The 72089-nt window shown below is 39.0% G+C and overlaps 2 protein-coding genes across 3 annotated transcripts in view; one reads left to right on the forward strand and one right to left on the reverse strand.

The window, feature by feature from the left end:
* The window catches only part of RPL21 (ribosomal protein L21), a 5124-nt gene extending 2992 nt beyond the window's left edge, over positions 1 to 2132 (reverse strand). The window contains exons 1-3 of one of the 2 annotated variants that reach the window (XM_080363254.1): positions 2055 to 2132; positions 869 to 947; positions 200 to 261 (exon numbers count right to left, since the gene is read on the reverse strand). In XM_080363254.1, coding sequence (XP_080219380.1) covers positions 200 to 261; positions 869 to 935 — 129 coding nt within the window. In that variant the 5' untranslated portion in view covers positions 936 to 947; positions 2055 to 2132. Of the gene's footprint in view, positions 1 to 199; positions 262 to 868; positions 948 to 2021 lie in introns of both variants that reach the window. The other variant, XM_080363253.1, reaches the window with a different exon arrangement.
* A 15664-nt stretch (positions 2133 to 17796) lies between these two features.
* USP12 (ubiquitin specific peptidase 12) lies at positions 17797 to 56496 on the forward strand. The gene is made up of 9 exons (XM_080356317.1): positions 17797 to 18068; positions 30600 to 30680; positions 36547 to 36760; positions 40064 to 40290; positions 45496 to 45572; positions 45783 to 45866; positions 48346 to 48543; positions 51619 to 51697; positions 53725 to 56496. Exons 1-9 carry the CDS (start codon positions 18021 to 18023, stop codon positions 53824 to 53826), a joined length of 1110 nt encoding a protein of 369 aa, XP_080212443.1. The 5' UTR covers positions 17797 to 18020; the 3' UTR covers positions 53827 to 56496.
* Positions 56497 to 72089: the final 15593 nt, after the last annotated feature.

The following is a 72089-nucleotide window of genomic DNA, read 5'->3' on the forward strand; positions in this document are numbered from 1 at the left end:
TATTAAAAAAACCAGCAGTGACACTGAAGTGTTACTATTGGTTCAGTAGCGTTGTCGTTCCACTATTGCTTCAAGAGTGAGCAGTGGGTACTTGTGTTGACACCTGACCCAGGTAACAAAAAAGACTACCTCAAGAAACTGGACACTGAAAAGCATTACGCTGCTTCAGCTTTTAATTATGTAAAACTTCAGAAAGTACCTTGATATCAACTATATCGCCCTTCTTGTAGATGCGCATGTAGGTGGCCAGAGGAACAACTCCTGTTGAGAGATACAAATTTGGATACTTATGAAGCTGACAATTTCACACACACATAAAATATACATAGATTCTGCATTTGATAAAGTTTTCTTAAAAATACCTCGAATTTAAATTCCATTTCAAAAACATTAAACTCATAAATCAAGTTACCTTTTTTTTCCCCTAATTGTAATTACCTCCTCACACGCTCCCAATTTTTTAAAAAATCCAACTAAGGAAAAATTACAGCTTTAATCTCACTGCTAATGCAGAAGTTGAGAATGCGTTACAACTATTTACTACTTCATTCTGAACACAGCTGTCCTCACTGCTCATGGTTGGGCGGTAAACTGCACATTTTAAGTAACTTGACATTATTTTCTTCACCTTCAAGTTAATTTTCAAGCACTGATAAAAACTGGCATTGCTACAACTGTGAAGCAAGCAGAATACCGATACGTAAGCGTAAGAGTTGTGAGTTTACTTGCATGTTGTTCCACACTTTTTATCCAAAGCTGCCAGATATCCTTTGATACAAGCCATTGTTTTACAAATGCTACTTAGGGGCTGTTGACATCCAATAGGTCTCTAACCAAATGCAGTGTCCTTGCTATAAGCTATACTTACCATGCTTTCGAAACGGCCTTGAGAACATATAACGTGTCCCCCTCCTCTTTCCCTTTGTGTTCGTCATGTTGGCTAATTACTGTAAAAATTAATGCAAATATTTTAGAACTATTAGTTCATTCACCAAAAAAAATGACTGATAACATTTTCAGGCATTTCAGAAAACAAAAAATCTTTAATCCTATTCAAAATGACACTACCTCCAAATTCCTGGGTCAATTCTAGGAATGTTATTAGTTTAGACAGTCATAGAAAACAGTATTCAGAGGACCACAGGATAGGTAACTCAGGTTAGAATGGAAGCTAGTAAGTCACCTAGCTCCATCTCCTGATTCAATCAAGGTCTACTATGAGACCAGACCAGGTTGCTCAGAAGTTTGTCCAGTCAGCTCTTGAAACCCTCCAAGGATGGAGAGAAACTACTGCACAGCCCTCCTGGGCAGCCTGCTTGTTCTCATGATGAACATCTTTTTCTTTATATCCAGCCTAGGCATCTCAATTTGACTTAAGCCAGTTGCCTCACACTCTGCCATGTGCCCTCATGAAGCACCAGGATCCACGTTCTCGATAACGGCTGCTGCTAGGTGCCCCCCAAAGACACCTCTGCTCCAGGCTAAGTAAGCCCAGTTCTCTCAGCCTCCCCTCACAAGGCACCCAAAAGGCAAGATCCCCACTACCCGATTTATGGCCCACTATTACACCTGCTACAAGACACACACGCCTGAGGCGGACAGCGGCTGCAGCCATCAGGCACGTTAGCAAACCCGGAGTGCCGCCGCAGCCGGCGGCCCCCACGGGAGCAGCTCCAGCCCCCGGCCCGCGCAGGGCCGCTCCCCAGCCCCGACATCCCGCCGGCGGCCGAGAGGCCGACCGGGCCCGCCGCCACGTGCCGCCGCCTCGGCCGAGCCCCACTCCTCCGCATCTGCACCCGCTGCTGCCCCGGCGGCCGCCTCCCTCCTTCCCTCAACTGCTGCCCGGCCCGGCCCGGCCCGGCCCGCCGCCCCGCACCGCGCCCTGCAGGCCGCGGCCTCCTCGCTCCCTCAGCCACGGCTCCAGCAAGGCCGTGCCACCCCCACCCGCAGAAGGCGGCCACCCGCCGCATCGCCGGCGCGGCCGCCCGCCTTCCCGCCGCCACCCTGAGCCGCAGGGGCACCTGAGGCCGGAGAGCGGGCCCGGCGAACCTCACCGTGCGTGCCTACAAAATGGCGGCCGGGGACGAAAGGAAAGAGGCGGCGCTGCGGCCGCCCTTAACAGCGGGGCCTCGGGGCGGCTGCCCGCGCCGCGCCTGACAGAAAGTGCTGGGGAGGCGCCTATCTAGCTGCCTGAGTGATGTAACAACTACTGTGGGGGACGCGCTTGTGCGCTGATCGTGATAAATAACCACGGGGCTCCCCCGCAGGAGGCTGCCCCTTTGGCTAAAGCAGGGACAAATGCTGGGTTTTGTTTTCATGGCTGTGCCGTGAGGCGGGGCTCGGAGAGGTCTGACAGCTGGGGTGACGGGGAAGCGGGAGAACGAGCCGGCTGCTTGTCAGGGGTCCGAGGAGCCGGGTCTGTGCGCAGGGGTTGGCTCGCTGTCCACAAGGAGTTGTGTTTGGTAAATAAAAATATAATCAGCCACGAAGTTGTTTCACGACATTAAATAAGTGCAGCGAAATTGAAATCGGCGGTAGTGTGAGTGTTCCCCTGCTGCGTGTGAGTCACAGCTGGAGATGCTGGTAGTCCCGGGCAGGAGCATGATGGGGAAGCAAACCTACAGAGAGGCAAAGGGGCCGCTCGGGTTGGGGAATTTTCAGTTATCTGTAGAACTGTGTGCTGAGGCCTATGTTTTCATAGAATGTCCTGAGTTGGAAGGGACCCACAGGGATCATAGAGTCCAACTCCTGTCCCTGCACATGACAACCCCGCAGTTCACACCATGTGTCTGAGGGTGCTGTCCAGTCTCTTCTTGAACACTGTCAGGCTTGGGGCTGTGACACCTCCCTGGGGAGCCTGTTCCAGTGCTTCACCACCCTCTGGGGGAAGAACCTTTTCCTAATGTCCAACCTAAACCTCCCGTGGCACATCTTCCTGCCATTCCCTCGGGTTCTGTCACTCGTCACTAAAGAAAAGAGTTTGGTGCCTATCCTTTCTCCTCCCCTTGTGAGGAAGCTGTAGCCACCATGAGGTCTCCCCTCAGTCTTCTATTCTAAAGGCTGAACAAACCAAGTGACTTTAGCTGCTCCTCATACAGCTTTCTCCCTTCACCAACTTCACAGCCCTCTTCTGCACACTCCACAGTAGCTTAATATCTTTTTTATCCTGTGTTGCCCAGACCTGCACACAGAGCTCCAGGTGAGGCCGCACCAGTGCAGAGCAGAGCGGGACAAACACCTCCCTGCCTGGCTGGCAATGCATCAAGCACTGATGCACACAGGACACAAGTGGCTCTCTTGGCTGCCAGGACACACTGTTGGCTCATGTTCAACTTGCTATCGACCCCCAGATCTGTCTCTGCAGAGCTGCTTTCCAGCCTCTTGTCCCCCAATCTCTATGTGCAGCCATGGTTGCCATGTCCCAGGTGCAAAATCCTGCACTTGCTCAGATATTAAATGCTATAATCTCCAATTTGCGTAGCAGATGTTTCCACAAAGACAAATAAAGCACAGATTCTGACCAAAGAGCCTTTAAACAGCCACAGGTTGCATCAGCTGTGTAGTGCCTGAAAACAAAGTGGACTGGTGAGCAGCTCCCAGAGCTGAGGGCCTGACTCAGTGTGTTTGTGCATCGTCAATGTTGGAGCAGCCAGGAATTGTCATGGGAAGCTGATGGCAGGCAGGAGTAAGGCAAAGGAGGGCCTCCCTCCCTCCCCCGAGCTAAACGCGCAGGGACAATTCAAAACTTGTCTCAGCGGGAAGCTGCCCTACTGCAGGAATTTTTGTTTTGAATGAAAGAAGCACTTGTTTAATTTAGGGGAGGGATGATTACTTAAAGTGGCATATAAAAACATGTTTGATCCTCTGAATAGCTTCATAGTTCTTGTAATGTTGTTTTGCAAAACTTAAGCAATTCTATCAGCATTTTAAAGCTAGTTTAATATTTATAGATTGCAAGAATGGATATGTAGGATTAAATACACTATCAGGTTCTGCTTGCAAAGCTAGCTGGCGGGGCATGTTATGACAGAGGCCATGTCTCCACACTAAATCCCTTGGAGTAAAGTGTTATGTTCAGAAAAAGTGTGCCTGTATTTGAGGTCTGCACCATGAAAAATCTAGAATTTACAGAACCTGGTATCTCTGCAGAGAAAATCTGTATCATTTAATATGCATTCAGCATTGGTTTCCAAGCATGAAGATAGCTACGAGCCTGAACAGCTCTTAGGTGAGGAAGCACGTTTGCAACCAGTACAGAGATTTCAGGGAGGATATAAAGCAAATACAGGAAGCCAAATCCTAAAAGGCATTATTGAATAAAGGAAGGTAGGCATTTTCAGTGAGCTGAACTCCTTAGTCTTGCTAGCGATTTACATAGAGGGCAGATTGTCTCCACGTCAAGCAAGAAAGAATGGGGAAGAAACTCCACATGTTGAAACTCATGTCCACATATAGAGCATGTAAGTGTAATTCATAAGGGATCAGTAACCGTGAACTTAATTGAACTCTGCCTTATTTGGGGCCAAGTAAGACATTCAGGAGTTGCTACATTTTTTTTCCTGAATAAATTGCATGACAGGTTTATTCAAAATTTCAATAATGTTTTTATTCATAAAATTTACCTTGATTACCACACTCCCAAGATCCTTCTTTAGCTCAACATTTCAAAGAAACAACCATGTTTCACAGTTTATCTCAACTGAATCACTCACTGTCCATGCTGTCTGGGTCTGATCCAGAAGTACATCCAGTCTACCAGCATTTGATACATGGTTTCCCAAATTGTGGCCTGCTGAGCACTTAAAAGGCTGCAGAGCCTTTGTACATTGTTCACAAAAGGATTTCTTAATACTGTCTGTCTCCAGCAGATAAAGGTGCACAAATTGTGGGGTGAGATCTGATCTGGAAATGAGCTAGCAGCCAAGCAGATGTTGGGGAGACCTGCAGCTCTTCATTCCAGCCTGCAGGTGCTTCCCTTAGTGCCCTGTGTCCTCCCCTCAGAAGCCCAGCCTAAACTGCTCTTCCTTCATCAAACTGCAGTTGTACGATCCAGATTCCAGTTTCTCCTGGGCTGTACAGCAAACACCACATCCTCAAGATTGGGCCGGACGCAAGTGGCAACACCCAGTTTAACATGAAGATCTAAAACCTCGTGAAGGTCCAAGGCTAGTGCTCCACCCATTAATGTACTCTGGAAATCTTACCACACTGCAGCAGACTGAATTTCTCTCCTACTCTCCCTGGCTTGGATGTAGAGCAAGAGAGGGAAAGCAGCTTCAATGGGAGCCAATTCAAATGTTGCTGGGGAAAGGAGCTTGAAAGGGAGGGCTTATTAGAAGTCCGAGGCGTGGGGACTAGATCAACATCACTTTGTTTTTGGAGTGGAAAGTACCATGCAAAAAAACATTTCCAGTCCCCAAGCTCCCATAGTTACAATTCTGGCATTTTCTCTGGTACAGCCCCATTTTGTTTCTGATGCTGCTCTGCAGTATCTGTCTGGACAACAGCTCTCTCTAAAGAATAAATGTGCTGTGATGGCTCTGTACATGGGGCTGTCAGGAGTTCTCCACTGAAATTTTAATGCATAGTGGGATCTGGCTCGCTCCTATGCTCAGAGGACCAAGTGATACACACAGAGATCTCAAGTGTGACATTCCATTTGTGTTAGGTTATTCAGCAGAGCTGTGGAAGGAATTTAAATTAATGAGAGTTTGTAAAGGGCTTTGAGGTGAAAAATGAAAAATATTCTCCTTCAGTAGGGTGCAAATCTCCTGTATCTCACATAATGCATTCATTAAACAAAAAAAAGAGATAGCTGATCATGGCTAGAGAAAAATTTTAACAGAAATCACTGAGAATAGGTGTTGAATAAAGAGGATTTAAATCTACAGTTCCTCTTTTGATAATCCTGCAAAACCAAAAGTGCATATTGAAAATCAAGATTGTGAAGCTAATTGGTTACCCCATGGCAGGCTCCCGTCCATAGAAGTGCAGCATCTACCCTGTGCTTTTGATCAAAAAGTTACTGACCAAAGTCATCTGTCACCTCATAAGTTGACCCTGTTGTGCCCATTTTTCACTCTTTCCAAAAGGATCATGTTACGTGGCACCTCAGAGTCCTGCATCTGTCCCCTTTCATGGTCTCTTTAGCTTCCTGATGATTCTAGCTCAAATGACCTTTTTATTTCTGGTAGTCAGTTCAACTCATCAACCACGAAACCCATTCTGTAACCATAAGCCTGAGCCTAGTTTCATGGCAGTTAAAATCAGCAAGACTTGCGTCTGAGCAACCAGCTACCTCCCAAAAATGACAGTACAGAGAAACTCTCTGAACAGGCTCTGCAGAATCACACAAGTGCCAGGACAGGTGGCTGAACCAAGCTGCATGGGCAGTGAGGTGCTTCATGGAGAGAGGAGCAGAAAATAATGACAGTGTGCCTTTGAGAGAAATAACAGGGCAAAAAACATAGACCAGAATCGTGATGAGGCCCAGTACATCACACATGGGTGAAAGTTTTCATTACACTAATGTTACTTATACATTAATTACTAATTTGAAATGTTAGTAGATGCACGTAGATTGATACTGAGGCAAAAAAAAATGGCCTTTTTTCAATCATTATCTCGACTGCCATACAACATCTGAAATACTGAACAAGTTCTGTCATTCAACTGCTTATTTGAATAACATGGCATTCTACTTGTGTATGTACTTGAGGGAACGTTGCACTACTGACCATACAGTAATCATCAGGGACTTGCATGGAACCTGTTGTGTAACTGTGATCAGCTTCTCACGGGTGCCAAATAACATAATCCATTTGACAAACTTCATTTCAAAAAGAATTAATGTCCTTTCCCCCCCTTACTAACGGAGTGGCTTCTCAGGAAACTGTTTTCATTAATGCAGTGTTTTCTCAAACTTCTTGTGTTACTGAGGCCACCCATCTCTGTGTAACCTCCCTCGAGTCCAACCCATCGAGCCAGGAACAAGCAGCTCCTCACATTATCAGCATCAGCTTCGCTGTGTATTTACTTGTTTTGACTAAAGGTGATGAGCCACTCGTTGGCTGGCACAGCTGGTAATTACAGATACGTTTTGCTCCTCTGTCACAGAGGAACTGAGCTGCTGCCAGTAGTAAATCTACATAATGTGGGTATTTTTGTGGGAATTTTCTTTTGATAATGTATTGAATATAAGCGTAGAATTAATATTATAATACATTTTAAAACCCTTGATCTTTCACAATCCCCCTTAAGCCCTTCACTAGCCCTCTTGGGAACTATTAACTACACTTTAAGAAATAACTGGCTTAATGATTAGGAACATACTGCTATTTTCTGTTCATTTGTTGATGTCTGATCTTATGTGTCCTTCTAGCTGGAAGAACAACAATGCTTGCCCTTTTTCTTTTTCTGTAATTATTTACACAGAAGAATGATACTCTCTTTACACATCCATTTTACAAAGCTAAATAACGTGGGCTCTTGGAGCCTCCAGACACACAGCAGGCTCTGTGCATTTGCTCCCATTCCCACACCTCCCTTGAGTATCAGGGATCACATGTGTACACAGCAGTCCCAGCTTACTCACCGTGCACCCATTATTTCTGAGACGCTTCTTGTTATTACAGTCCACAAAACATGAAGCTCCTGGGGTTGATTTTTTTTTTCTTCTATGTCTGTAAATGTTTCAGTGCTTGTCCTTAACCTGATAGCCACGAACTAGGAGACTTTATTTTTTTTTTTTTTAATCTAACACTCATGCAACAGCAAGTGTCTCAGTGATTTCAGTGGCACAAAGTCAGTTCTTATGTGTTACTGATTTTGCTCAGGCAAAACTTGCAGTATCTTCAAAGAATTTTTGTCTATAAGGAATAAATGGGATAGAATTGACCTTTAATCACTTTAAAATAGATTGGCTAAAACAAGTATACCCTAGGAAAAACTGCAGACTGGCAAGGGCCAGGGTTACTTGACCTTTTCCTTATCTGATTTCTAGCATGTGACTATCTTATTCACTAGAAGGTATAGTTTTAACAGAAGCTCAACCTATGCCAATTGGTTTCTCAAGACAGGCCTAACTTTGTATGGCAAAGAGATTTAGTTTTAAGTAGATCTGAATATAAGCTTGGCTGCTGAAACGTAATACCTGGTGTAAAGTATCACAAATATAGGAACAATTTATTGTAATGGTACACTGAGTTTGAACTGATGAAACCTCACTGAAACTATACTACAAAACAATATTTTGGTGCTGATCCTCAGGTGAGTTTGCAGATGATTGTTGGGAGCCATCAAATCACCGGAGCACAGGGCTGCTATTGAGAGGAACTGAGACAGGTGGGAGACATGGGCTGACAGGAACCTTGAAGTTCAAGACAGGCAAACACAAAGTCCTGCACTTGGGTTGGAATAACCCCATGCAACAGGACAGGCTGAGGGATGCCTGTAAGGAAAGGGGCTTTGCTGAAAAGGACCTGAGGGTCCTGGTGGACAACAGCAATATGCCCTTGCTGCAAAGTCAGCCACATCCAGGACTGAATTAGCAAGAGGTCAGCCAGCAGGGCAAGGGATTTTCCCTCTCCATTTGGCATTTGTGAGACCACTTCTGGAGTATGTGTCCTGTTCTGGGCTCTCCAGGACACAAAAGACATGGATGTAATGGAGCAAGTCCAGTGGAAGGCCACCAAGATGGTCACAGGGCTGAAGCAGAGAGACAGAAAGACAGGAGAAGCTGAAAGAGCTGGGTTTGCTCAGCGGTCAGAGAAGACAGAAATCTGGTATCTCTCTTCTGCTGTCTCATGGGAGGGTGCAGAGAAGATGGAGACATCTCTCAGGGGTGCACAGTAGAAGAACAAGAGGCAATGGACAGACCTTAGAACATGGGAGATTTATGCCTCAAGATAATGAAATGTTTTTTAATGTAAAGGTGGTCAAAAACTCAACTAGGTTGCTCAGAGAGATGGTAGAATTTACATCCTTGGAGCTCTTTAAAACTCAGTGTGGCCCTGAGCAACCTGATTGGACCTGCTTTGAGCAGGGTATGGACTAAAGACCTCCATAGGCGCCAGAGGTTGTTTTAAGTCTGTGAGTGCAACTTCTCAACATCAGGTGCTGTAGTTTAAAAAGGCAACATGCCTGACGGATGCAACAGCATAAAGTAAAAATGTGGGTGGAATCATTCTCTATTCTATAAATAATCCATGGCATTGTATTAGCATATTGGTATCTGAGGTAGCCATTTGTATTTCTCATTTATTGTTCTAATCAGAGCCATTAACATCATCATTTTTAATTGCTTACAAAATGGCAAAGAACCTTGCTGGAAGGAAAGGGCTACATAAAATACTACTAGTTTTATTTCAAGTAAAGAAATGTTTTCTACATAATGTTAGCTGAATTCCAGTAAGCACAAATTTAAATGTATATTTTAACTATGCCAAATTAAATTTGTTTTTCTGTATGAATGAAGAAAAAGTAGAATGTTTATCATTTTAATAGTGCTACAAAATGCTCTTTTTAATAACGCATGAAGTAACTGGAGTTATTGCAAACTCAAGTACTGAGCAGATTGTAATATCTTTCAGTAAACATTATTGTCTTGCTCTAGTTGTGTCTTCCTGATGCTGAAATAAAATCCCATCCTCCCTTCATAACCTCTTCTTGAAAGAAACTCTAATAAGAATCAAAAATGGAAGCTACAGGAATAAGAAGCACACTGTTCTCTGCATTAAAGCACTTCACATATGATTGTAATTCCAATGACATATTCTTTCCTAGGTGCTTTAGCAGAGTTTGAATTTGTGGTCAGAAAGCATCAACCTTCACTGAGTGATTTGCTTTTCACAGGCCAGCCTCTTTCCAAAATGGGAAACAGTCTGTAGCTTCTGCAGTCTTACCCATACCAATACCTTAAACGATGAACCTCAGACAGACCCCATGTCATCACAAGGTATAGGTGCTTTAAAATAATTGCGTTTTTTTAAAGTATATGTGCTTTTATTTTCACCTTGTTTTGAACATATTCAGTTCTGCCATCTCAGTTTTCTAGTTTATTGAATCAGAAACTTGTTATAATAAGCAAAAGGTGAATTTCTCAAGTAATCTTCATCACCTGAACCAAGGAACTGTGGTTGCAAGGGAACTATCAAATATCACAAGGCTTGCGATAAAATAATGAGAGCTGGCTACGCTCTGACAACCCCTGTCAATGAGACAACAACAGCTGCTCTGAACAAATACTACAGCCAGAAAAGAACAAATTGATGGTCAGTCAAGAAGTGAAACAGAGAATTAATAAAGGATAAACTTGACCAAGCTATGACCAACCGAGGATAAACTAGACCAGCTTTCCTGTATGTATAGTAGGAATAATAGCACTTATTTAGGAAGCAGGGTTATTGTTAAGGATTGATTCATTAATATTCGTGAAATGCTGTGGAGTCCTTCATGGAATATGCAAAGTAGTAATGTGAACTAATTAGCCTATGTGTTGCTCCGAGGCAGCCACAGCTTATCCAACGGAGTGAGGCAGTGCAGGTGAAGGGGCAAAATAAGGAAAAACAAATAGAGGGCAAATAGCAAGAGGAGATGCTGCATGGGGGGAAGAGGAAATGAAACTGCAGGGCAAATGGAAGGAGGAAATGAGGCCATATGGACCGAGATGTGATGCCTGGGTTACTGCTGTATAAAGATACAGGGAACAAATCCACATGAAATTGAGCTTTATTAATTCTGCTGTTCATGTAATAACCTGTGGTTGTTTGTTTAGGGTTGGGGTTTTTGTTTGTTTTTTTTTGTTTGTGTGTTTTTTTGTTGTTGTTGTTAGAAAAAAATAAGTATAACCATAGAAAAACAAATATAACCAGATGGGAGTATTTAACCGACCATCTGCGAGTACAGAGGGGAACTGTGGGTTTTCCAGGGTCTAATCTTCCAAGAGAAGAAATCAAGATCATTCTACTTCTGTATTGCTGACAAAGAGAGCATTGTTTGAGAACTGATTGCAACATGCACTTCAACAATAGCTTTAGATCAGCGGAAGCCCAAAATATTGCTAACTGTGACATATGTTTCAATTATAACAAAAATAATTAACCACCCATTAGTGTCACGAAAAACATAGGCTATTAACAGTAAATACTCTTTAGCAATTTTATTATCTCCACAAAGCTGTTTCCAGTATTTTTTCTACCTCTTACTGATATTTTTTTTTTCTGCTGCATAGCTATGTGCATGCTGTTTTACATATTCCTCCTCAGCTTCCTTTTTATCTCGGCACTGTAGAGAACTGATTAGTGGGGGAAACTGTAACGATACAAAGACTCTTCACCTGGAGGCTGCCTGTTGTCATATTGTGCGTCACTGTTGTTATTACATGACAGCTAATCTTGCTCTTGGACAGCTGCTGCGAAGATCACAAAAATACTATCTTGCTGACTGCAGTGGGAAGCTTTGCTTGGTATTTGGGTAGAGAACACAGAGACTGAAGAAGCGTCCTGTACTTCTCACCTCTAGTAATCACTTTTCCAAGTAAGTTTTGTGACTCTTGAGGTTTTCATATTGAGGATAAACTGGAGTTACCGAGACAATGGTTTCTCTGGTGCCTGTGGTCAAGGATCAAATCTATTATTTTTTTAATACAAGTTTCTATTATTGAATGTATTTCATTACAATATTAAAAAACCTTATTTCTAAACATCCTTGTGGTCCCATCTCTCCACAAGATTCTGTTCAGAACAATGTCAAAAAGCACAGTTATTGTTTTCATGCTTAGCTCATGTCCTTTCATATCGAGATCATTTCTCTTGTGGAATACACTGACATCTTTCAAAAGAGTTACCATTTTATAAATAGACTCTTTTTCTAAGAACTAGAACTTTATTTTCAGTTAGAATTCCACCTGCATTTAAGAGCAGATTCAAACAGCAGTAACAGCTTGGAAATCTATTGTTCTTTTCAACACGACTAAATTCTTATATTTTACAGACTCACTGGACATCTCACTTAACTGATGTATATTTTAAGTGTTGTTGGCAGAAATTTGTATTCAGTTTAGTAGTGTAATTTTTTTAATTTTCTCTTTTAACTTTTCAGGTGCTCGTAATCCTTTGTGTAATAACAGGTTCATTGTTTGCCAGCTATGTATTTATGGCAAAATGCCCAGTATAAGCTGAGCTGTGAAGATGAAAGTATCAAAATATCCCCATTTGTCAACTCTGCAAGAAACAAACTTTACCTTCTGCTTAAAACAAAACAAAATAGCAAAACAACCCCACCAACCACAAACGAACAAAAAACATCCTTACTGAGAAAAGCTTTGGTCTTCTGAAATTAGTGTATAAGAAATAATCATAATGAGCAAATTTTATTCAGAGACCTCTCACCTGATTTATTCTGTTTAGAAATTTGGTCTAATAATCATTATTTCTCACAACTCTTTGTAAAATGCTGTGAGATTTATTGATGAAAAGTGCTAAGGAATAAAATATTTATCTATTGCACAATTATAGTTTGTATAGTTTTCTGTGACAATAATTTATTAATATTAATGTCCTGTATATTATTTTAACTAAGACTGAATTTATTCTTTTGAAACTATGAATAAAATGTATCACTTGTTTAACCACTTGCTCAGATCTTCCCATATCCAGCTAGTCTACCATCACTCTCTTGTCATGGCTCCCTGACAGCATGTAAAACTCTTATGAAAATAGTTGTATTTTCTGAAAATGTATAATCAACATAATTTACAAAGATTAATTTACTAATATAGATACTAAACTGTCTGTCAGTCCATACAAGATGGTTTGATATAACTTTCCAAATATATTTCCTGTTCATCTCTTCTGTTCCCAATAAGGATCCAATTTCACTCACATAATGTATTAAGATTCCAGTTTGCATAATTAGATTCAGCTCCAGGTTTTCTTGGAATTATCAAATAACAAGTTATGGAAAATTTATTTTATGTCTTGCCCTCCATTACGTCGTAGCAGAAATCCTGCAACACCTGTTGCCCATAAGGTGAGGTGTATTTCCATAGCAGGGTTGGTTAATCTATTGTGAGCATACTGGGTGACCTTCACTGCGCTACACGTCAATAACGATCCAGGTGGTGAATTCAGATGGTTTTGTTGCAAGGAATAAGCCCCCCTGCTATTATGTCTGGATCCAAATTTAAGGGTTTCCAAAAGAAGTGAAGTGGCGTATATATACACAAAAAGTAACATGTTATGACCTCAGATCTGACTCTGCTATAAGCCAAAGGCTGGACTAGAGACCTTCAGAGGCCCTGTCCAACCTGAATTTCCCTATGATCCTGTTATGCTGTGATTTCACAACCATACTGTATATGAGTCCAACAACAGATGTGGTATGTCTGCATTCAGATACTGCAGCAACAGTCCGACCAGTTGGTGGTTTGACTGGTTAGCGGAGTGGTAAATAGATTCATGGGACCAACTCTGTTGTCGAGCAACATTAATAAAAAACTGACATGCCCCAGACTCGGCAAAACCATCTGTAGCAACACATAGATGATACAGGCACAAACATACCTGTACCATGCCTACTCTTCAATTTCTAAAGCCAACCTACCCACACACCCTAGAGTAAGCTGGGCTCCTGCCAAACCGCAAGATTATGAAACAAGGAGAGGCACAGGGTGAGAAGCAACAGTTCACACTCATTATATTTTCTTTTTGCTCTGCTGTGTCTGTTGGTGCCCCTGTACATTTGGCGTATAAGTTCTTCAGAAGATAAAACAGGGCTTTCTTACATAGTGACTAAAGAAGCAAAGGGCTCTGGCCTCTGACTTGCATTTCCAGGTGTTAGGTAATTCAAATACTATGTAATAACAACAACTACATGCTCTGAGAGACTTTCAGAGCAGGGAATTAAATCTATCTGTTCAACTAATGTACTTCTATGAGAAAAGCATCTCTTCTTTAACTGAAGCCCTTAGGAGATACTGAATGTGTCATTTATCTTGGCAGCATATTCCAACCATTAATATCTTCCACTGTTAAAAAGTGTGTGTAGTTTCTAATTCAAATTTGTTTGATTTCAGTGTATGGATATTTTTTCTTGTTGCACCTCCCACTGTGCAAGATTAGAGATCACTGTAGCTACCTTCCTGCTTTCTTTTTGATAAGCCAAACAGATTGTGCTCTTTAAGTGCAAAGAATTTTCTTCAGCCTCAAATAATTTCTCAGCATTCTTTTGACACCAAGGACACCAGAGGCTAGCATAGTATGACCACAAAAATCTCCCAATGCCATATGTAGAAGAAAAATAATGTCTCTTCCTACTTGCATATCCCTGGTTATATAGTCAAAGATTCCATTATTAAGTTAAACCACAGCATTAGAATGGAAATTAATGTTTGCTGTCCTGGGCACTGTGAACCCCTAATTTCTTTTCAGCCACTGTTCTCTACAACACAGCCCCTCATCTTTGCAGACATGACCTGCTCACTATGTTTTTAAGTAACTCTACTTATGCCTGTATTAAAACACACTGTATCTGAATGGGATGAATTTACCAAACAATACAGCTCTTAAGATCACATCTGCCTAAATTTAATTCCCCATTTAGCCGCTCTTTTTCTCTTCACAGCACATCAGTTTTGCTTTCTCATTGCTGAAAATACTCATACATTTATTTGGTTTTTTCAGTATCAGGATCTTAGTGCTTTCCTGCCAACTTTCCTGAGCAACTTTACCCTTCGGAGCTGCCATTCAGTGGATTCCACCTACCAGTTTCCTGGAAAAAAATTATTTGTTGCCCTGAAGTCAGGCAGGGTCTGTAGTCTGCTGCTCTCCTTCCTCAGCCCCCACAGGATCATGAACTCCACTCCTCCATCACTACAGCCCAGGCTTGGATAACCAAGCCAGTGACTACCACATCCCCCAGTTCTTCCTTATTAGTGGAGAGCAGATGCAGCTGCCAGTCACCCCTGGTTGACCCAGTCAGTATTAAGAAGTTCTCCTTGATGTTTTTTAGAAATGTCCTTGACTGCTGGTATTCTGATGTGTGCTTGCAGTGGATGTCAGGCAGGCTGAAATTCCCCCAACACTCAGGATGTCTGTTCAGGAGACTTGTTCCTAGTTCAAGTTCTCCTCAGCAGGTGGCCTGGCCAGTTGGCAAAGATGCTCTTGTTACATTTTGTCAGGTCGATCTTGTCTCTCCTCAGCGATACAAGAGATGACTGACATATTTTCTCAGACAGCATTAGTTACCATTCTGATCTACATGTGTTATGGTGACTCTGGAACTGCTTTCAAAGCTCTGTCTCCTCAAGAGTACACAAACACATGCATTATCCTGGTCTACCCACCCTTTTTCCTTAACTGGTCAAATACATGGAGCATTTTAGTTGTTAATAGTTCCAATATCCTCAAGGGGCTAAATGATGACAATTAAGTGATAATTTCCTATTGTCTTGTTTCCTCATATTTTATCTCATTTTAATGGTCAATGGTAAAGAAAGTGTTTCTGTATTTCCCTTCACTCTATGCAACAAGAGTTCAGTTTGCTCCTAACACAGCACCTCACACAGCATTTAAAAAAATATCAGTCTCTCTGTGTGCTACTAATTTAGCATTTTCTCAGCTCCTCTGCTTAGTCTCCAGCCATGATTAGCTCACACCTGTCAGATGCCAGCCAGCATAGCCTTACATTCCTCTCTCTTTTAAAAATGTGGCCCAATATTGCACAATATCTAAATTTTCCCTTGGAACCATAGACAGAAAGAACACTTCACACTAAGTATATTTTGCCTTCTTTCTCTAGTTTGTGGGCAGGAAGAAACTTCAAGGCAATCTCTGACCTTCTGTTTGAGTGCTTTTCATGATTCCTGCAGTTTTCTATGGCCTGTATGGTTTCACTTGGTGCCACATAATTGCTTCCAAACCTAATTATCTCCTAGATAATCTTATAAGCCTCTGCAACAGTACAATTGCTTTTTGTGTTTTTGCTTTAGGGAGGCAGCATGCTGTCATAGTTTCCTCGTGCCATTTTTTGAAGACTTCGTCCACTCTGGATTGTACAGGGGTATCTCTTGTAGCATGTCTGATTAACACTGTCATGGGCTGTATTACAGATATATCTTGCTGCTTTGTATTTCAGTAGATGAACTGCTGGATATCTGAAGGTTTGACACTTCTAGCCAGCCAAATACTCGTTCTTGCTTTTTTTGCACATAAATGGCCAATCCACTTCTTTTGTTTCTATTCTTTCTCATTCTCCTGATGCTGTCCTCCCCCATGGTTTCTGTAGCAACAGTTTCTGAATGTAGTCATCCAAGAGGCGTTCATTTTCTCAAATACTATACTTTTGAAATAAACACTCCTTGACCACAGATATTATATAAAAGAATTGCTTGAGGATATTTCAGGTTACACTACAATTCAGTTAGAAGACTTTCTGAATTCATATTCTTTATGTTTCACCTGAAGGAGAATTTACTATTTCCATTATGTTTATTTCTGAAGATCATAGAAAGCATCATGATGTATAGATATTAAAATATCTTTTTTTACAGTGAAAGGATGCACTTATGATCTAGGCCTTATATGCAGAGATGTTATTCTTTATGATAAAGCATCTTGATCGCCTAGATATTTCCTATATATGAAAAAAAGACTGGGTGGGACATTCCATGCCAGGTGCTGGAACAAACTGTCCAGGGAACTGGCCAAGTCACCACCCCTGGAGGTGTTCAAAAAGTTTGTGTATGTGGTGGTTTAATGGTGTACTTGGCAGTGTTAGGTTTATGGTTGGAATCTATGATCTTAAAGGCCTTTTCCAACTTAAATGACTCTATGATTCTATATCTTAGCTAGCTCTACGCTTCTGTTATGCAGACATCAACACCTTGAACGAGTCATCCAGATTTCCGTTACAGACTGTGGACAAACAGGCACATCTAGATGATTCATCTCATTCCCAACTGGACACCTCATGTAGTTGATATAAATGACTGCTCTACAAATCAGATTAATTTTTCAAGATGTCTGAGACTGGGGCATACAAATCCCACACTCACAGAAACCAAAGAACTGGTAATCTAGAGATGAAGCAGGAAAAAGAAGAGAGACATTAATAGGTACGTGCCTCTCCCTGTCACCCTGTTCTTCAGAGGGACCCCACGGGAACAGCTTCGATAAAGCAACCACTATTCTGATGTCACGTCACTTTGAAGTTAGCCTGGCATTAGAGCAACTAAGTTAACAGAAGGCAAAAGTTTTCTTAGTTATGTTTTTTAATATGCTTTTATCGTTTGTTTATGAATTACACCTATTCATCCCCCTCACCTCTCCAGGTCGCAGTGGAACTCTTTCCGTGGAAGCAGCTCGACACTTGCAGTAAGGAAACATCCACCAACCCCACCAGCTCTTCCACCGTCACCACTCACCCAGCGCGGCCCGTTAGATTTCGACTCCAGGGCCCCAGAAGGGATCAAAAGAACAATAAAGCCGAAGCGCGGGGCGCAGCACAACCCGCCCTCACACCAGGCCCCGCACCCACCGCCCCCGCCTTTTCAAACGGCCCTGCGCGCGCCACCGCCCCGCCCCCTCCACGCCGCGCATGTCTGTTCGGCGGCGCCCGCCGGCCGGGGGGGCGGGGCTGGGCCGGATCGGAGCTGGCCGGTGGGCGGGGCGCGGGAGCGGGGCGTGAGGCGGCGCCGAGGCTGAGGGGCGGGCGGGGAGCCGGCCGGTGACCCGGCGGCGCTAGGGCCCGGCGGGAGGCGGGGCCGGGCCGGGAGGGGCGGTACGGGCTCGTGCGGTGCTGGCCGCGCGCGGGGCGAGGGGGAGGGAGGCTCTGTGGGGGCGGCTGTGAGCCGCGCGCCCGGCCGTTGGCGCTGCCGGGGCTGCGTGCGCTCCGCGGCGGGCGCTGGCGGGGCGGCGAGCGCTGCGCCCCTCGGCTGCATTCGCTTCCCCGTACTCCCGCCCGGCCCAGCCCGGCTCCGCTCGGCTCGGCGCTGTGATTGGGCGGAAGATGGCGCTGGGCGGATGGAAATCCTAATGACAGTCTCCAAAATCGCCTCCATCTGTACCATGGTGAGTGAGGGGCCGGGGCGGCCCTCTCCTGCCCTGCCGGCTCCCCGGGGGTGGGGACGCGGGGCGGTGGAAGGGGCTGTGGGGCGGCGTGCGAGGGGCGGACTGCGCGGGAGGCCGGGTTTGCGCAGCGGCCGGCGGTGGGTGGTGCGGCGGCGTCCCGGGCTCGGGAGCGCTGCCGTGGGTGGGGTTCGGGAGCCGAGCGGGGTTAATCGGCTTTGGGAGACTCAGCCGTGATGCAGCCGCTGGTGGTGTTGGTTTGGGCTCGGGGCGAGCTGTATCCTGGCTATGAGCGGGGTGGATGTGCGTGGGGTTTGAGCACAGCTTTTCCCCAAAGCGTGCTGAAAGCTGAGAAGGAGAGCTGCGGGACATCGCGTCCCGTCCGGGGTTGCTTATTGCAAGTGTGGTTTTAGGGCAGGGTTTCTAGAAACGCTCTCCTTCCACCGAAACTCTTCGTAATCGTCCCCAGCTTTCCGGACACTTTACTCGCGTGATGGGGCTGTAACTGCCTTGCCTGTCAGCAGAAGGGTGCTCCCCTAGTTACTCGCAAAAGGGTTAGTTAGTTAGTTAATTAGCATTCCGCGGCTCGGCTCGGCCCAGCGTGCTCCACGCACTGGCGTGTGATTCCACTTGTTTGCATCGATCTGGGTCCTGATAGCAGGCTGCTTCCAGTGATTGCTTTTTCATTACTCTCTGTCTTGATAAATTAGAGCTATGAGCAGATACACATATGTGATAAAGCTCTATTGGTGTTTTTTAAAGAGCAATGAGGAGCTCAGTAGATTCACTGTTGGAGGAATACTGGATTTAAGGAAGGAAATATCCCTTAGTCAGTAGAAGTTATTACTTGTCATGGAAGAGATGTGTTGATGGTCCATAGCTGAAGATACTGCATTTGTGCTCTTTTCTATATATTCTGTAGCCAAATGAAAGTTCTTGTTCCCAAACCTGTTTCCACAGGGGAAGAGATGATTAAGGGACAAAATGCACTCTGTCATCTAGTTTGTTAACTTGATGAATTGGGATTATAATGCCTTGTGACGTCAAACAGTGGGAAATGCTTACATTTTATATTATTGGAAACTGATTTATGGTTTTCATAAGTCTTGCTGCCAAGAGGCTTTGACATATCAAACAGACATTTCAGAGGTGGCTCATGAGAATTTTGAATGAATAACTGTAAGCCCATGGGGTGAGATTGCTCAGATAGTTGTCGATCATCTGGAGTAATATTTTTGGTGAAATGGAAGACCACATCTTGTTGTTTGGACTTGGAGAGTCTGACTTCTTGAATTCATGAGATGTATACCAAGATCTTCATACAGCCAGATGTTGTAGGTCAGATACCATTTACCACAGGAGTTATTCTTCTCTGAAGTAGTTAGATTTTAGGTTAGACTGTTGAGGAGTCAGTGTGGTTGCGCTAGGACAACCTCGTTTCATTGCAATTCTAGCTAATGTCTTTTCACCCACAGCTGACCACTGGCTTTTCTGACATCATAAATTAAGTGCTGACCTTTTGGTTTAGGTCCAGTATAGGCCCTCACTTTTCTGCTTCTGAACAGCAGGGAAGTTGTAGTTCTGGACAGGTCAATCAGCTAGTTTAAGAGTATTCTGTAAGTATGATTATTAGAAATGAAGTTATGTCACTGACATTTAGGTCAACCCCAAAACATTTTTTTCAACTAAAAATCTTCTTACGATTAGCTAAAGTGTCATTCTGATGGCAATTAGGTATTATCTTTCCAATCATAATCCTGTGAACTGAGATGGATAAACTGCAGGCATAAGATTTTTCCTGCGCTTTTCTGATTCATGAGCTTTAAATGTGCTGTAGGGTGGGACAGCTAGCACAGGACACCTGATGTAAAAGCTTTTTCAGTACTTAATAGATAGATGCAATAGATGGTGCTTTAAAATATTTCAGTAAAGATACTATGAAGAAGCGCTTGGTATTTACTGTGGAGTTGTTTAGAACTAGGTGGTTGTGGTTAGGCAGATCTTTTTAATTTTAACAAGAATCATATATTCATGTTTAAGCATATATTTTGCAAAACCAGAAAGGAATATAATGCTGAAGAATAATTTTTTTTCCTGGCAGATCTTCTTTGTGTCAACCCACTGTTTGATGAACTGCCAGACACCTTCCTAAAAATTCTTAGAAGTTTTTCTTGCCTTTCCTCATGATTTTTACTAAAGCTCTCAGGCTGTTACTTCTCTTCATGTGTTTGCTTAGTACAAAACCAGTAACAGGCAATTTTTTTCAAGAGACTTCTTGTCCCCACACAAACCTGACATGCATGTACACTTATAATAAGAACAGTCTGGAGCTATGTTGAAGAACTTCTTCCATCGCAGTCCTGCGTTACATTACTTCCTTTTATATGTCCAAATTCAAGTTTCACTTCTACTGACTCAATTCTGTTTTATGTGTTTTATCCTTCTTGTTCAAGCTCTGAATATTAGAAAGCAATATGTTATGTTTTGCAGTACTGGCAGGTTTTGTGGGTACAGTGAAGACTGATATCCAGTTTGTTTGTTTTTTTTTTTTTTAACTATGGTGCATTTTCAGATGATCTTACAGGAGCACGTTCAGTCTACAAAGGGTTGGTTCTTTTCTGTGCTTCAGTTGTTCATTGATCTGTACTCTGGTGTTCATACCAGTGGTGGCAGAGTTCATCCCGTAGTATTGTCTCCTAGTGTCGTATCCCCTTTGAGCTTCCTTGGACTTCTTTGCTCTAAATCACCACTCCTGTGGTTCCTTGTGCTGTAGTAAGTCTTAATTACATAGATGGAGATTTTGGAAAAGCACTGGAAAATACCATTGCCCTAGAGTGGTTTACCCACTGTTCTTGTTGCAAAATGGATGAGGTTAAAAGTGTGTGTGGGTTTTTTGCTGTTTTGTTTGCGTTTGTTTTTGGTTTTGTTTTTTTTTTAATGTCTTCACAGTAAAAGTGGAACTTGGTGTTTTACCCTCATCCATGCATTAAACTGCAGTTAAAGTCTCACCTGACTGAATTATATGGAGTTTTTATGCATGGCTGAGAAGTGGTAAAGTAATCCATGCTAACTGGAATGAAGATGTGCCCCAAGCTATGCTCACCATAAAACAGAGATTGAATCTAGTACTTTCAGTTCTGTTCTTTAGAATCCAGCAAACACTTGCCAGCAGTTGAGGGGTATCAAGTCTTACAGTAGCTGAAGAAAAGAGAATTTTCTTTGTAGCTTAAAAGCTACAAAAAAGGTACAAAGGCATCAGTCTCAGAGATACAGAAGGAAGTTGTAAGGGTAGTAGTACTTGTTTTTCAGTGTTTCTTCTAGAAAGTGGTTATGTTAGCACAACCTGAAAAAGTTTAATGCAATTTAAAAACTATGCTAATCTAGAAGCTGTAGTACTATACATGAAAATCTTTTCATGTTTCAGGTATTTGTCTACATGTTCCCTCCTCTATTTCGCAATTTAACATTTTATATACAGGGCCAGTGTCACTCATGTCTTCAGTGATCAATTGCCCCCAACACTGACATTGAATACATAGTTCGTAGCTGGATGTGGATTGTATGATGTGTTCTGTGAGATGAGAAATTTGTGCATATTTTAACAATCCAGACTTTTGTCTTGTTTTTGAAAGGAGTAAAACTTGTGGGATCATAGTGAATGGCTTGCTATTGTCCTTTTCCTGCCAGTCTCCTGTCTAAGCGTACTGTCACCAGTACCCTTTTGCCCATTTCAGTTACATTTGTCAAAGGTGAAGAGGTGTTGGTGGTACTTAAATTCATATAAGCGTGTCAGGGAAAAAAAGGCAGTTTAGAGGAAACAGACCCTGGGAGCACCCAGCTGAGGGAAGGCTGTGGTGCTCCTGCCTCAGATGTCATAGAAGAGAGGCTTTACAAAAACACTTAACTGCAGGAAAATTTTATAATTAACTGTGAGATAGATATACATATATAGACTTCATTACTCCTTAAGGAATTATTTGTTTACAATAGGGCTTTCAAACCTGATTGTGAAATCTGCACTTAATGTAAATTGATGTTTGCCAGAGTTTGCAGTCAGCCAGAGATGTACTATGATGTACTCACTCCTCTTCCTTCCAAGTGCAATCTCCTCTGAAGTGCAAATTATAATACTTAAATGGTAATTGATTATCAGGTTACCAGATTACACAGGAAAGGATACAGAAGACTCATGATGTAAGAAGTGAGAACTGAGAGTTACAGCAGGGGAAGAAAAGTTGTGGAAAAACATAGCTTCAAAGTGAGGAGGTGATAGAGAAGAAAGCAGAGGACAGGACTAAAGTAACACAGAGGAAATATCGGTGTTATGATATTGCTTGATGCAGCTGTCTGGCTGGCAAGAAGGAACATGTGCTGTGTCTCAGCCACCGCATTTCATTCTGGCATCGTGACCTGAATCCACCTTGATCAGTGGTCTGGAGTGTTCAGGCACATGTTCTCTTGTGGTGATTCTGTTGCAAGCACATTGAATTTTGGAATATTTGCTAGGCAGTTGGGGTAAGAACTTAAACCACAGTAAGGAGGTTCACCCATCTGTTAGCATTTTTATCAGGATAATATTTCATTATAAATATGTCACTAAGACTCTAGCCATGTTACTTGTCATAATCTTTTTTGTAAGTGTAGGTACCTAGGTGTAATGTGCAAATTTGTTTAAAAATTTGCATCAAAATGTGAATTTGACTCTAAATTAATATTTTAAAAATCAAATATGAGACACGAAGAAAAAAATAATGAAGTTGTGTAGCTGTAAAGCAATATTTCTGCCAGCACAGAGAATTATTTAGTTGACATATGACTTAGTTGGATGATTTCAATTATATAAATCAGGGGTGTCAAACTTATTTTCACCAGGGGCCACATCAGTCTCGCAGTTGCCCTCAAAGGGCAGAATGTAATTGTAGGACTGTATAAATGTAACTACTCCTACATTTATATATAAATGTTCCTTCTTCTGTTTACCTGTATGCATGCATATATTCATCTTGCAAGTTCTAAGCACAAAGAAACAATGAAATATAAACTTGGACTCTAGTCTTGCTGACAGAATTTTTAGCTGTGTCAGTGAGAATAACTGATTCTATTACTAGACAAAGCTTGAATATTTAGGTTGGTCATTTGTATAGTCTGTATTTCCTTTTCAAAATACTGAAGCAACTAATTTGCATTAAAACTTCTAGGAATTATTCTGTAAAAATGTGGTAAAATTATGTCTGTCTATTAATTTGTTTTGTCTACTTTCCTCTTTCAAATTTCTTGAAGGAAAGAGGTGTATAAAAGCCCTATGTGGGATAACTTTTGTTTTCCTACCTTAGGGAGTTTGCTAAACTGAAATGCTTTTAAGAAATTATTTATTTCAATAAAGTCTATCTGATCTTTCAGTTGAAAAAAAATCTAGATCTTTTTGTATTGTAAAACCAGAATGCTATATTAACACAAGTAGGCCAAACTGAAAAACATTTTTACGAGTTTTTATAAACTCAAATTCTTTTGATAATTCCATGAAAATGTGAAATTACAAAAGCAACATATTTGTTTTTATGAAACAGGAATTATGTGGGTTAAAAAAGCATGTGAAACATACCACAGTGTGCAGTTTATCAACAGAAATAGTTGAGCAAATATGTTCTCTCTTTTTTTTTTTTTTTTTTTTCCCCTCCCCTTCTGCATTTTGGGTGATTAGATAAGTCTAATTGTTCTAGAAGATGAATGTAAGTCTCATAACTGTCTGTACTTTTTAGGTAGTGAAAGATTTCCAAGGTCACCATCAGGTCCCCTGTTAAATACATCTTGCAAACTTCCTATCTTGTCTGCTAGAGTAATTCCAACTTTAACTAAAAGTCTTTGAAGGTAATAGCTTTGATCTTTTGGGACTCCACTTAATAGGTGTCATTATAAGATATGTTGCGTGGATGCTATTGAAAATCCAATCTGATCAGAAGAAACTGAAGCAAAGGCGCCTGATACCATAAACAGTGTTACCTCAGGAATTTTCTGGAATTATACAGTACAAATACGACTTAAGTTGTCAGTATTTTAATTTTTATCACTATGATTTCATTCTGAATTGGGGGTAGTAGATTAGATTAAGTCTGGCAGCAATTGGGGAAGAATTGTAGAAGCTTCGTAACATGTTTTCGTGTTTTGAAGATCCATTCCACAAAAGAGCCAAGCCCAGAGCCCTGATTCTCCAAGTCTTAGCTTTGTGTGTGAGAGTAACTGATCTTTGACTTCAGTATTCAAACCAGAAGGAAGTATGACTATATCTGGTTACTGTGAAGGAAAATACGTTGTGTGTGCTCAGTGGGGCTCAAAAAGATGGGTGTGGTATACATTCCAAGTGTGAAGAGGAGGTAATTTTGTGCTCTGCTATCATTTTCCTTGCCCAGGCAGAGATGGTTTTACTTTGTACTCAATTAAAAAAAACCCTTTTGTCTTCGCACATGACTAGAATATACAGGACTATGTCTTTAACTAATTAGAAAATATCACTATTTCTAAGTATATTAAAATACTAACTTAAACGATCAAAATATTTCATAGATTATCAAGTTGTGCATTACTACGTCATGGGTTTTTTGCAAATAAATGAAGCACAAGGATTACTGAATCCCACTCAGTCTATTTCACTTCTGCTTCCTGGGCTAGACACAGTATCAAAAGGAATGTGTTGCATTTTGGCTGGCAGTTCTAATAGTAGATATAAACTAATTTAATGTAGCTATTCTGTTTGTTCTTAATCCTGCTTCATATAAATACATGGAAATGTAGGAATTCACATATTCTGATAAAACATAACTGGAAGAGTAGCAGTATGTATTTCTTCTTTAACAGAAAATTCCTTCAGTCACAGTGCATTAGTGTAGACTATGAAATGCTGTATACCTTCACTAGTGGCACTGACAAAGAAGAGTCTTCTAATACATGGCAAAAAAAGGTGAAAGCACTAGTAAATGAGTGCTTCTATACTGAGAGTTATTTTTGCAATTTATAAACAGTTAAATTAATTTTACACTTGTAATGATTTTTTTCTTGTTCAGGAAAACATTGCTATTCCTGGTTACTGAGTTTTCTTTTTACTTGTAATGCCCTTCTGTCTCTAGGAAGAATAAAAGTTCTGTTTCATGGGGGTTTTTTATTGTTGTTACCTATAGCCAAGCTAATTAAAAAAGAAAAGGCTTACATATTCCTATGCAACATAGTTTGGTTATGTGAGTCACCTTTATCTTTGTTGTTCCTTGCTTCTTGAGGGAGGTGGATCACATTGTAGGAAAGGATGTAGCATAGTGCATGTGTGGAGGATGAAACGGATCTTCAGAATTTTGACAACAAATGTGAGTTTTGAGATAAGAAATTTATTTTAAAGGTGAAATTTTGTGTTTTACTTGGGAAATTTGCAACTCAATAAAACTAGAGGATAAACCTGTTATAGCAAACTACTGAAAAGATGACCCACCAAGTTATCAACTGATATTTATTCTAGAAAAGGATAGATCAAACCCTCTTACCCCACCCCAATAACACCAGTGTAATCTTCAAAGCACGGTAGGCTGGTTATGAATCAAGTCTTTGTAAGGAAAATGCCTCCTATTAGGCTGGATGATAACAACAAGGTAGGACACTTTAAAACTTCAATTGTTTTCCTGCTTGCTGACATGTTTTTAGACAGTATTTTTAATAGAGGGTGGCTCTTCTTTTTTTCTTTAGGCAAGTGCTGAGTGCATTTATCTTAGTGTTTTACTTCAGGTAAGGCGTGTGCAATTCTGAAGTGATTCTCCCAGGCATCCCAATTGACCATGTTTTGGGTTGCGACTTGGAGTGGTCTTAGAGTGCACAAATTAGATTCCTTTTGGAGGAAACTAAATCAAGTAATGTTAGCTGCACCTTGGTGTTCAGTCTCAGAGACAGCCTAGAACTAAGCTGGCAAAACACCTCTGAAACCCAAAGTGTCTATGTCAGGTCATAAGCACCAACTGATTTGCTTCACATATTGGCTGTAATTAGTTTATCCATATGTTAGCTGTTAGTGTGTCTCAGGAGTACCAGTTTGACATGTAGCACCACAATAGTGTGTTCTCTGAGGTAGTGAGAAAAGGCAGTAATAAAAGCAGAAATAGCGAATGATATTATTGCTTTAGCAAATGAAAAACTAAACAAACAAACAAAAGCCCCTTTCATATGTCTGCATTTTATATTTTTTCCCTTTTCCATTGAAAGGTACAATGTCAGAGTTTTTTTGTAAAACTTGAAAATCAGGAAAATTCAACTGTACTTAAAAGCTACTACACTTCCCTCTCGCACTGTGTTTTCTGGGCTTTGATTCCACTCAACTGAAATAAAACACTAATTTGGTTAATATTAAATGTGTTAATTTATAGAAGCCTTGAGCTCTTTTTAAAGTAAAGGTCGAAAAACTTATTTAAAGGCCTTCCATGGTAAACAAGTATTCCTATTCCTTCATTAAGCATCTAAGGAGATCTCTGATTAATCAAATAATACAGCCTTTTTTTTTTTTTAACTTGGTGGAGGAGATAAACAATAAACTGATTTGAACATGGTGAAACTAAGATTACTCGTGATTTATTCATATCAGTTTGAAGTTAAACACAGAATGAAGTGTATAGTAGTAGTTCAGCTTTACACCTAACTTTCATTATGTGTGAGAACACTCTTTGATAAGAATTGATATCTTAAAATTGTTTCCAGGATCATTTTCAATAACAGGTAAATGTTATGCAAATCTTGATTTCATATTGTGTTCTTGTATACACACCTTAGTTGCTGAACTTTCCACTTTACAAAGCTGCATTGCCGTAACTATGACAAGTATGTCTTCTATGTGCCTGCCGAATTATCTCTGTGCTGGAAGGCATGTAATGTAAGGCAGTGCTTGTTGATGCATAAGTTTTATACTGATATGATGCAGAAACTATTAACTGCTGGTACTATTGCAATATTAGCTTTTTTGGTATTTCTGTTGTATCTCTGTTCCTTCCCACTGCTGGATGATGACCTCGTGTACTGCTGCTCAGAAGGGTAGGGAAACTGACGGTGGGTGTGCTGACTGAAGGTGATGATGTTCCTTTCTGTCCTCTGCACAATGTCAAAGGCAAGTTCCTGTGTGGGGACTGGGCACCTATTGTATGGTTCGTGCAGAATGCCCCAAAAAAGATCGTTTTGGAATCTTCCCACATCCCAGTTCGTTTTGGAATCTTCCCACATCCCAGTTAAGTGGCAAGGGAAAAAATTCTATACTCTGCAGCATAGATCACAGACTGAAATCTCTGAAGTCTAGTTCCCAAGCCCAGTAAGTCCATCTCTGCTGATGAAAAGAGATAGACTCCACTTCTGCCTTAAAGCTCTGCTGGCTCTTGGTCTGAAAGATCAGAAGATACCATAATAGTTGGCGGTGTCACAGTGCTTCCCCTTTGCGTCTGTATTTGCATAATTGTAGAGTCAACTGGGACTGGTAATGTGTACTGTAATGTTGAATGGCAAACATTTTGTAGTGAGGGATAGCTAGCTTTAAAAGGAGCTTTTATGGGTCAGATGTGAACACACATTTTAGCATACTCTTTCAAGCCGCTGCTGCATACTGTGTTTTCGTTCCGTGCAACCAACACATTGTGCACCGTATAAATGATATTTTGGGAGGAGGAATAACATCCTTTATGACAGACAAGAAGAGAACTGTAGAGGGAAGCCTAAGTAGCTTGATGGGTTTTATATTGGTGTAAAACATTTATGCTGGTTTGTAGTAAGGAAACAGTCATAAACAACAGCATTCAAACATAGGCAATGCTATGCTTTGAAATCATGTGAAACTCTACGCCTCGAGTGAAACAGCCTTGAATAATCAGAAAACTATAACAATGTTGGGGTATCTTAGCATGTCTTTTTATTGCCAAGTCGGGATATTTATTGTGCTAGAAAACTAAATAGAGTATTCAGGTCTGTACAAAAGAGAAACATCAAAGTTTATACCATAATATTCTTCCTTCCAAAGATAGAACAAAGCAGCTACTCCACCCTAGCTGTGGAAAGAGAAGGAATTTCCTAAAAGCCTGCTCTTGAATTTATTTATTATTTAAAGAAGTAGAGATTTTAACAAGGCCTCCACAGTTCCTTTTTTATTTTTCCTAGTTTATTTGTAAATAATGTCCACTTTGCCAGAATTTGTGGATGTATTTCAATAATGCTGCAAAACTAAACATTCAGAATTTGTGGATTGCTTTTATCTTAAATGAGGCTTTATATCCCTTCTCTGTACCACTATCATCACTATCTGAGAACAGCTTCTAAAGTAGTAAGCCCTGCAGTCAAATCCCCAGTAAAGGAGAAGCTTTATCATACTGGATAATTGCAGGGAATATGACTGATGAATAAACAACTGGGGCTGTGTTGTGAATGGAGCAGATCTGTACTCAAGTGTGGAGTTGTCCTATCTTTTGCTCTATTCTAATTAAAGTTGTTACCTCCTGATGGGCCTTTGACCATGTGTTTCCAGTTTCAGAACTACTAGACTAGATTGTGTAACTGCGCTAAGTTCTGCAGTGCCACAATCATGGCATGACAGATATCACGTAATAGTTTCATTTTAATTTTATACATTTTGATACAGTCCTAATTTTATTTCTGTCCCACTTCCCTATGCCTGTAATTAATCTGTGAAATCCTGTGTGCTGTTTTTAGTGAAGTTTGTGATTTTGATTTAATTTTATTGTTGTAATGTCCAGAGCTATTTGCTACGTCTTTTGCATAAGGAAAAAAGTTGTTGGGAAGGAGTCACATCTGTTTTTAAGATTCTTTGCTGTATACTATGTGCTAGTTTAGGTTCAGTTAGGCCTGACTTTAGACTGGAATATTAATGCTTGTGTTATTGGTTTAATAGTGGATGTATACATATATGTGTGTGTATATATATATATATCAGTGGTGTTGTATCCAGCAAAAGGGATTTAGGGACAGATACGTTTGCTTTTCTCTAAAAGCAGTCAGCGTGAGAGCTAATAGAAAGCAAGTTGAGGTTTTTTTGTTCTCTGAATTTTCCATAGTAGCGGGTTTTCTGTATCTAAATAAAAAGCCTCTCTTCCTTTGAAACTCGGTGGCTATTTCACCAGTTCTGTCAACAGTCATTGGCTGGAACCACAGAGTAACCAAAGTTGTCTTCTCTCACTTCTTTTTGAGGATCCGACTCAACAGATTTGTTGGACAAAGGCTGCAGCATTTATAATGCATGCCAACACTAGCTGTACTGTGCTGTCTTTTAATATTACAAAATTGAAGGTATTTACCAAAGCACTTTGAACATTTTGTATTATCAGTGTAAGAAAGACAGACCGGTTTCTTTGCTTCCTATGAATAATCTGCATTTTTAAATTTTTTTCTGAAATGTGCTACACAGTATGAGAATTACACTTGTTAAGCGGAGCTCATCATTTGATCTGGTATTGCCTGCTTTGCAATACGATATTAATGCAATTGTTATTAAAGAAGATCACTCTGAAAATAATAAATACAGTACATCAAAACAGTAGAATTGCATGATAATACATGAAAATGATAGAACTTTGAGATGTTTTTGAAAATGATGTACTGGGAAATGTATATCTCTAGGGTATTATGGATTATATTGAAATAATTTTCTGGTGGTGGAAGAGTGTTCCTTATTATAAGTATGTAAATATTAAGTTATGGCACAGAAGACTTGCCGTCTGCTTTAAGACCTGCGTGAAATGATTTAATGGACAATCTAAACAACCTGAGAGTGTGAATTGATCTCAAAGGACTGATTTTTCCACATTCATTGCTAATATTATCCCGCCTACAAGCTTGTCTTTGCATTAAGCAATAGACTACCTAAACAAGTTTGGTTCATTTGCCATATATGATTGTTGAGCTGGGTCACAGACTCCACTTTCTTCCCCCTTTCAGGGTACAGATAGGAAGGGTTTAATCTGTTTTCAATATTTAGTCTTTCATTTATTTTTGTTTTCCTCCCTGATGACTAGAAACAGCTTCAGTGTAAGTGAGTTTAGTAAACCTTAAGTCTCACTGGTTGAGATCTGAAGATACTGGTTTGGTGTTAGCAAGGTCTGTAGTTGTGACCAAGGTGTGGTTTGGTTTTGTTTTTCCTGTAGGTAAATCAAAATAAATCAAACAAGTGTTGGGAGATGAAAATATTTGACTGAGTTACTGGACAGTATGCAAATGTAAGAATCAGGATTGACATACAAATGTTAAAATCATTACTGCATTTCAGTGCAAATGATATAAAATATTGCTTATTTGTGAAAAACAGCTCATTGCCCCAAGTATACATAGTTGCAACTGTGTTTTAGATGCTTGTGACATGTATGAGCTGCCACCCATGGCTGTAGTTACTCATTTTAGAGTTTTTAGAGACAAGTCAGTTATCCTTGCCAAATTATTATTTTTTTTTCTTTTTTCTCAACGAGTTAAATTCACTGTGTATGTAGTTGCAACAGTAATATTTTATTGCTTTTGATTTTCTAGGGCGCCAATGCCTCAGCTTTGGAGAAAGAGATTGGTCCGGAACAATTTCCAGTCAATGAGCACTATTTTGGTTTGGTTAATGTAAGTTTCAGTCCACAACTTCATTGCTTTGAAATTCTATGAGTGGTTTTGTTCAATTACAAAGCTGTGACTGAGTGCGTAATTAAAACACTGAAAGATAATAGTCATTGAATATACACACCTGTTGAAATGTGTTTCAATATTCAGTGTACTTGTTGAAATATGCTACTGAAATAATTGCTGAAAGTAGACTGTGTATTTAGTCCTTTATTTCCTTTTATTAATTGTATGGTATTTTTAAAATCACTTTCTTACTATTAAAATGTATAAATCTTTTAAAAAAAACTGTTTAAAGTATGTAGCTTCTAGTTCATAATATATCGATCTAAGTGAATGAATACAGTGAAAGAAAAAAAAAATCTTCAAAAGACTGATGATATGAAGTGTTCACATCTGCCTGAAGATGAAAGCAATGGTGGAAAAAAAAATACTGAATTGGTTGATTCATTTGTGAGTTTTAAGGAATAATTTAAATTTTAATTTCTGGAATTACCCTAGAAAAGTATATCTTGCTAGAAATTGCATTATTCTGAAATGAAATATTAAATTATTTTCTTTATTGAGGCTTCAGAGTACATATTGAAACCAACCTGATTTAACAAGAGCTATCTTCTTGCTTTTCTTAGTGAAACTAATTACTTCTAAAGCTGTCCTCCTACTCTAACATATGTTTCTACCTTTAGGTTCTTAGCACTAACATGGTTCAAGAGTCTGCAATCCCAATAGACACTGTGCAGTCAGTAAACACTCTTAGTGATAAGCTGATTTACATAGATCTCAAATGCCATGACTTAGATCAGTATTTTTTTTCCTTTCTCATGAAAGTTGAAATATCTTCAAAATGACGCACTGTTTCTTTGAAAAGAGGACATAGAGTAGTTCAGCTGTTAATACTTGTTACTTCTGTAGCAGAGCTTAGGCTTTCCATCAAAGCTGTTCTTGTCTTTTCTCAAATCTGTTATTCTGTTGACAGATAACCTGTTTTCCTAATTTCTTGTCGAAGTCCAGAGAGGATTTAAAACTTAACAATAAAATTGTATTGTGTGCCTAATCTTGAAGTTTTACGTATTTTGTACCCTTAAGAAAAGCTTCCATAAAGGGCAATCATACTAATATATAATAAACATAAAATTCTGGCTTTCTGTAGTTTAAAGAGAGCAGGAAATTTGAGGGGACATCTGTCTTTACATCATTGCCCTCAACCATATAAATAAGAGGCATGCAGCTAAGATATCTCAGAGTGCTCTTTACTTTGTGTATAGGACAGGAATGTTGCTTATTTTAGCTTCAAACAATAAAGTTTCATTGGCCATAATTATCTGAATTGTAACAAATAGTAAAATGGGATTCTGTTACATCTATGGCACAACGATGCCATGTTTTCCTGGTACCATGGTAGGCTAAAGAAATTCAGTCATATTGTTGTTTGGATGGTTTACAGATCTGTTATACAGATTGTGTCTAGTAACACAGCATATATATTCCATAAACATATAATAAGCTTGCAGAATTAAAATCTATGAAGAAAAAGAAAAGTAGTGACCTTTTTCATTAGCAAACTATGGCAAATGGCCAGTCAGAAAGAATGGCAGAGCTAATGATAATTAAAAGAAATATTAGATAGTAAATCAAAAGTACTATTGAGAAATGATAGAAATCACAGTTTTTGCCTTCATCGATTTCTCTAATTGTTTTGTAGCAATTACAAGAACTGAAGCTCTTTGAGGTTCATCAACATTTACTACTGAAGTTTTCTAATTTGTTTATCGATTTTGTTTGTCCTAACTTTGTCCAGAGTAATGGAATAATGGATATAATGAGAAAATCAATAGTTCTCTTCTAGCTGTGTGATAGTGAGCCATTTGAGATGTCTTGAAGGCAGGGCAGGATTTTAGATAAAGATGATAATTCCAAAATAGAGATCCGTCAATGGTAAATGTAGCATTTTTCCAGAGGTGGCGTAAAAGAAGAGAAGGCAGAAGCACTATCTTACCTTCTCTTCAGCTTTGTGGTGGAATCTAGGGATTATTCAGAGGATATCTGAATGAACAATTTGAGAGGTAAAAGAAGAATTAAGAAAGGACAATTATGGGAAGCATATGGAAGACCAGATGGTTGATGGGATGCTTGATTCTGTGAATGAAAACTCCAAATGGAAAATTCCGCTTACTCTTGAAAGGACAATACCATTCACTAAATCAGCAGGAAATAGTTAAAATACGTAGTAAGATGAAAATGTTATTAGTATGATGTCCCATGTAAATGGAGAATCAGGAACATCAAACCTGCCTGTCATTCTTCTTTCCCTCTACAGTGCAGTAATGCAAACTATTCAAATCTATGTGCTTCACAAGTTAAATTGATTATCTTATCCAATGAGTATGAAATAACAAACATTTTTAGTCTCATAAGAGCTATTCTTGTAGCTCTTCAGCAGTTCAGCAGACTTCTAGAGCAGAAAGTTTGGTTTTTCAGTCTATTGCAATGTATCTGTGTGTTTTGGGTAAATCCTATTTACTGATGTGGCTCATTGCAACAACTAAAATTTGTCACAGCCACCAGTGCATCAGAGCTGGGAGGAACCCTAGTGCTGCACAAAGACAGTGTTCTAAGCAGATCTAAGTTCTTGTAGATCTCTTGTTTGGTTTTGTAAATCTTTGTTGTTCAACAACTAAGTTTCTTTGCAGTTTTTTCTTGCATCTCAAGAGTAAACTACAAGGTGATAGGCCTTAGTGAGTGTGTGGTGGTTTTACTGCAACTTTCCTGAAGTTTTATTTTATTTCCATGTAGGTTTGAGTGTTGTAACTTTGATTTTGGAAGGAAAAAAAAAACCAGGAGATGTGTGTGGGAAACATACAGAGTGCAGTATTTTTGTGAAAGGAAATAATCTGGTTTCTTAGAATTTAGAAGAGAAGAACAATATGAACTGAAAAAAAAAAAAAAGATAAATTTTTGTTTTTTACCTTTTCTAGATACATACATCTTAAGGTGGTCCTCACAGAAACAATGAGGCAAGCAATAAACCAGTTGAAAACATAGATTAAAATAACTCCATATAGTCTCATTACCTTCCCATGAATGAGAGAGAGGAGTTTCAACGGTACAGCCTGGCAGTTTAAGATATAAATTACAATGATGATCTGTCTTAGAATTTTCTATTTTTATTCTGAGGCAGACTTCACAAGTGTCTAATATTCCTACAATTATATTTCGAATAAAGCCTGGTAATTTCTATAGCTAGCTAAACATCCTTATTGTTTTGAATACCCTGATGGGCTTCCAGTGCTGTGCCTTTTCATATTTCGGAGTGGTGTTGGAGTGTTTACACTGTCACTACAAAACATTCAGATTATGGTTGCAAACTTCTTATTATACAGTGCAGCACTTGCACATTTTCTTACAAGTCTTGTGCTTCTGAGACAGCACCAGCTGCAAAGTGGGGGGAGAAGGAAGGTGGCATTGGCACGTTAGCAGTAGAGCTGAGTGCTGAAAAAGCAGAATTAGGAGGCGAAAAATAGGTGTCCGGTATGAGGTGGGAGGATGCAGAGACTGGATCAAGGTCTTGGGTGTTTTCTAAATGATAGGTGTGCTTTTGTGTAGGGGTCAAAGATGGGAACAATAATAGTAGTGGTAAGACCAACATTTATTTGTGTAACAAATATTTGCTTAGTCTAGAAACCTCCCCACCTTTTCCCCCTTACTGTTTAGTGCAGGTGCCATTATCATTTCTTAATGATGAGAAGCTTTTGTTTTAAAAAGATTTTAGGATTTGAAGCGATGAAGACTGATGCTTTAGATATAAAACAAATGTGAAATCATTCAATTTTCTTCCGGAGGTTGTTTTCTAATGATCTTCTGTTCCCTACTGTCTTTCTGAATTTGGTTGAAGAAAACCTTTCATGAATTAATCTGCTTGCTTTTATTTCCTACCCACAGGCATGTAGGTTAACATACATTTATAGTAAATTAATCTGAATTTTGTTCAGTGTTCTGAGTTCCCTGTTTCATGTTTTGGTCATCCCTCACTGTGTGTTTGCCATTCTAATTAACTTATCATCAGACTGTTCTTTTTTTTTAAATTGGAATGTTATGAAATTTCTACTTTTTTGCTACTTTTTCATCTTTTGACACTTGCTGTAGAAATTTTAGCACTTTTCCTATTTAATTTCAAGATGTTTTTAACCTTTTAATGTAGTTTTCTTTTTTGTGAGTATTTTTAATTGTAAACTCATAAATAGTTAGCTTACAATACTAAATGTTGTGTCATGAACTACTGTGTGATTTCATCTGTTTCCTTAAAGGAAAAAAGCCCCGGTTAAGTTCATTGACTTACGTGAGTGCAAATTTGGACCACAAAGAAACTATTATAAAGATTTTTCCCCAACTTAAAGAAATAAGAATAATGGGCATTAATTTCCTCACTTTTTAATATGGAGATCTTAAGACTTACTAATATATTTTTTAAAAAATACACTTCTTACTCATTCTTTGAGTGTATCTTTGTCTTGGGTATTTAGAAAGTAATTCTTCATATTTCATTAATTTAAAATAAGGGAAAACAATTTACTTTCCAGTTTTCTGTTTAAATTGGATGGTGTTCTTGTTTGTCATTTTCTTTATTTGGAGAGAGCAAAAAGCAGTTACTTCCCTGTTATTCCTAAGATGTAAAAGCTTTTAGTTATTTTTCTCTGTTGAAAGAACCTGCTTTTAAAATATAAATGCACTCTGCTATATAACACTGTCCCTATCACAACATACTCTTAGAATTTGCTACCTGTATATGCTACTGTCTTTATATAAAACATAAATATGAACATTATTTTCACATTTAACAGAATGTGTGTAGCAGGTGTGGACTTCAATTTGCAGGTTGAGTGACTGCAGCAGAAAGGTTGGATTACTTGCTGAGGGCCTTATAAAGATTTTTCTCACACTTTCAGTGTTAGATAATAGGTTTCACTGAGAGTGGGCAGCGTAAAATGAGAGTGGTTCTATTCACTGACAGCCCTTGGTGCTTTCTCAGAAGTGATGGGGAGGTTTGCAGTGTTGGAGTGAGCTGGAGACAGCGTCAGTGATCACAGGACTCAAGTGCCCAATGGCTAGAAGGGTCTGGGGAAGAGGGATGTCTGGTGTGTCTTGGTGCAAGGGATTATAGATGCTTTCCTGCTGCCCTATTCCAAGTCAGTGGCCCACCTCCTTCAAAATATGCATGTGCAAATTGTGCATTCTTTTCCTTTCAGTCTCTATTCTAAGCGACCACCTGTGCCATAGCTTTGAATCCTAAACAAGCCATGTTGTACTCTTTAAAGAAAACTGATAAATGCCAATCATGTTGCCCTAAAATGAGACCTGAAAATGTAGGAACAGGTTAAAGCTGTTATTTCAGACTTTGATCACAACTAGTAAGATTTGGAGTATCCAATTTCTGAAGTGTCTGAGAAGCTCTCAATTTACAGCTTAATTTCTTCACACTACAAGGTCATGCTGTGCCTGTTCTTTACTGTCGTGGCTGACTTGCGTTAGATGGATAGATATTTTTACCTGGGCGTATTTTGGGAGCTGTGAAATTGGTGGTATTTGAACATTTTGACCCAAGTAAATGCAAAATATCACTAATAAATTATATTTCCAAGTGAGACAAAATCACTTAGTCTTGTTCAAATTTACCTAGGTTTTGCTTGCATTTACTTACAGGGTGCTTGGTGATCCTTTGTGAAACAGAAGTATACTTTACTATCTGAAAGTCAAGAAGAAGTGACTTGCAGAAAATTTACCTCTGCTTATGCATTCTTTATACTTTGGATTTAATTTTGCCTCTCTACAGTAATACAATGCAAGCTAATAAATCTCTCTCTTTATTTTGTAGTTCGGAAATACATGCTACTGCAATTCAGTTCTTCAGGCACTTTATTTTTGTCGACCATTTCGAGACAAAGTCTTAGCATACAAGAGTCAACCACGAAAAAAAGAGAATCTCCTGACATGCTTAGCCGATCTCTTCCACAGTATAGCCACCCAAAAGAAAAAAGTTGGAGTAATACCTCCCAAGAAATTTATAACAAGATTACGAAAAGAAAATGGTAACTTTTTTTTTCTTGTGTAATAATCATAGCAATTATGATTTAATTCTGAAGTTGACTTGATTGAATACCTCCATATTTGTTATGCATGGAAAGTGTTCTTGGTCCTGCAGTATAATGAAGAAGTGACCCTAGAATAAAGGTGTAACCCCAAAGCTGTTTTGAAAGAGAATCCTTGTCTCTCTCTTCCTGTACAGCTGAGTGTATTGTCAGGGGCTGCTTTTGAAATTGCGTGCTAGTTTTGCCTCTCTCTGAATTGTATTTTTATAATTCAAATTCACTGTAAAGCATTTGTTCTGTTTAAAAAAACATTGCTCTTTGGATGCAGGAATCCGTCTACCAAACTAAGTGTGTGGAAAGGACATTAAGACTTCCCTGCAAGAGTATAGCTTAAAAACCCATACATTTTACATTCATTTAGAATTTATGCAAAATTTAGTTTGACCTACTTTTTAAAAGGTTAATTAATTTTAAAATCACTAAATAGTTTTGGCTAACTTTTTAGTGCAATTGGTATCCTAAATTTCAAGAGATTCTTAACATTTTGTGTTTCTTATCTGCAAGCTAATTGGTCAAAATGTTTTAGAAAACCATTCAATGTTCAAGCATAAATGGAACCTAGTAAACTACTGCTCAATCTGGATACACTTTTATAAAAATATAATTTTTTTCTAAAAAATAACCACTAGATTTAAATAAATTGTATGAGGTACCATATTTAACACTGCTGCAACAGACATGTTCATACTGTTGTAATCTCTCAAAGACTGTATATGCAACTAAAAAGTGTTTAAATGTTATTATGACCATCTCTGTAGTAAAAACAAGAAACAAAATGTTATAAAATATTATAATGACATTCCTAATGTGAAGTGACCCCTCTAGCAAATACACACCATGAGTTGTAATAATATTGTTAAAAAAACCTCTCAGGTGATGTACAATCTCCTGCGTATGCAGAATTGAAAACTGTCATTCAGTTCTTCAGTAAGTATACTTCAGTAAGTGTGCTTGTGTGTTGGATGCATTTACAGAAATAGTTCATTACGTCGATGAACGTTGACTAACTCGGTCAAACGTGGTTCAAAAATGATTCAAATGGAAAGCAGAAAGTAAACCACAGGAGCCATTAAGTTCTTTTTAGAAAGTGTTCTTTTTAATCCTTAATTATGTTGTGACACTGAAATTCTAAACAGGAGAAGGCAATTGGAAAATCTTCATTAGAAAAATCAGATGTGAAAGTTCAGTCCTTGTTGGCTTTTGAGGTCTCTTTTAATGATGATACTCTCACCTTTTTTACAAATAAATGGCTAAATTGTCAGGCAGCAATTACATGGACATCATATATGCTATTAAGTGCTTACTGTAGAGGTATATAATTTTGAGCTTTAAAAACGAGTCAGCTGAAGGTATACTGTTGTGTTTGCTTAAATTTCTTCTAATAAAAAAACGAACAGTATGTAACTTTCATTCTGTTATACTTAATGCTAGTTTACTGACTGGGCCCACGGCCCTGAGAGGTCCATGATGGAACACTGTGAAGAATCTTTGAAGTGTTTTACCTCAAGAGTCTTGTAGCTCTTGTTGTACTTCGGCTTGCTTGATTAAGAAACCATCCTAGAATTGGCTAGATTCAGAGTTGAACTTATTCTTCGAGAATAGTGTAGTAGTTCCTTAAATAAACTTGTGTCATACTTTTGCCTGACCTGTTGCACTACTTAACCTCTCCAACTGATCTAGGTTAGCAACAAATTCTCCCTACTTTGGTAATAACTGAGGATTTTTATTTCTGTTTGATGTTTACTCCTGGATGTCATCAAGTGAATGACAGTAAAGCTTCGATGTGGTCCCTGTATGCACTTCAAAACTTAAGCTTCACTAAGTATATTTTTCATTAATCGTTCCAGTCCTGGGAACTATCCCTCCACTGAAGACCACTCTCTTAGCATGTTCTTGGACTACAAGCAAATTGCAAATTATAATTAATTAAAGTAATTACACATTAAAAGACTTTTATTTTAGTACCCAGTGATACAGAATGCTTTTTAAATTGGCAGGTAAACTTCCTTGTAATAATTCCTGGTCAGTGAGAGAAGTAGTAGTTATTACTAAATGTGATTCAATGCCTTTATGGTTTTCTTAGTCCTGTTCCTAATGTGAGGATTTGTAGCAGCAGAGGATTTCTCAGGTTGATATCCCAGCAGACTCCAATAAACAATGTTTTCAGCTAGCGCCAGTTTGAACATAGACAAGAGAGCAGACTTCCAAGAGAGAGAGTTCAACTTCATGCTTTAATCTGTATCATTGCTGTACATCCCAAGTATGTGCCAGTGAAACTATTCCCCTTCTACTGAATTAATCTTAAAACTATTGTGCTTAGAAATGTTGACAATCTGAGGATGTGAAGTGGAAAGCACAGTGAATCTGTTATTATCTATCCAAAAGGTACCACATACACCCATCTCCAGAAGCAATATTTCAGATCTTGAAAGACAGATCTACTTGAAGTCCCAATTTGAAACCTGTTTACTCTTGCTGTGGCTAGAACTCCAGTCTAATTTGATGTGGCTTCTACAAATACTGCCGTACTTGAAGAGCTTTGAGAAATAAAATAGTTGTTTAAAATATCAGTATCTGATAAAGTTTTTAGTCTTAATCTTATTTTCATTGCTAATATTGATAACACGGTGCTTATGACAGAGCAGCAGTGGACTTAAAACCCTAAAGATGAAAGTAAATAAACCAATGCTTTGACCATTTATTGTTCATGTTCTTCCTGTAACAGAACATAGAGACAATGAGACATTTCCTTTCATAGATTCTCAGTTCATTTCTGGAAAATATCAACATCTGATGCCATTTGAGATGCCCTGTGTTATCCAAGACATTGGCCTAAGCTTGGCAGAGTTAGCATAGCCCCTGGCAGAGATCCACATCATTGTGGACTGGCATCTGGAGGCTGGACAGGATAAGCTGTAACATTTCGGGTGGGACTATATGTACGCCTGTGTGTAGATAGTTGAATCATGCCTTAGTTTTCCTGCAGAATGGTTCACACTTCTGTTAGTTCTGATCAGCTGAGAGATTTCTTTGAATGTAAGCTGACTTGCCCATCCCTCTTCCCAGCCCCTATGTTATTGGTTTAATTGATGAAGTACGCATTTTGGGTTGATCTTGTATTGTCACGAGTGATTCATGATGTGAAATAAAGACTGGTCTTGAAATTTGACTTCTTTTAAAAACTTTTTTGTTGTATAGCACTAACTGATTAATTAAAAAATCTTCTGTTGTTTTATCTTGTAGAACTTTTTGATAACTACATGCAGCAGGATGCACATGAGTTCTTAAACTATCTATTAAATACAATTGCGGATATCTTGCAAGAGGAAAGAAAACAAGAGAAACAAAATGGTCGCCTACCTAATGGCAACATTGACAATGAAAATAAAAGCCCGCCAGACCCAACCTGGGTTCATGAAATCTTTCAGGGAACATTAACTAATGAAACTAGATGTCTTACGTGTGAAACCGTAAGTGTGTATATACTTTGTAAAATGAATTCTTCCATGTTTCAGAAATTTATGTTTCATGATTAATTTTTCTCAACAGACTAACATACTAGATTACTTACTTTCTTTAGAAATCTTACATTTATATAGCGATTTGCATTTTAAATTTGTTACTGAGAAAATTTCAGCAGCTGATGCATGAATTGTAGGAAAAGGCTTTTGATTACTATTAGGAAAATGCCCAGCTGAAGTTTTGTCAGTGTGATCATAATCAGTTTCAAAATTTATGTTAGGAAATTCTAAGTGTATGTATTCCTTAGAGAAATGAAGCCTGCTACTTGTGGATGTGGAGTTCTTGTCAAATTCAATGTTTTAGTAACTTCATGTCATGCATTCCATAAATAAGTATTCTGAATCAGTTTCCACTGGTTTCTAGTTTTTAAATTTAAAGCCACTGAAATCTAGATACTGTGGTTGGCTTTTGGCACTGAGACAGTAAACTGGGATTCTCAAAGAACATAACAATGTGCAGGAACAGTAATCCTTTCCTAAATGTCTGTCCACAGGAATTCTTCTAGTATTAGACCCTGAGAAATAAACTCCCTCTTTGAGTAAGCTACGCTAAAATTTTATTTGAGAATAGGTCTACAATAAGAGAAAGCATATACTTCAGAAAAACTTGTAATTGAATTTTACCTGCTTGAGAAGGAGAAATAGCAGCATATTTTGAAAATTACAGTAATTCTGTCATGGTCTATGCTTTAGATATTGTAAAAAGCTGAATGACTGTATTTTTATGTATGACTCCTCATACCTATTTTCCTTAATTAGGTTATGCACATATTTCAGCATGACATTGGAAAGGAGGAATTAATCACATTAAATCTGTATATTTCACATGTATTTTTCTCTGTCTTCTAGAAATACTCACCTTTCTTTTATTTCAAACAAAATAGCTTCCTAATGCCATATGTAATGTAACTGCACACTTCGGTAGATCGTGGTGCTGAGTAATTTAGGTCCTCATTTACAGCTACCATATTTTCTTTTCTGGTAGATTTCCCTTCCCTAATAACTATTTTATGGCACCTGTCAATTGCTTCTCTTTTAGTTCTGGAACTGATTTTTTTTTATTCTTGAAATATGAGCTTAGCGTAGTCTCTTAACATGACTGACATCATTACCTTTCCTCACTATGGCATAGTGATTCACCACTGTCAGGATTTTGATCTAGGTACAGTCCTTAAAAAAATTTTTAAATGCCGATGTGCTGTTTCCCAGCATATTTTATTAGGTACCAGACCTCTCCCAATTTTGAGAGTTTTACTAATATTGGTCAGTTTATTTTTCTGTTGGCTGTCGCTGAACAGGATATGCCATGTCTGCCACTGTGTGTCCTTGGCCAGTCAAATTTTAAATTCTGTGTTCTATTACACTTTTTTTGGTACATTAGGACCTTTGTTTACCAGGCCCTAATAATCTGGAAGCTATCTTATCAGCTTCTGTCTATTCAATATATAAGCTTGTGTCTAGTTAAAATACAGTCACCTGAAAGTAGGCACTTAGAAACACATTTAGACCCATTAAATAGGTAGAATTACTGTGAATAGTGTCTTATTTTCAAATTTAGTGAGCCTACATCATTGTTTTAATGGTTTTTTGAAGCTGTTGGCATTTATAGAGTCTTTCTGTTTTTAGAAATATAACTCAAAATGTCAGGAGTGCTTGGATATAACTCATATAGAAGATGACACAGCAATAGAGGATGAATTAGTGCTTACTAATGATAACAAAATAACCTTAGTATATTTTTTATTTAAATTTGGAATTTAATATATGCTTGAATATAAAGCCTAATATACCTACTTTAAGTGACAACTGTTCTCTTCTAACTGGCCAAACCTACTCAAAGTTCCTAAAATCAGCATGGCAAGATTTTATTCTAATTTCAATTGTCGTGACTGAAAAGAGCTTCTTTCCAGGATATGCTGTCTCATTAGCCCATCTTAAGATAAAAAATGAACTGACTAAAGATTTATTCTCATTTTAAGTATGGACAGTGGAACACAAGGAACATAGATATGATTGTTTAACAAAGATTTCTGTCATGGGTCAAACCACACTATAAAATAACTAAGTTACAAACTGGACTTTACGTACTTTTAGTGTAATTTCTTGTTTCCCCCTTCCTTGATAGAGGCAGTATGATGAAGTAAATCTTATAATTTTTGTGGCTAATTAATAAAAATGATCTAGACATTAAGTGGTTTTACAGATTTCTCTCACAATTTAACAAAAGAATAACAGTTCTATGATATTATGAACAGTAAACCAGAAGATAACGTAATTAAGGTTAAATTTGAAACAGCTAAAAGTGGGCAGTACTTCTACATAGAAAAAAAACTCAGGAAAAGCTCAGTGATCTTTCTTACAGGGGTACTATAAAAGCCTTAACTATGCCCTAATTTTTTTTCTTTTCTTTTTTTTTTTTAAACCAAGGTAAATCATACCATTTGTTTCAGCTTCATTTAAAAATAATTTCTGTCTTAGCACACACAGTGGCAAAAGTTCTTTTGTCAGTGAGCTGATTCATATTGCTAGGAAAATTCCAAACTGAAAGAGAGATTCCATGAGTGTTAGCCTTCCAAGTTTTCTGTTCTATGTGGCATTGGTCATCAGTACAGCTAAGCTGGTTTGCGTGCAGATTGTGTCTTTGATGTGAGAACAACATACCATCCCCTTTTAGCCAGAATACTGGAATCACAGAATCTCACCGAGAAGAGCCTGGCTCCATCCTCATGACACTCACCCTTTATATATTTGTAAACATTAGTAAGGTCACCCCTCAGTCTCCTCTTCTCCAAGCTAAAGAGCCCCAGCTCCCTCAGCCTTTCCTCATAAGGGAGATGCTCCACTCCCTTAATCATCTTCATTGCCCTGCGGGTGACTCTCTCCAGCAGTTCCCTGTCCTTCTTGAACTGAGGTACACTCCAGTTCTTCACTATTGCTCAGATGCTCCTATTAGGAAAACTCAGGTGGTTTCTTGAACACGTCAGTGCTTGATTCTGCATGTGATGGGGTTTTCTGACCATGTTAATCCTTTTTTCATTCTATAGGTGATTGAAATATGTTGCTTTGGTGACTTCAGTCTAAGGAACTTAGACATTCTGTTTCAAATAAACATCACTATGGAAGAGGGGGGTCCTGGTTAGAGGGGAGGCTGACTTTTAAAGTTATTTTTTTTTTTAATTAAAAATGTATGAGTTAATGTTGGAAAAAGGTACTGTTCACATACTAACGATCAAAAAAAATCTTGAAAATTAAGAATAGCAATTTCTAAATTATCAACATAGATGGAAAAAATCCATTTAGCTATTCTTTCAATAAAGCCTTTAATGGTTCCTCATGATCTTAAGTGCTAACCTGAGAGAGGTTCTTTAAAGCAGTACTGTCAGCATTATCACTTAAGAATAAAATAATTCCTTTTGTGAACTTCTGGTTTCAGTATCAATCTGTTTTAATCAAGTACACCACATCCCTTTCCTCTTCTCCATCTCCTCCCTGCCATTACAGCTTTTGCGTGGGATAAAGCTGGCTATTAAATCTTTATTGTTTCATGGAATTTTCTTTGATTAGACCAAGAGCGGAAGAATTATCTAATTGTGTGTCTGAATAACACTGATCATATGACTCAATTCCAGCTGTCCTAGCTAAAGAGTGCAGCAGAGTATTTTCTAGAACTGTTTTGTTGTTTTTTTTTTTTCTGAATGATTCTTAATCCTCGGGCTAAAGAGTTCATCGTGTTACAAACTCAAGTTTGATAATTCCAAGTGTTTTGCAGTGGGATATTTTGAACAATTGTGCACACACCTAAACTGTAGTACATCCCTGAAGAAAAGAAGTGTGCAGCACACTGAAGATGCAGGTGGCCTTTTTTTTTTTCCATTCTAAAAACAGCTTGGAAGTGTTCTGTGATCCCTTTGCAAGTATAAACATTACACTTCAGTATCTGAATGGTGTAGTAGATGTGATGTGTACTGGCACAGTGACATATTTTTGTACATGTAGCAAGATTAGCTACAGAAGGGTGGGAGGAATCTTTGTCCAGTCCTCTCACAGATATTATCAGAAGCTTTTAACTCAATTTCCTAAGTTTTTGGATTTGCCAAATAGTATTCTCAAAAATAGTTGTCTTGACCACCTGTATTTTTCTTTTTATTCCCCATGTATGCTGCCCCTAGGAACTGTGTGTTTCTCATCTCTTGATAATCAGAGAACAACTTTCCAAATTTATTTTCATTCTGGGTTGAAAATGGAACATAAATCTCCTGTTTTAAAGGTCAACTTACATTAGTTTCCCCATAGCTTTTTAACTTTTCCTGCTTTCATCAACAAACTGCAGCTAGTCATCTTTTCTAAAAGCATTTATTTTTGTACCTAGGAGTCATAAAAGGCAGAGGACATTCTCATCAGTGGCGTTGATTATGTCTAAATACAGAGAGGAAACACTAGCAGACAAAGTTAAGGTTGCATATTGCCATTTCCTAAACCTTTTTATAACATAGTTGGTTTTTAAGGCAGCTATTGGATTTCATCCACCACCATTTTTCATGATTTGTGATGGAATTTATTCTGTGCTTCTAGGATTTTCTTTTTTACTTCAATTGCTGTTCTTTCATTTTTGTAAGAAATGGCTATGCACTATTTTGCCTCTGTCAGACGAAGTCCCAAGCTCTCATTTACTGACAAATTTACTATCTGCTGTTCATTTAAGAGTGTTAATCTAGCTAGGAAGAGGATTCAAAATAGTTGTGCTCTTTTTTAGGGACACTCTGATATGCAAATACATAACTTTCAGTTGGAGGGAATCTTAGCGGAAGAACAGAGGTGGGAGGACTAAATAGAAGAATCCCAGTGATTGTATTCTTTTGAAAAGAGTGAGGTGTTGAAGGAACTTGGCATTAATATTGTTGAGCTGTAATCAGCATAATGACAACTGGTATTATATACCCCCACAGACACAAATGCACTTCCCTCTTCCTCCTTCTGAACAAAATCAGAAACAGGGATCTAGCAAATCTCTGAAATAAAAAGGCCATTTGTAAAAATTTTTAAAAGGCTGTTATAAGGTAAAAGATGCATTTTGTCAATAGAAAATGGTACTGAAAACAGGTGAATTAGTATAACTAGTTTTAACTATAATCTATTGGTTCTTTTCTCCTGCAGATAAGCAGCAAAGATGAAGACTTCTTAGACCTTTCAGTTGACGTGGAGCAAAATACTTCAATCACTCATTGTTTAAGGTAGATGCAAATATCTGAATTTTCATAATTGTCTTGTATCTGTACCTAGAAAGCCGGAAGTAAAACTGAAAGCTCACAAGCTTAGTAAATTTTATCTTAGGTAGAGTTAAGACTATAAAGTTATGTTTCTATTGTACATGTTTATATGTATATCTCAGATAAGAAACTAGTATTCCATGATCTATAGTTTTTCTTTTTTTTTTTATTCAGGGGTTTCAGCAATACAGAAACTCTGTGCAGTGAATACAAATATTACTGTGAAGAGTGTCGCAGTAAACAAGAAGCACATAAAAGGTACATTGGACACAGGGATGAAAACATGCATTTCATGAAAATACTCCTGTATTTCCTTTTGTGTGTGTGTGTATGAGACAGGAGGGGAAGGTTCCTTATCCTTAGTTTTTCTCACTCTTCTTCTACTTAAGAGTAACTTGGTTGCATTCCTCTTGCTTAAATTCAATGAGCCTACTTGCCATGAGGGATGAGAGTCCATGTAAAGCATTTTGGGAGTCCTTTGATTGTTATTTATTTTACGAACAAGAAAAAGAATGGTCTTAGGACCAAAAAGAAGTTAAAAAGACATGTTAAAACAAACTGTCAGTGACTAATCAACAATTATGGGTAATGATGAAAAGTCATTGATTTCATGTGACTTTTTAGACTTGGTTTTGTCTTGATAATAAAACAATTTTTCCAATTTCTGTAAGAATCACTTTGATACCACTTTTTTTTTTCTGATTCAGACAGAATGAGGCTTGTAACTTTTGTTGTTAACTAAGTTTCTGGTTTCTTAAAAGTGCATTAGTTAAGCTAAGCTTCTGCTTCACAGTGCTCCTGAAAAGTATCAAAAGCTCTGTGGAAGCCTGAAATTCATTATGTTTAAAAATAATTCTTGTCTGCCTAATAATTCTTCTAGTCTTGTTTACAGCTTTGCAAATGCTATGATTTTGTGTACTTTGTGGTATTTATTATCTGAGAAAGTATTTTGCTACTTGCAGATGTGTTGAAAGGATGGGAACACTGACATGCTCTACAGGTTATGCCACTGATTGTGGTTATTTGGTTTACCATAGATTTAGCACATGGCTTTTGGCATATCTCATCTGCAAAGTCTGCCTCCAAACGTTGCCTAAGCTTACTAATTGGTGTGTATTAGAGGGCTGTGAAGCCACGTCTGTCCTGTTGTTTTCTGTTGCCTTAGCTCATTTTCTTTGGTTGAGGTAATGTGATCCCTGAGCAACATAAGCTGTGTTGACATAAACCTGTACTGTAGGCACTACCATATTGGCAAAACACAGCTTTTATTGTCTATAGTTGGCTTTTCATGCAGGGCTTAAGTTCAGTTTCACTACAGTAATAATTTTCCTCTATCTCTAACATGAAGCTTATCTATGATAGTGTCTACTCAACCAGCAAAGGTGGTGTACTGAATTTCTTCACCAGTGAAAGAGTTTCTATTATCAAACAGAATTGCATTATAAGAAGAGGGACTTTCATTTGGAAAAAAAAAAAAAATAGAGCAGAAATTATATCTGTGTCTCAGTAATAGAATAAAAATGTATCTCTCCCTAGAAACAGTTGCTTCTGTTGTCTTTCTGCCATTCTCCAACTTCTTGCATTTCCTAGTTCCCTTGCGGGCCATGGGGAAAATCTGAGTCTAGCACAGTTTCCCACAAGTTACTATTAGTCTAAGTTTAGTGAGAAAAAGGGAAGGAAGGTGAGTCTTCAAGTATTCTGTCCCCATCTCCCTCTCTTTTGAAAATAAGGTTGTCTTGTACAAATGTATTTCCTGACATTCTGACAATATGGTCTTAATAGACATGTTTGAAACCTGGGCTGTATTGTTGAGGCTGTTGAGCTACCATTTGTGCTGAAGGCAGCTTGAAAAATTCAGCATGGTGCTGATCTAAGGCAATTAGCTGTGCCAAGCAGCAGAGCTCTCTGCATGGTTGTTTTCTTAGTATGGGCAAATTTATTGCCTGGAGAGGGAAGGTCTGTGTTTGTGGCCAGTCCAGCTGTGGGTGGCTCACGAGGATTTATAGGCACTGATGTGAAATCTCAGTATCTCAAACTAGGGAAAGGGGCCCTCAGTAAAACTAGATTATCACTTGCTGGTGTTGATAGCCATAAAATACTGCTGCAGCATTTGTGCAAAATTATTTTGCTAAAGCACAGCATCATCTTGTTTGGGTTGCATGTGGTAAGGTGAGTAACAGTGAGCTATTTGTGTCTTTTGGCCATGTTGAATGAATGGCTTGATGGGAAAACTTGGAGTAATAAATATGTATATATGTGTCTTAACAAAACTTATTTTAGAAAGCTTGTTTGACTTGGCTAGTTCACTGAAAAATTCATCTAGAACAGGATCTGTGGAACAATTTTGTTGCAATACCTTCACTGTATACCAAACGGGCTCTAGGTTTTGCTTTTGGGAACTCAGGAAAGCTATGGGGAGGCATGTTTAAAAATTCAATTAAGTTCTATGCATTCATTGTGTCTAAATTATTCTGTGGGTTCAGCATGACCATTATCATTATTATGTATTATAGCTTATTATTTTAAATACACCTTTATTTATTTTAAATCCACCTTTAGTTTAGCAATTCAGAACATGTTCAATATTTGTTAAACGGCTGATTATTTTAGCTTTTAATACTTGCAAAAATTTTTAGAGACTTGACAGGTTTCTTGTTTGTTGATATCAACTGAATGTTTTAGCTGGCTATTGGATACACTGTTGGTTTGTTTTTGTTTTGTTTATTTGTTTTTTCAGGATGAAAGTAAAAAAGCTGCCTATGATTCTAGCTCTCCATTTGAAGAGATTTAAATATATGGATCAGCTGCATCGATACACAAAACTCTCTTATAGAGTAGTTTTTCCTTTAGAGCTTCGTTTATTTAACACCTCAGGAGATGCCACCAATCCTGATAGAATGTATGACCTTGTTGCTGTGGTAGTTCATTGTGGAAGGTAATAATATTTTACACAAGGGATTTTTGTATAAGCTTAACTATGTTTAAAAAACAAAACACCCAATATCATATAACTCTAATAGCATTTAAAGACCTTTTAAAAGAAAAATTTCTTAGGAAAGAAAACATTGCAGGGATGTGCTACCAATCCTGACAAAACATAGGACTTTCATGCCATGATGGTTCTTTGTGGAAAGTGATAACACTGTATTTCACATGACAGATCTTTGTATGAACTTAACTATGTTTAAAAAACCAAACATGATACACACAGTATCATGTAACTAGAATAATACTTAAAGATAATTTTATTAAAGTTTCTAAGAAAGGAAAGCATTGTAGAACAGATTCCTTTAAAAAGTATTTCCTTTAGGATGGGGGTTTCTTTGTAGGCTTGAGCAACATTTTCTGAAATATATCCATAAATTATGAGTTTTGTTGATTACTTTGTTTCCTTGCTTTCAAAAATGACTGTTAGATTTGGATTTGATTTTGCTATATTAGGAAAATGTTCTTATGGTTTCATGTCTTAAAATTAGAGCTGCTCTACAAACTGCTGATTGAGTATATAAAAGCCCTGAAGTGAAAAATTATTGTTTAACATCTGGAATCACAGAATAATTTACATTGCAAGGTCAACTATTAAAAGCTCAAAACAGGGCTAACTTTGACGTTAGATTAAGTTGCGCTGGGCTGAGTTTCATGCCTAGGAATGCTGATTTCATTGCCTTTTTGGGCAATTTGTTCCAGTCCATCAGTGTTCTCACAGTGATTTTTTTTCTTTTCCCTATATCCAGTCAGAATTTTCCTTGCTTCAGTTTGCAACTGCTGCCTCTTGTCATAGAATCATAGAATCATTTTGTTTGGAAGAGATCCTTAATATCATTGAGTCCAGCCATAACATAAATCTAGCACTAAGCCATGTCCCTAAGAACCTCATCTATGTATCTTCTAAACACCTGCAGGGATAGTGATTCAACCACTTCCCTGGGCAGCCTGTTTCAATGCCCAACAATCCTTTCTGTGAAGAAATTTTTCTTCATACTCAGTCTGAACCTTCCCTGATGCGATTTGAGGCCATTTCCTCTCATCGTATCACTTTTTACTTGGGAGAAGAGACCAACACCCTCCATGCTACAACCTCTGTTCAGGTAGTTGTAGACAGCAATAAGGTCTCCCCTCAGCCTCCTTTCCTTCAGGCTAAACAGCCGCAGTTCCCTCAGCTGCTCCTCATCACACTTGTGCTCCAGACCCTTCACCAGCTTTGTTGCCCTTCTCTGAACCTCTCTAGCACCTCAATGTCTTTCCTGTAGTGAAGGGCCCAAAACTGAACACAGGATTCGAAGTGCGGCCCCACCAGCACTGAGTACAGTAGAATGATCACTGACCTAGTCCTGCTGGCCACACTGTTCTTCACTATGCCTTTCTGAGAAGAGCTTGCCTCTGATTCCCGTATAAGTCTTCTGTTCTGGGTAGTGGAAGGCAGCAGTTGGATTCCTCATTTATTCTTCTCCAGGCTGAATAAAGCCAGCTCTCTCAGCCTTTCTTCCTCCATCTGGTGCTGTAGCCCTCTGCCACTGGACTTCCTCCAGTTTATCAGTGTCTCCCTTATAGTGGAAAGGTTGTGTCTGGAGTTCTATGTCCAGTTCTGGGTCCCAGAATGCAGAGTGATGGGGATTATAATTTCACTGCTGGCCCTGCTCTTACAATGCAGCCCCACGTGTGCTCGTCCCTGCCACCAAAATGATGCACTGCTGGCTAACAGCTCATCTTGTTGACCCCCCAGGCCAGCTGGTTCTGTTGGATAGAGTTAGTCTGGCACAAGACTTCACATTCATGCTTGTTAAACTTCATGAGGTTCTTATCAGCCCATTCTTCCAATTTTTTAAAGGCCCTCAAAATGGCAGACCTGCCCTCTGGTTGCCAGCTGCCGCTCTTTGTTACACCTCCACCCCTATTCCCCCCTAAATAGACCTAGGATTAGAGTACAGATAAGATCCCTCAAGTTGCCAGGACAGCTTTGGAAAATAAGTCTTTGTGCCATAGTCTTCTGGGACACTTTTTTTCTGGATTTTAGGGAAAACAGACCTTGTCCATTTCTAACCATTTTGTCCAATTCTGACCTTTTCTTTCTCTGTCATTCAAGCTACATTGTTTGAAACTTATCCATTCTCAGAGCCATGGAAGGAGATGAATCCTGTTTTCCTTGGGTGACGTGATTTGGTACACAGACATGTCCCTCACAGATGGCAACCTTCCCTCTCTGATCTAGACATAAAAATTGTATGAGTGCTGTTAGCTGGTTCAGGCAGTTCTGAAACTGCTTTAACTAATTGTCCACTTTCAGTTTTAAGGTTCAGCTGCTTCAGAAAGTGTTTTATTTCTTTACTTGAAATCTGATTAGAAATAGGACACTTTTAAAGATGTGTTGTTATTTTTTTTTCTGTTGTAGTTGTGGAGAAATTTCTTGTCTGCCATAAACTGAAGAGCTGTGCGTTATAACAGTTTCAATATGTTTGGAAGCCCTTCTCATTGCTGTGAGGATTCTTGAGTCTTCTAAACTGTCATTTTAATTAAGTTTTTATTTACAGTGGACCAGATAAAGAGGTTCTTCATTGAGACTGTAAATGAACATCAGCTCTACAGCTTTTTCTTTCTGAAGATCGATCAGAAATAGTTTGGGATCTGTTCTGTTCCTCCAGACATCAGAATGTTTTCTTGATTACACTTCTCTGTCTCCCTCTGCTTTTTTTTTCTTTTTTTAATTTCACTTATATTTTTGATACATGTGCCAGTTATTCCTCATTTGAAACCATATATATATATATATATATATATATATTTAGTACAATATTAAATGTATAGATAAGTGAGACCTCATTATGAAGGTAAGTGGAGGGTAAAAAAGAAAATAAATGTCCAAACAGAAATTGTACTGGTAGCTATATTAATCACTGTTAAGTATTGCTTTTCTGCAAGGAAAAACAAAAACAACAAAACACAACAATTTAATGGAATAAATTTGTACATACATGTGTTATTGTCTGTGTTCTTTTCTAATTTTATTTTACAGCGGCCCTAACAGAGGACATTATATTGCAATAGTGAAGAGTCATGATTTTTGGTTGCTTTTTGATGATGACATTGTTGAGGTAAGCTCTATGTAACCCTGGACTTTTTTTCTCAGAGCGCATGCACTCCCCTTGCATATACGATTACTTAAAGTAAAAAGACTGGTGTGCTAATGAAAAGAGGGTTCAACCCCAGTCTAAATGAGCAAATAACTGTGAGTGCAGAGCTGCACCTTACTAATATGACTGTACAATGCTTTGAATTGTGTTTTGGTTTTTATACTTCTTAAAAGAAGCTACTTTGTTTATGGCCACTGCCTTTCACCTTTGTTTAATAAGCTTTTCCTGTGACCAGAAGACATGGCAAATAACAATATAGATATATTGGTTTCACTGCAATTCTTTTCCAAGGGCAATTTGTTGGAGCGAGCCATTTGTTCATATTTTCTAGGAGCTTATGATTTAATGGAATGGATAAGTCTTATAGTCTGTTTTATCGAGTATCCTGGATCGTTTCAGACAAAGGTGTAATGAATATCAAAATAGGAAGAAACTTCAGATTTTTGAGATTTTGCCTCAAAGTTAATCCCTGAAACAGGAGCCTTTTGCTCCTGGTGGTATTCTTGCTAGTATTAGTCATGCTTCCAGGAATTCTTATTATTAAATAAAAAAAAAATAATAAAGGGTTTCTAATTCTTTTCTTGGAACAGTAGAATTCCCTTTACCAGTTTTGACTTTGTCATCTGTCTCATCAGTTAGCTTTTATTCTTTATTGCGAGAAAGAGCAGAAACTGCTGGTGTCCGTATTTTGTATCATCTCAAGTTTTTTGCTTGTTCTGTCATCTTCCTTTTTTTTTTCCTTTGTGCTTATGCATGAACAGAAGATGATTGTGCTGTCCAAGTCCTTTTCCTGACTTTATTTGAATTAATTACATCTATAAAATGAATAGTTTATATTTTCCTTGAACTGTGTAATTAAAAAGAAGAAAAATGAGTGAGATAGGTATTGGACTTACGTTTTTAATTGGCAGGACAGGTCAAGAGTATTGAAGAGTTCTTCTCTCCAAGCCACATTATGGACAGTTTTTCACAAAGGAAATGACAAACATGGAAATACAGAGCTGATGGGAAAGTGAAAGGTTTTCTTCTGTGTCTTATCAAGATACACAGTAAATTGAAATGTCTTGGTAGGGTCAAAAGTTCACTTACCTCCAGGGAAAACAGTGAGAGCTGTAGCAGATCTAACATCATTTCACAAACATCAGGGACATTCTCTCCAGTTCCAAAGCAGTAACACCTGGCAGTAATGTATTTTTGTTCTCTTAACCCTTCTAAAGAAAAAATAAGGAACTTTTTGTTCTTAAATCTGAAACATCTAATTGAGATTTAGGCCCATGGCTCACTCCTTCCTGAGAGAGTTTTTATTCCACGTCATGGGAGTAAGATTAAATTAAATCTGCCTAAGTGAAGGAAGAATTATCTTTCCACCTTTGTTGTTCGTAGCCTAATTGCCTTTATTTTAAAATGTGGCGGGAGAGCTTACTTTCAGTTTCAGTTTCTTTTGTAGCCAAAAATCATGAAAATGAAAACAGAACAATACTCTTCACCTTCCTAACACAAGTTTTGCATCTTTTCCCAAAAATCTTGGTTACAGGAGGGCTTTCTAAGCTAACAGGATCACAAGCAAAGATTCTGTGTGAAAAACATATAAAAAGTTAGCCTTCATTCTTTGCCTTCTCCTTATTCTCCTCTGCATTTGATTGACTTCCACCGCTTAGAGTTAGAAAGAGAGTTTGTACTTATATTCTTCAGATTGATGTAAAGTATATCCTTGTCTTTAAAACTTTTCTGTGTGAACGTTGTACAGCAGATTGCACTCACATAACACTTAAAAGTGTATATATAAAACATATATAGCTGCTACCCTCTGTGCAGGTGATGGCAGAGGGGAAAACAGAACATCACAAGTTTAAGATTTAGATTTTATTACTTTATATAATTATGTGAAAGTTAGTTTTGTTTGGCAGTAGTTTTTAGAGTGGAACTTAATGTTATATATGTGTCATGCAAGGTATTCTTACTTTAAATTTTTGGGTTTTTACATACAGAAAATTGATGCACAAGCTATTGAAGAATTCTACGGGTTGACATCAGACATCTCAAAGAACTCTGAGTCTGGTTACATCCTCTTCTATCAGTCTCGAGATTGAGGGGGAACTGTAGTGAAGAGAGATTTTTATGTCTCGCATCTTCTCTATCTTGGAATGGAGCAAGCACTGGAAAAAAAGGAAAGCGAGGAGCTCCAGGGGCAGTAGCACAGTTTGCACACACAACTAAACAAAGAGTTTGGAATTCTTAAAACCTTTGTGTCGTTTTCATTTTATTTGCTCAGGTAATGTGCTGAGTACGCATCTCCACTGCATCTCATAAGCAAAAGAGAGATACCAGCCACTCTTGCAGGAGCTTTCCTTTAGGTGATACTATTTCTGTGGTCCTAATTTAAAACCCATTAAGGTCACTGGAGAACCTTTCGTGGACTTCAGTAAAATTCGAATCAGGTTCTAACTGCACTGCTAGATTAGTGCAATAGGAGCATTAGAAATCTGTATTTTATACAGACTTTATATATAAAAGGTAAAGGACTCTTTGTGAACTTAGTTTCCTGTACTTAAGTTTAAAAGAATGAAGTTGGGAGGGTTAACATGTAAGCAAGAAGATATATCTGGGCCCAACACAATTGCCTTCTTGATGGTAGTAGTTTAACTGAAGATATAAACTGATGTCAGGGAGGCAAATATGTTTTGCTTCTCTGAAGAAGCTTATGTTATTTATAATGTATGACCGGGAACAATCAGTCAAGATTATGGCTTTTAATCTCCGTATGGGGAAAGATTTGGTTTGTAATAGTTTTATTTTTATTTATAAATTATTGTAACTTGGGATCTTGTGTATTGTCCTATATTCTAACAAGTATTGGAAATTTTATATATTAATTTGAATTAAAGCTGATTATGTTTAAATGTTAAAGAAGAGCCAATATAAATTCTAAAATCAATGCCTACAGTATCTGTAAAAAATGAATAACACAAAAGAGAGATTTGCTTCTGGAGGAACTGGTATCTAAGTGAGGTACTTTAATTAAATTAGAATATCCTCTTTCCATTAATGGATGAAAAAAGCAGTGATCAAGCTATTACATAGAAGACTGTAAGAATGCATATCATAAGAAGATGATGGTGCAGTGGTGGTATACTGGTCCTTGTAAGTCTTTAATAATTTGTTAATGGTTCACACACTAAGCAAATTAGAATGATTTGGGTTGAAGTAAACCATTTTAAGACTAGTATTCCCTCTTCTAAACGTAGATCCACTTCTGTTCCCAATAGCATGGGTGACTATCTCAGAAACCACTTGAGGTCTCAAGTATAAATTATGTCTGAGTAATAAGAAGAAAGAGGCTTGGAACTTCATGAGACTAAAGATACTACATTGTTTAAAATGAATCATACTTAAGTCCTGTAGAGTGAAAATTTCTAAAACCAGGCTGTTTACCTTTTTTTAGGTTAATGAAACAGCTTTAAGAATTAAATCTTGACAAAACACCTGATCTGTAATAAATGTGAACTATTGATTTGACATTCTTCAGTTTACCAGTATGTTATCTGACAGTAGCTGAGTGTAATTTCTGGAAAGTCATGGGATGTGCATTCCAGATTATGGCAATCAGGTCTTGGATGTCCTTGTCACTCCCTCTTCAGCTAGCGATTTTTACATTCTTGTAGTTTTCTGAGGTTATTTTATTGATACTGTTACAACTTTTTAAAAGAATGTCTCCTGTCTGCTGCTATAAGTGACTATTTACTTACCTGTATCTTTTAGCTCAGGAAATGACTTCACCTATTCTCTCAGTTGAACAAACCTTTAACAGGGTCATTAAATAAATTGGGCTATTTAGCAACTGTCATACTCTAACAAATTGCTTTTGTAAAATGCAAAATTTCTAAAGACTTGGTTTGGCTAGGATTATTTTATATAAAATAATGTGTTTTGTTTAAACTACCAGCATTGTAAAGCAAAGCTTAAATATTGTGGGAGATGCACAAAATATTATTGGATTCTTCTTAAAGAATTCAAATAATTTAAAACCTTTTTCATCTTTCAGTGGGAAAAGGATTGATGAGTGAATAAGTTGTATAATGGTGCATGTTAGAAGGATGAAGTCCTTTGCATACTAAAGGTACAGTATTGTAAAAGAACTGCCATGTTACTTTTTTGCTAATTTAAAATGTTTGGTCATTTTTTTTTCTTCTTGGTGTAGTTAAAAGCTGAGACTAGTTGCTAAATCTTTTATACCCTAACAAAATTTAAGACATTTTTGTTGTTTCACTGGTTTTACTCCTGCAATGTATTTTTATAAGATACTGACTTTTATTTTGTATAGGGTTTTTGAGGTAGTACTCCAAATTGTATATTTCATTTTTCTTTTAGTGCAGCTGAAATAATTTTAAGTTCTTAATTAAACTGATATCAGAAACTGCAACTTAAAAAGAAAAAAAAGAAGAAAAAAAAGAAAAGAAGCAGGGAAGTACAAAATATAATTGATTGCTATGTAAAACATTGTAGGATTTTTTTGCTGGCTGTAATACAGTGGGGAGTGTGGGAGAGTTGTCAGTTGTTGTAAATGGTGGAAATTATTTGCTGTGTAACTATGTAAATGTTAATTGGGACCACAGTCCCCTATTTTGTATATTGGAGCAAAAAACTTCTATTAAATAAAGTATGTTCTCTAAAGGTAAGTACTGTATCCTTTGTGGAGCCCAAATGGTCAGTCAGCTGCCTTTTGTGCTTTTCTGTGTTTTCAAACCTAAAAGTATCTGGAATTTCCTGTATTAAACTAACTGCTCTGAGCTGTGGAGGGACAAGTTTGTTTAATTACACTGCACTGTATATCTTTCTAGGTGTGTTGTTATGAAAATAGTTCAATGGTAGCCATGGTTTTAGTGGTGTACTTCTGTGGAATTAGTTTTTAAGTAAGTTTTTGGTTTCTGAGGTAAAGGAGAAGGAAGTGTTTTGAAAAACTGTTCTTCCTGGACTTCCATTTCCTCAAAAAAAAGTCTGTACCTTGCTATAAAATATGCATCCAAGATATCTAAAGGATTTCTTGGATTACCACCTTGTGGGAGGGGAAACAAAAAAGAAAAATACGAGTGTTTACAGTACTAATATATGAGAGACTGACCAAAGAACAGGAATCCAGCATCAGAAGAAAAAGATGCAGCTGGTTACAATATCCAGGTGTGATCTGGCATCAAGTCATTCTTCACTTGGAGTGTTTGCTACTATTTGTAATAAATATATGTGCTCATGGTTTTACAAGTAGCTCATACCCTGCCATGTTTGTAGTTATGACACCCATATCCACAGCCTTTCACTGCATGGAAATGGTGACTTTTAAGTGTTCAGGTACTTGTATGAGTGGTAAAATCTAATTGTGTTTTCAGAAGTTAGTCATAGGTGAGGTGCACATCTTTAGGTGGCATTTGGATGTTAGCACATGGGGATTTGATTTCAGATCTTCTGCCATACCTGTCAACCTTTACATAGGACAGGCATATACAACACAAGATCCACAGATGTGCATCCTTCTGGACGTCCTGGCTTGTTCCCGTGTCTCTGTCTTGGTGTTTCCACAAGCACTGTTGCATATGCTTTATTTGGAGCACATACAGATGAACATCTGTATTACTTGGTTACTTTTTTTGTGGTGATGTTTGTAAAGTTTAAAACCTGAAGTATCTGAGGCCTCTAGTTACTTTCATAATTCACGTATTAAAATTTAAGAACTTTATCTTGTGCTATTTGGTTCAGTCTCTCAGCTGTAGGTGTAAGATGATCATGTATAGACTTGGCAATCCCGTCCTTGTAACTAAAAGAAACATCAATATGTGAAATCTTAAGTCTTCATTTACCAGAACTTATGTAGCTTTTTTTCTCACTTTTTTCTACAAACATTTCCAGTTGCCCTTACCAGAAAAATCATAACTCTTTACAGTTAATATCATAAACAGATCCTCATAACTTGCTTCATAACTCTTCATTCAAAATCAGTAGTTGTCTCGCAGCGTAGTATACCACCACAACATGGATTTTAAAGGAACAGGGTTTAATTCGGTTATACACAAAGCCTCGTCTAGTTATACACATGAAGAGGTGGCATCTTTTTTTCTGTTTAGCTGGTTTATTCAATGGCAGAATTCAACTTGGGCTGAAAGGCGGAATTTGGAACTTTTTTAGAATGTGTTGCAAATGCACCAACAACTAAGGATGCAAAAAAAAATGTAGTTTGTGTTTTGTGTGTGTGTGTGCATGTGTTTGGTTTTGATTCTTTTTTTTTTGTTTGCTTTTCATTTTTTAGTTTTTCTTTGTTTGTTTTGTTTTTTAAGTTGCCTGAGAGCATTTCTTTGAAACTAGCTTTTCACCCCTTATGTATTAGTAGATTACACCAGCGGTACCTGTATCTTTTAGTTACCTTTAAGTGTAAGAGGAGAAAACTTGATTCCAGTAGATGTTAATAATCTGTGGGTTGCAGTATTACATTGCAGATACTTTTGTGACTTTTAGAAAAAAAGTTTAAATACTGCAGATAACAGTTTATTTGCTCTCAAAGAGTGACTTCACGCTCTAAGCTGTCCACTTCTCCCCCCCACATTTGTCTGGGTTGTTCTTAAGTTTGTGTGTCTTAGAAATTCAGTTTTTGTTTTCCCTCTTGATAATGCAATATCCACATTTTATGGTTTTTGTCTTGAAAGACTTCAGAGTTCTTTAACCTCTCAGAGCATGACGTGAGATGTATAATACATTAGTCTCTTTACATGCAAGACTCCAAGTGCTCAATTATTATTGAAATTAATATTCTACATACTCTGTACTCAAGGGCTGTTCATTTTGCAGCAGCTTCGCTGCTGATTGTTATAAATGAACCATGCAGGTCAACTATCACACAAAAACATGCTTCATCTTCTAAATTCAGAGATCTCTGAAATCTATTGTTTCCAGTTTTAATGGTAGCATAGCAAGGCAGAAGTAAACTTTCTTTGGTCTTTATTCAAAAATGTCTGCAATATTGTCTGCCTCATACCATTTTTCTTAAGTGAGTTATATTTTAGGCTAAACCTAGGAATTGATGAATCCTCTTGTGGAAACGTGTGTAAGAATGTGTTGGAAATAAAGGGGAATTGTTTGCAGACATCACCAGTTTTAAAATGAGCTGAGTAATATCTTCCAGTTTCTTCCGAAAAGTACTAATAAGTGAGATTCTTTCTTTCCCTCTAATGGCTTGTGGTTGCTGCCTGCATAAGAGATGGCAAGGGCTCAGAAAAGGGCAAGGTACTCTGTACCCAGCTCTTTGTATAGAACTCGGGTTGGCAGCATTAGGGAGCTTTAATTACAGAAGGATCATCAGTCGTGTCCTTGACCTGCGTTCTACAGGTTATCTAATCCAGGAGAGCAAACGCACAGCAGGATCTGTCAAAGAATATGGAAAGTGGCTTTACAATTTTTTGCTAACATACTAGATATAAAAGCAGCATTTCCTAAAAGATAAAATATTACATTTAATGCAGATGTCTGGTGCTCATACAGTTCAGGGAATGCTCAGAGTATCCTGCCTTTCTAGGCTTTTGTTGCTTATTAGAGAGTCATGCCTTTGTGTGCGCGTTGAATTTGCTGTTTAAGCCCATACTTGAAATTTCCATCTACACGAATTTGCTAGATTGATAGGATTGTATTAACGAGCACTCCTCCAGAAACAATTTATGCATGTATGTCAGTCAAATGGAAGATAATCTTTTAATGGTCTGCTCTACAAAGCATTTTCAGCTGTTCACTAGGATTCATCTCTGTGTTTTCTGTTACTAATTTTAAGTTAGGAAAAAATTGAAGGTCTCCCAATATTTTATTAGCATGCTATGTCTGATATTATTAAGTGATTCAATATCCATGGATGCCTTAAAGTCTGACTTCTGTCAGGTATTGGCTGTTGAGAGTTTGAATGTCATCACATCGTAACGCAAGTACATCAGCTGCTTTGAGCTGCTTTTATGTTATTTCAACTCTGTTTCACTAAATGTTGCATTATTGTAATGGCTGCTTTAATCAGCTCTCATGAGATGTGCTAACGACATTCAGCTCGAGTTACATACTTTCATGCGTGCACATTTATTTGTGTTTCTAGAAGCTGATTATCCTAATGTTATGTCACGTCAGTCTTGTCTCTGCATCTCTCGTGTCAAGGAAGACTGCTGATATGCAGCTACAGGCAATGTTTGCTAAAATACTGAGCTGTATTTCAGAGACGAGATCAATGTTTAAGATTTGTGCTTTGAAAATATCTGTAGCTTTTTGCCTTCTAATCCTCATGCCTCTCTGGTAAAAGTACTCTTCAATATCAAAAACCTTTTTTGGAGTCATGGGGTTGAAAAAATATAATGTGGGTATACCTCTTTCTTCCTCTTTAAGGAGACTCCGAAAGACATTCAGTGTTTCTCTTAAGATTGTTACAAAATCAGAAACATATTTGGAAAAGGAAACGTTTGTTTTATGAAAGATACTCTTCAGATTATTTTTGAGTTTGCCCAGAGCTGACTGTGGAGCCATGGCGATATCACATCAAAGAGGTCAATCAGAATGAGGGACAAGTTATGTTAAGACCAGTAGGAGCTAGATACCAAGGAGGTATCTCTGCATTTGCTAATCCAAATGTATTCCAGCAGGACCTGAATTTTGCTAATATCTCCATCCATGATATTTGCAGACAAGCCACCGAGAACTTTCAGTGAATATCTGGGGAAAAACTGCATTCAGCAGGACTCTATGCATGTGCAAGGCTCCGAGATTGGCCACTGCTCCTTTTCATTCAATTTTTTTTTGATAAAAGACCATATTGAAAATACAATTTTGATATGCATAGTCTGTGTCTTCACTCACCTTTCTTTGCAGTAAAATTCTGGTAACTTTTTCTGAATTGCAGAGTCTTAGGTGGAGGCCTACAGGTTGAGACCAAGAAGTATGTTCCACACATAGATCGCAACACCAGTTAACCTCTTTTTTTTCTATATATTGCATGCAGGAAAATTCCTAATTCAACAGAGGAGAAACAAGACAAAAGTGACTATAGTTCCTAAACTTTTTTTTGTCTATCTTTGTTAAGAAGGTATTTTGGGGGAAAAAAAAAAGGTTAAAAAATAACGTAGGCATTTACAAAAATTATAGTGCATGATAATTTTGTGCCTCAGTGAGTAATAGTAATTGTTAAAGAATATAAAGCAGTGAAACACTGATTTTGGCCAAATTTGGTAACTTATAAAACTAACTAGCATACTGAAAGCTTATTAATAAGGATTAGAGTGAGATGAAAAAAGCCTTGACTGTCCTACCAGACTGGAAGGAAAAAAAAAAAAAGGGCAGCTGTTTGTGCAGGCTGTTTGTATGACACAGATTATCAGCCTGCACTGTCAGCGTGTGTGTCCAAAAAATGGTATCTCCTGGTGTTTATGCTGTATGTCGGATACATCCAGATACAGCAGAAAACACAGCTGTTCATTCAACAGAAGACTTCCGTAAAGAACACACCCGTTACAATAGTTACAGTGCATGAGTATTTAAGTGCATAAATATCAACTTAAATTTTGGAAATTGAGAAGGAATAATGTGAAAATACAGCTGCCATGTGTGTCCACCCAAAAAATAAAGCGAACTCGTGGGTGTACGGGGATGCTGAGTGTCATTCTCTGGAGTCTGGAATAGTCCTATCCCAATTCGGTGTTTCCCTTGAAGAAAATGCATGTGTCTGCCTCTACTCTGCCCTGGTGAGGCCACATATGGAGTACTGTGTCCAGTTCTGGGCTCCCCAGTTTAAGAAGGACAAGGAGTTAGTGGAGGGAGTTCAGCGGAGAGCTACAAAGATGATCAGGGGCCTGGAGCATCTTTCTTATGAGGAGAGACTGAGAGAGCTGGGTCTGTTCAGCCTGGAGAAGAGAAGCCTGAGAGGGGATCTCATCAATGTTTATAAATATCTCAGGGGTCAAGAGGACAGGACCAGACTCCTTTCAGTGGTGCCCAGTGATAGAATAAGGGACAACGGGCACAGACTGAAGCACAGGAGGTTCCATCTGAATATGAGATAAAACTTCTTTACCTTGAGGGTGCCAGAGCTCTGGAACAGGCTGCTCAAAGAAGTTGTGGAGTCTCCTTCTCTGGAGATGTTCAAAACCTGCCTGGACACATTCCTGTGCAATCAGCTCTAGGTGAACTTGCTTTAGCAAGTGGATTGGATTAGATGATTTTCAAGGTCCCTTTCAACCCCAACCACTCTGTGATTCTGTGAAATCTTCACCCAAGGAGCCGTCCCTGCCCCTTCCTCCGCTATGGTCCAGCATTGCAGCAGCCACTGTTGAATTTATTACTGTGCCCTCTACATGAAGTGCACATAAAAATTCTATCTTGTAGATCATTCCTTGCGAAATTAGAGGTAAGACTGGGTAGAAGGCTACATGAGCTGGTTGCTTGCTCTTCCACTTGTGTGCAACAGGTTCAGCAGCTTCTAGGACTTATGTGTATCCTTGGTGGTTTTCTATGTTAAAGTCATTCTTGTTCTAACTTGTTTGGTGGTTTCTAGCTGAGGGGCATCTAGCATCTGCACATGAAGATTATCTCATTAAAGCATGATCGGACTCCAATTTCCATCGCTGGCAGGGCATGGATAGAAAACTTCCTGATGTTTCATAGCTATTTACCCAAGTACTGAGATCGGCACTGCATTTTCTGTTTAGTTGCCTCAGGGGCTGGATCAGATAGTAGGGTCAGCATGCAGAGAAATAACTAAAATCCAGTTAATTATTAGATTTAATAGGAGTTATGTATTTTAAATACCTTTGTCAGTAAGGACCAAAGACAGCATAGTGCAAGATCCATAGTAATTTCTGGAGAAGCACAGAGTGCTGAAAGTTTGGGGTCTGGAATATCTGAGAGAACAAACCTTCCAGGTGCTCCATAAGAGCATATGGACCCTCAAGAGGCAACAGCTCTCCCTGAGCATTGTCTTTGAGGTGCTGATTCAATGCAAACAACTTATATTATCTGCTGAAATTAAAAGTAGTGAAGCATTTTTCCCATTCTGTAAGCAAGATCTACATAAATTTTGAGGCTGGAGATGTTTTTTGTTGAAAATTAGTTTGATGTTTTGTGATGAATAATTTACTGAAATACTTCTCATTATTAAGTGAGTTAAGTTCCAAGTCTCCTTGTATCAATGCTGGTTTCCCATTATTGCTGTTATTTTCTTAATTATAGTAAGGAAGATGTGGAAATTAGAAGTCAGCTGTCACATTAGCATTCCATTTGTTGGGCAGATTGGTCTTTTGTGGATGTCTAGATAATTATATGTAAATCACTGACTCTTGCTAATGGCCAACTTCAGGGTTTTTTCCACAAATCTGTCAGTTCTTGAATGTTTCTCCTAAAGCGTGAGGAGGAACTAAAAAACATTTTGACATACTCGTGCAAATGTAACCTGAATGTAGACATGCAAATACTTACACTCTGCAGTATCTAAATATGGATGCTTTCAAGATGCTACTTATATACTGGAAAACAGGGTATTTATTTAAAAACAAAAACTTTTGAAATGCAAGTGCCTGAAGCTAATTTCAATGTGTTTTTAAATTCCACTTGTCATCTGAATATTTTTTTCAGTGTCATTAGTAAAATTCCCCTAAAATGACAAGGAGCTACATAATCTCAATGTCTTTGTAAGGATCATTATAATGTAGATGCCTAATATAGAGTTGGAGGCCTAACTTTTTACATAGAGTTGACAATTTTGCCCTAATTTATTAATAGAAGTTTTCAGTAGCTTCACATAAGGTAAAGAATCCATCTTGTGGATGGTGGTGAAAATCTACAGTTCCATATAATTGTAAATAAATTTTTACATTAATAAATCCTTTTTTTTTTTTAATTACTGGAGCCAGTAATAGCAATGGTCAAAGCCTTAGGAATGTTCTAAGTGTGGTGTAACAGCATAGCATAGTCAAACCTGTGTAAGCCCAGATTTGTGTTTATGGATGATTAATGCTATTCATACAAAAATACTAACACCAACAGCAGAGCTTTCACGTACCAAGTGTGGGAGAGAAGCTCCGTCTTCTTTAAATAGACTTTTGAAAACAGGCTTTGCTTATAGCTTTACTGCACTTAGTTAATTGCACAAATCTTTCACCAAAATTTCATCTGGTCTCCTTCAGATACCATTTGGGACTTGCAGAAAACATTCACGGTAAATTTGTTTTCCTTTATAAACTCAAATGAATGAGTTTTGAACTAAAACTGAGTTGATTAATTCAGTCAAGCTTAGTTATGATTAGTTTGCTCACAGTTCACTAATAGCTCTCATTACATTTAGACTTTTAAATATTTGAAACAGAATTAATAATACTTGGAGAACTCTGCTTATTCTGTTTTCTTATACTGTTGACTGTAGGGTTTTTTTTGTTTTGAAAAGCATACATACTATTTGAGAAGAAAAGCTCTCTTCTATTAAACCTAATCAACTAAATTACAAATTTGTGTAAATATATACATGTAATTCCGTGAAACTGTGTATGTCTCTCATAAAATACTGAAATAAGCATTTATGGTGATCTTGATTTAATAAAGTGCAATTCTGAGCTGCAGGATGGCCGGCTAGCTGAAAGGTTTGGGGTTTTTATTTTGTAAATCCTGCTTTGATTGCTGGATGTAAGTATTGGTCTTTCCCTAATGTCTGTCTTGTGCTCAAAGAGCTCTGAGAATAAAAACTGAACCTGGTGTTCCTGTTGCTGGGTTAGAACTGATAAGCAAAGAGGAGTACTGGCTGCTGTATATAACATGTGTGTTCATACTAACTGTGACTAGTGTTGCCTCATATTGGATATTAGGAAAAAATTCTTCATAGAAAGGGTTGTGGAACAAAGTGCCCAGGGAAGTGGTGGAGTCACCATCCCTGGAGGTGTTTAAAAGTGCATAGACAAGGTTCTTGGGGACATGGTTTAGTGCTAGAGTTAGGTTAGGTTATGGTTGGACCCAGTGATCTTGAGGGCCTCTTCCAACCAGAATGATTCTCTGATTCTATATTACTCAAGAACAAGACAAACTGAAACACTATGGTTATGGAACAGATTTATCCAAATTCACGCTTTCATCAAAATGCAATTGAAGGTTCTCCCTGGGACTAACCTGCAGTGACTCCCAGGTGATGCCAACTGGAGAGGGCGGGGGTTCCACTGAGATACCCCCTTGCCTGGGCTCCATCTGCACCTCTGGCTGCCATGTCGGAGCAGGAACATTGCACTGCCACAGAATTCACACACTCTCATTAAACTAGTCCTCCCGAAGCAATGCCACACATGATATGTGCTAAGTATCTGATCATCATCAGGAGTTTCATTGATGACTAATGGTGTATTAGGGATCTTTTGGTTTAGAGTGTTGTTGTGAGGAAAAGTAGTTGCACTCATGTCAGTGATACACGCTTTTAAAAGCAGGACTGCCTGAGCAGCTTTGTGGGGAAAGAGAATCTAGTTCTGTCGAAACACGTTTCTATGTCAGAAATGAAATCCAGCAATTTTCTTGTGCAAGCACTGGGATTACAGGAGGGAGCTTTGGAGAAGTTCCAGTGTGCTGTAGGCCACCAACTAAGCTACACTCGTCACAATAAACATAACACCCTGGTGCTCTGAGCCCTCTGTGAGCTTCCAGTGAGATACTGGCTTGGATCCATTGCTCTACTCCTGATCTTCAGAGTGCCAATGGAATGTACCTCAACTTTCTCAAATCCTGCCCTTCTCTCTCTGATCAGAGTCACAGAATCACAGCATGTTAGGGATTGGAAGGGACCTCAAAAGATCATCTAGTCCAATCCCCCTGCCAGAGCAGGAACACCTAGATGAGGTTACACAGGAATGTGTCCAGGCGGGTTTTGAATGTCTCCAGAGAAGGAGACTCCACAACCCCGCAACAGAATGGAGCCAACAGACTGCCAAGGGCCACGGTAAAATGCACTAGTGGGGTACAGCGTTTTCTGAAGAGGGTCAGCTCCTGTTGTATTTGTGCACTTGTGTCTCCAGAGCTACAACTGAGTAGGGATTTTCCAGCAGAGATAATTTTGTGAGAAATCAGTGAGTTGTGAAAACTGAAATGCTTTGTGGGAATGTCATTCAGCAATTTGTGTTGAAACAGCTGCAGAGCAATCAGTTTCCTTGCCCCCCAGGTCATCAGACAGGTTTAAGGGTAGCTCAGATTTTTGGACTCAGGCATAACTTTGCTATGTGAACTCTTCGGCGGCAGGAGATCCCAACTGGAGGAGCCCTTAGCCCACCAGGCCACTGGGTAGTCATGAGGCTTTAAGACAATGTAAGTATCTGAGGCTGCTGTGCTTGTTCAAGGTCTTCACCGTGGCTTCAGTCTAAGCATTTGAGTATTAAATTGTATGTACCAGGACTCTGGATTAAGATTGCGTTCCTCCCATTTCTACTCTTTGCGTGCTTGACTTTACAAAGTTGATAATATTCACTGGAGTTTGCAGCTTCCTGAATTTTAATGAAAGGCAACAGGAAGAAGCTGGAGTGTTTTCTTGTGCTGGTAATTTATCAGTATCTAGAAGGACTGGAAACTTTGGATCTGTCTTTAAAAACTGTCATTTGAGCTAACAGAGCAAGAGATAGGATGGTTATCTCCCGAACAGTTTGGTATGAAAATATATTAGTGAGATAGCAAGTGGGCTTCACAGAGACTTTTTGAAGGAAATAAGTGACCTTGGACTGAGCTTCTGACTCCACAGGCTGGAGGAGATTGTTTCCGATTTAATCCTCCGTTTTCTCACACCTGCCCATGGCAAGTTTTTTTAATTGCTTTCCCATGCCATCCTCTTGTTTGCTTTTAATGCTGGGGAATTAGATGGTTGGTTAGTGAAAGACCAGGATCTATTTCCTTCTGAAAGCTGTGGCCAGAAAAGATTGCTCAGAGCTTTCTCCATTTGGGTCTTGTAAACACCCAAAGAAGAGACTTCACAGCCTCACAACCTGCACCACTGCTTGATTGTCCTTGTTGTGCAAGTTTCCCCTTGTGAGCCTGAACTTCTCTCTCTTTAGTTTATGATGATTATCTCTCATCCGCCCACCATGTACCATAGAGAATAGCCTGGCTTCCATTTTCCATGTTTGAAAACCAAAGTAAATGTAACCTCTTCTGTATCACAGAGCTATAAATTTCATCCAGCTGCTCCTGTGGCACACCTCTGAGTGGTACATGATGCCTCATTTAAGATGCCTCTTGCTGGCATTTCTAACTAGGCTACTTACTTGAACTCAGTACCCTTCTCTTCTGCTGCCACCTCAAATATGGTCAGCCTGAACCAGCAATTTCCTCTCACCCCATCTGATTAGTCTCTCCTTCCCCATGCTTGCCTTTACCCTTGACTCTGGTCCCAGTTTCTGTGTGTGTGTCTCATTTTCCATATGACCTGCTCCCTACCACCGCATTCTACCTGCATCTCAGGGCAGATGTCTGCACCCACATTGTTCTGCTCTCCATTCTTCCCTCTGCTTTCCTCAGCCTCGACCCCCAGCCCAACTCGTCCCACCAGCTCCAGTCCCGCTCTCGTCTTGTTCTGTCTCTCCTCCTCTGGGATCAATCTGAGACTTATTCCCTCTGTATTCAGACTGGAAGTGCGTGGCCCTGCCCAGGCTCAGCAGCAGGATGCTTCTGCTGCAGATTCAAGTCTAACCCACAAGCCCAGTATTTGGCTTGTGACTCATGAGTCCCACCTTTGAGACCTGCAGATTCACAGACTCAAGGCAGTCCATGTAACATGGGGTCACCATTCACCAGGGCCTGAGTAGCACTGTGTCCCAGAGGGGACACTGCCAATTACTCTGTTTTTAACCTGGAAACCCTCTCCCCCGTGCAGTGTTTTTGTTGTGCTACACAAAAGCTACATGCTTTAGTTCCAAGTCTTCCTACCTGTCAGTGGTCTGCTGCTCATCTCTAGCTGCACCCTGACTTGGACAACTTCTAACAAAGTCACAACACGTTTTCCTTGACCTCCAATTATGTGTAATATGAGTAGTCTGCTTAAAATTTAGTCATTTGTAAACTAAAAGCGTTGGCAAGATGACTTCACTTCATTATCTCCTTCCTAAGCAAAATTATCCTTGAAACTCACCTGTGAAATCATCTGATGTACTGTGTCTGCTGCTAATAATATCATAATTTTTCTCGTTTTCTAATTTTAAATTTGCACTGCTCATATCCATTTATATTTTCTGGTGAGTTACTGCATTATCTTGAGATTGTAGGGGGAACCAGGTTATTACCACCTGTTTACAATGCATGAGTCCACTGGGGCTGGGGCCATGTACGCTGTGGAAGTTCAGCCATAGCAGTCATTATCTATGAAGGATATTAAACGCTCAAATAGGATGCATTTGAGGTGGCGAGACCTGAGGAAGGAATTTTTTACAAAGAGGGTGGTGAAACACTGGCCCAGGTTTCCCAGAGAGGTGGTAGATGCCCCATCCCTGGAGACATTCCAGGCCAGGCTGGATGGGGCTCTGAGCAACCTGATCTAGTTGAAGATGACCCTGCTCATTGCAGGGGCTTGGACTAGCTGACCTTTGAAGGTCCCTTCCCACCCAAACTATTCTGTGATTCACTACTGTTGAGCTCAGATTTATATTTGTATCCACCATGACAGTGATGGAAATTACTTCGTGTGTGTGTGTGATAAGATTGGTTCAGTAGTATTTCTAATTCCTTTATTTTTTTTCCTCCTGTGGTGGTGATGGGGATTCCATCTGCTGTGGGATTTCTTGTTCTCAGCTCCATGTAATGAATTGCCATTTTCATGTTTTGTCCTGCACAGGGGGGGCATTGGGGTTTCCTGGTGCTATAATTAAGCCATAGTGACGGAGGCTGGGGGCATCAGGGGGTGGTTCTGGGGAGGCAGCCAGAGGTGCGGTGCTTCAGCTGTCCTGCTGCGATCCCCAGCCTCAGCCCAGGGCAGCTTGTCCAAACAGCATCACCCGTGACACCCAGCAGGTGCCAGATGAGGCAAGGAGGACAAACTGTGCTAAAACAAGCTGTGATACAACAGCTTTACTGTGTACGGCCATCGTACTGCTGCTGGGTTTAACTGCAGGCCTGTCTCATCTCCTCTGCAACAACAAACTGAGCTTGCTGGAGGACTGCTTTCTGTGTAATGAAGAGGGCTCAACCAACACTTAGAATTTCTGGTTTTCTGTCAACAAGTAATGAGCAGATGCAGGATGAGCCCCTGAAAATTTGTTCTTTTTGTGTTTCTGATGAGGAGTGAGTTGTTGCCGTCCATTCAAACAACGTTCCTGTTTGGCACACTGGTTTTTGATGAAGAGAGATGGAGTTTTCCCAGTTGCTGCCAAGCGGAGGTTGCTCCGGGCACGCTGCTACTGCTGCTCCTGCCCAAGACAGCAGCCGCCCCTCCAGCTGCTACCTGATGCCTTGGGGGGGCACATCTCCCCAGCGCCCCACCTCCCTTTTCCTCATCACAATATCAGCTCTTGTCCCCCACCAAGGGAGGCAAACAGATTGGCAGCAACACAAAAACCCTCAGAAATGAACTCTTGAGGAAGGGCTTCATAAACATTGTGCTAATTCTTTACAAAACAGCATGAGGCTCTAATCAGGAGTAATTAGAGGAGGTGCGATTCCAGCATGCTGCTAATTAGGTACTAAAAACCTGAGCACAGTTGTCAGCACCTCTCTCTCCAGTGATAATTCAAAATGTAGTATTCTTCCCCTGACGAATCTCTATTGATGAATAAATAAAGCGACATTCGGTTATAATCACCCAAAGTTATGGCAAAACCCATTCACTTTAAGCTGTTAAACATCTAGGAACAGTCTCTGGCAAAGTCAAGAGGACTCATTGCAATTACGTTGAAAGATTAAAATATCTTGTTGTTTTTTTCTATAAAGAGTTACTGAAAATCGCACTTGTTATTTCCCCATAGCCAATGGCAGTAGCGTCGCTTCCTTGCTTGGCCAAGCTCCAGCCCCAGCCCGTGCTGGTGCTGCCATGGCTTCTTTGGGAAATCAGCTCCCCAGCTGTAATTTATCGCTCCAGCTGGTGCCTGTGCAGCATTACTGTGGGGATGTGCTAATTACCTGCTATTAATTCAAGCAGAGACAAGCACACCACATTTTCCAATTCGTAGGTAGGATGAAGATGTTGGACGTTGGTCCTACCTTTAACAGCCTTTGGTGGTTGTTGCCCTGAACAAAAGGGATGTTATCAGCTTGCAGAACTTTTTGATGTTTGAATTTTATTTCCTCTCTATTCCAGCTGAGAATAAACATGCAAATGTTGGAAACTTCCTCCAAGTCAGAAAGCCTCAACACACCAATTTTTAGATTTTAAAATTACATGTTAAGTGGATGTCATTTGGGGATTCATAGCTGTACTTTATAGTGGTTTTGACAAGACACAATGCAAAGGATGCAGACAGTACCTATTTATTGCCTGAAATTCTGTGGGGAGAGAAAGTGGCTGCTTCTGTTTAGAAAATCATCTCTTTCCTAGATCATGCTCTCATCTTCTGTGTTTCCAAAGGGAAAATACATGCGCCAAAGGCCAGGCTCCGCAGAGATTGATGCTGGGGGACACTGATGCTGTCTGGTAAGTGACATCTGTCAGCAAGGCTCAGGGGATGGTCAGGAGGCTTCTGGTCCTTGGCCTTTGCTGTACCAGACCCTCCCTGCCAGCCAGCAGCTCCCCGGGGGCCTGGGGTGACAGCCTGCCCCCACTATTGAGTCTCGCAGCTTGGGGGGGCCCTAACCGAGGACGACAGGAAAAGCTTTCATCCTTGGTCGCCAGTGGATCGAAAATCCCTAAATGATGGAAAACCTGATGGTTGACGTTACTGTTCTTGCTAACAGGTCGGATAAACTGGGAGGTCTAAGGGGGCTGTGGCTATTTGACATCCCTGCCCATGGATCCCTGGTTCACTGCTGGGGCTCAGGATCCACCTCCCTTCATTCCTGCTGCTGCCAGCCATGTCAAAATATCAGCTCCTGTCCCCACCTAGGGGAGGTGAACAGCTTGGCAGCAGCACAAAAAACCTTGGAAACAAACTCTCAAGGAAGAGTTTTAGAAGCATTCCAGAAGTACATTTCCTGGAGCTTGGAAGGCTGGGTAACTAGAGGTGGAGCTGTTTGCCTCTGACATTTACCATAGAAGCAAGAGCAAAATGCAGATCAACAATGACAGACAGGTTGGCAGGAGGTGCGTAACCCAGGAGTTTGACAAGCCAAGCAGACAGGTTGCGTTTGCTTTGGAGAGGAGCAGAATTTGGGCTCTCGGCAGCCGGTGATGTGCTGGGGTGCCAGCTGTTGCTCCGCTGGGCTCCATGGGATCCTCTCCTCATCCTCTGCACCCAGCAGCTCCTCCTCACTGCAGGGCGGCTTTCCTCACCTGAGACACTGTAGTGTGGAAAAGCTTCCCCTGAGATGTGTGCCTCACCTGCAGCCTTCCCTCTATGCTGTTTCTACAGCAACTTTTGGACAAAACCTGAGCAAGGTGCGGGAGTCTCAAGGGTCATCAAGTTTCTCCACACTTCATACATGCTGGTGAACGGGTAAAGGAGAAAACCACAAATTATTTTTCCCACTAGTTATTTATTTAAAAGTTTTCATAATTTTTTTGAGGTATTAGGAAGCAAAAACCAACTGTGAGAGCTGAAGGTGGTAAAACCAGCTCCCTGCCAAGTGCCAGTGACCTTGTCCCAAATCCCAGGTATGTCTCTTTAACATCACTGCCCTCCTAAGCTCTTCAAATAATTAATTATTACAGCACTTCCCCTATGCAGAGGGAACTACACCTTTATTTTTAGGCTGAATCTCATTTTATTTCCATCCTAGTTTGTATTTTTCATTAAAAAAGAAAATTCTTCCTCCAATAGCTTTATCAAAACACACATCAGTGCTTATTTTTACTGATTATTTATAGTCCTTCGTTATGTTTACACTGAGTCTTTTCTGAGAAGCTTCCATTAGGGGCTCTCAAACCTTGGCACAGGGAGGCTGGTCAGAGGTGGGACAGGGTTAAATAATGGCAGGATGGTTTGATCCCAGGTATGATATGAAAATATTAACCCTGGTACCACTCCTAGGACCTTAGTTCTGGTCAATCTGCCTTGCAAGTGAAAGTTCATAGGATTACAGAATGGTTTGGGTTGGAAGAGACCTTTGAAGATGTCTAGATCATGATAGGCCATGGACAGGGTCATCTTCCACTAGATCAGGTTGCTGGTGTGTAGCTCTCTTATTATAGAAACATCCTAAAATAGGACTTACTCTTGATGTAAGCAAATATTCCAGGAGTGTGCAGCTGTCTCCACCTGCG

The sequence above is a fragment of the Nesoenas mayeri genome, assembly GCF_963082525.1.
Source record: "Nesoenas mayeri genome assembly, chromosome: 1".
NCBI classification, from domain to species: Eukaryota; Metazoa; Chordata; class Aves; order Columbiformes; family Columbidae; genus Nesoenas; species Nesoenas mayeri.

Bases quoted from the DNA above. Each gene is read 5' to 3' on its own strand.
- USP12 (XM_080356317.1), top strand. From the start codon at position 18,021: ATGGAAATCCTAATGACAGTCTCCAAAATCGCCTCCATCTGTACCATG. The intron at 18,069-30,599 runs GTGAGTGAGGGG...TTGATTTTCTAG, and splicing joins TCGCCTCCATCTGTACCATG to GGCGCCAATGCCTCAGCTTT. The intron at 45,573-45,782 runs GTAGATGCAAAT...TTTTTTATTCAG, and splicing joins TCAATCACTCATTGTTTAAG to GGGTTTCAGCAATACAGAAA.